This window comes from Coregonus lavaretus (assembly GCF_964263955.1).
Source record: "Coregonus lavaretus genome assembly, chromosome: 7".
NCBI lineage: Eukaryota > Metazoa > Chordata > Actinopteri > Salmoniformes > Salmonidae > Coregonus > Coregonus lavaretus.
This window is the reverse complement of record NC_139994.1, coordinates 46,003,709-46,069,441: the sequence shown is the minus strand read 5'-3', so window position 1 is coordinate 46,069,441 and position 65,733 is coordinate 46,003,709. Positions and strand designations below refer to the sequence as shown.

General features: G+C 43.2%; 3 protein-coding genes across 11 annotated transcripts in view; 2 read left to right on the top strand and 1 right to left on the bottom strand.

Annotated features, from left to right (window-relative positions):
* Positions 1-7,213: 7,213 nt before the first annotated feature.
* LOC311132340 (uncharacterized protein) lies at positions 7,214-14,468 on the top strand. 2 transcript variants are annotated; one of them, XM_084165587.1, is made up of 8 exons: positions 7,214-7,330; positions 8,230-8,858; positions 9,337-9,528; positions 10,099-10,197; positions 10,569-10,719; positions 11,059-11,346; positions 11,792-11,848; positions 13,218-14,468. In XM_084165587.1, the coding sequence occupies exons 2-7, from the start codon at positions 8,232-8,234 to the stop codon at positions 11,833-11,835; spliced, it is 1,401 nt and encodes a 466-aa protein (XP_084021713.1). In that variant the 5' UTR covers positions 7,214-7,330; positions 8,230-8,231; the 3' UTR covers positions 11,836-11,848; positions 13,218-14,468. The 2 variants fall into 2 exon arrangements, with proteins under 2 accessions (XP_084021713.1, XP_084021712.1); XM_084165586.1 differs by lacking the exon at positions 7,214-7,330 and having other exon boundaries at positions 8,624-8,858.
* A 5,016-nt stretch (positions 14,469-19,484) lies between these two features.
* Positions 19,485-27,994, top strand: LOC311132302 (uncharacterized protein). Of its 8 annotated transcripts, none has more exons than XM_084165541.1 (11): positions 19,485-19,609; positions 21,519-21,561; positions 22,230-22,374; positions 22,588-22,690; positions 22,885-22,988; positions 23,073-23,156; positions 23,452-23,513; positions 25,274-25,348; positions 25,886-25,940; positions 26,348-26,536; positions 26,647-27,994. In XM_084165541.1, the coding sequence occupies exons 3-11, from the start codon at positions 22,249-22,251 to the stop codon at positions 27,499-27,501; spliced, it is 1,653 nt and encodes a 550-aa protein (XP_084021667.1). In that variant the 5' UTR covers positions 19,485-19,609; positions 21,519-21,561; positions 22,230-22,248; the 3' UTR covers positions 27,502-27,994. The 8 variants fall into 8 exon arrangements, with proteins under 8 accessions (XP_084021667.1, XP_084021666.1, XP_084021668.1 ...); XM_084165540.1 differs by having other exon boundaries at positions 19,513-19,609; positions 21,434-21,561; XM_084165543.1 differs by lacking the exon at positions 19,485-19,609 and adding an exon at positions 22,752-22,806 and having other exon boundaries at positions 21,443-21,561; positions 22,588-22,665.
* A 33,592-nt stretch (positions 27,995-61,586) lies between these two features.
* The window catches only part of LOC311132154 (uncharacterized protein), a 5,608-nt gene continuing 1,461 nt past the window's right edge, over positions 61,587-65,733 (bottom strand). The window contains exons 3-10 of the mRNA XM_084165374.1: positions 65,261-65,363; positions 64,904-65,007; positions 64,561-64,644; positions 63,746-63,807; positions 63,558-63,638; positions 63,333-63,387; positions 63,065-63,253; positions 61,587-62,939 (exon numbers count right to left, since the gene is read on the bottom strand). Of these exons, the coding sequence (XP_084021500.1) occupies positions 62,064-62,939; positions 63,065-63,253; positions 63,333-63,387; positions 63,558-63,638; positions 63,746-63,807; positions 64,561-64,644; positions 64,904-65,007; positions 65,261-65,363 (1,554 nt within the window). The 3' untranslated portion in view covers positions 61,587-62,063. The remainder of the gene's footprint in view (positions 62,940-63,064; positions 63,254-63,332; positions 63,388-63,557; positions 63,639-63,745; positions 63,808-64,560; positions 64,645-64,903; positions 65,008-65,260; positions 65,364-65,733) is intronic.

The following is a 65,733-nucleotide window of genomic DNA, read 5'->3' as shown; positions in this document are numbered from 1 at the left end:
CTCAACGCTCGTGGCCTCCAGTACCCCTCCTCGGTCCCGGATATCCTGCGCCAGTGCAACGTGCTGTAGTGCCAGTACGAGTGCACAGCCCTGTACGTCCTGTGCTGATGCCTCACACAGATTGTGTGGAGATAGGCATTCAGCCAGGACGGGTTGTGTCAGCTCTCCGCTCCAGACCTCCAGTCCATCTCCACAGTCCAGCCCGGCCTGTTCCTGTCCCTCGCACCAAACCAGTGGTGCGCGTCGCCAGCCCGGTCCGGCCTGTTCCTGTTCCCCGCACCAAGCCTGTGGTGCGCGTCGCCAGCCCGGTACGGCCTGTTCCTGCTCCCCGCACCAACAATCACAAACAATCTTAACAATCACACACAACATTCCAGAATAGTCCATGGTTAAATAGGGGTGATGATGAGGTGCAGGTGCTCTGGAGGGGATTATGGTGCATTGGGTTTCCATTCCGGTGTTGCCGAGGTGGTGCGCTCAGACCGGTGGCTCTGTAGACCGACGACCCCGATGATGGTGGAAGTCCCGAATTAGGTTGGGGTCCAGAACGTCCCCAGCCGGAACCTAGCTCCTCTCCTCAGGACCATACCCCTCCCAGTCCACCAGGTAATGGAGCCATCCCCCACGGAACCTGGAGTCCAGCAGGTCCCTCACCATAAACGCTGGACTCCCGTCAATGTCCAGGGGCGGAGGAGGGGTACCCCGGTGGGAAGGCATCCGCAAGAGGACCAGGAACCACCGGCCTGAGGAGAGACACATGAAAAGTGGGTGAGACACGGTAGTGAGGGGGAAGCAGCAGCCGGTATGATACCTCATTTATCCGCTGGAGGACCTTAAACGGCCCCACAAACCAGGGGCTCAATTTCTTGCAGGGCAGGTGGAGAGGGAGGTTTTTTGTGGACAGCCAGACACGATCCCCAGGCTGGAATACAGGGACGTCACTGCGGTGGTGGTCGGCTTGGTCCTTCTGCCGACGAATGGCCCTCTGGAGATGGAAATGGCCGGCGTCCCAGACCTGTCCGGCCCTGTGGAACCACTCGTCGACAGCGGGTGCATCGGTCTGGCTGGGTGTCCAAGGGGCCAGGGCCGGCTGGTACCCCAGGATGCACTGGAATGGGGTGAGCCACGTGGAGGAGTGAACAAGGGAGTTCTGGGCATATTTACATTTACATTTTAGTCATTCTTCATACTGGCCCCCCGTGGGAATCGAACCCACAACCCTGGCGTTGCAAACGCCATGCTCTACCAACTGAGCTACACAGGGCCCATATTCTGCCCAGGGAAGAAACCTCGTCCACTCACCCTGCCGGTCCTGAAAGTGGCAATGAAGAAACCTCCCCAGCTCCTGGTTCATGTGCTCCACCTGCCCATTCGACTGAGGCCTATTCCCGGAAGTGAGGCTGGCCATGGCCCCTATCTTCTCCAGGAAATCCTTCCACACTCAGGAGTTGAATTGGGGGCCACGGTCCGAGACAATGTCCTCCTGAAGTCCATAATGCCGGAAGACCTGTTGGAACAGGACCTCAGCGACCTGGAGAGCAGAAGGAAGACCAGTTAGTGGCAAAAAACGGCATGATTTGGAGAACCGATCTACGACCACCATGAATGTGGTGAAGCCGTCAGAACGTGGAAGGTTGATGACAAAGTCTATAGACAGGTGTGACCAAGGTCGCTGAGGCACTGGGAGAGGAACTAGTTTGCCTGCCGGGGCGTTCCGAGGTGTCTTCGTTTGGGCACGTACGGAACAGGAGTTGACATAGCGGGAGACATCAGAAGCCAAGGTGGGCCACCAGTATTTTTGGGCTAGAGAATGCAGGGTGCACGTAATACCAGAGTGCCCTGCCGCAAGTGTAGTGTGCGCCCATATCAGCAGGCGGTCACGGACACTGGTGGGTACATACACGCGCACCGGAGGGGCATTGGCAGGCGCTGGGTCCTCCTGAGCCGCCAGGCGGATGTCTTCGTCCACATCCCAAACGACAGGTGCAACGATGAGAGACAAGGGCAGGATAGGACCCCCCAGATCCTTCCTTTCTCCGGTATGGTGCATCCTGGAAAGTGGGTCAGCCTTCACATTCTGGGATCCTGGGCAGTAGGACAGAATGAATTGGAAGCGAGTGAGAAATTGGGCCCACCTGGCTTGACGAGAGTTCATCCGTTTGGCTGCCCGTATGTGCTCTCCATTCCTCCAGAGCGAAGACCACCGCCAACAGCTCCCTGTCTCCAACTCCATAGTTCCTCTCTGCGGGGGTAAGCTTTTTAGAGAGAAACGCTGGGAGACGACCACACCCACACCCTCCTCCAATGCGTCCACCTCCAGGATGAAAGGACGAGATGGCTCTGGGTGTTTTAGGATGGGCGCTGTGGTGAACCTTTCCTTCAGTCTCTTGAAGGCAGCGTCAGCCTCAGGGTTCCAGGCCAGCTTCTGAGGCCCACCCTTAAGGAGAGAGGTGAGCGGGGCGGCTATGGAGCTGAAGGACCTGATGAAACGCCAGTAGAAATTAGCGAAGCCCAGGAAGCTCTGTAGGCCCTTGATGGTGGTGGGAACTGGCCATAACCTGACGGAGTCCGTCTTCACTCCTTCCATGAACACCCCCTGAGGACTGATCCAGTATCCCAGGAAGGAGATGGCCTGTTGGTGGAATTCACATTTCTCCCCCTTCACCAACAGGCTGTGTTCCCGGAGGCGGAGTAGGACAGCTCAGACGTCCCTGACGTGCTCGTCGAACGTAGCCGAGTAGATCAGGATATCGTCGATGTACACAACCACCTGTCTACTCAGCATGTCCCGGAACACGTCATTGACGAAGGACTGGAACACAGAAGGTGCGTTGGCGAGGCCGTAGGGCATGACGCAGTATTCATAGTGGCCTGAGGTAGTGCTGAATGCCGTCTTCCACTCGTCTCCTTCCCGGATTCGGAACAGGTTGTAGGTACTCCTCAGGTCCAACTTGGTAAAATACCAGGCACCTCGTAGCTGCTCGATGGCCGATGGAACCAGAGGGAGGGGGTACCGGTACTTGGTGGTGACTGCGTTCAGCCCCCTGTAGTCAATGCATGGTCTCAGTCCTCCGTCTTTTTTGGCCATGAAGAAGAAGCTGGCGGAGGCAGGAGAGGTAGAGCGTCTGATGAACCCCTGTTTCAGGGTCTCCGCCACATACTTCTCCATGGCCTCAGTTTCCGCCATGGAAAGGGGGTAAATGTGACTCTTCGGGGGTTTTGTCCCTCCAGCAGGTCAATGGCGCAGTCCCAGGGCCTGTGAGGAGGAAGACACGTAGCCTTTAATGAAGAGAAGACAATGGTGAGATCTGCGTACTCACGTGGAATGTTGGGCTGGAGGGCGGACTCCGGACAACAAACCACCGGCAGGCAGGTCTTCTGGCATGGACCAGGCTGTGATCCTCTTGGTGCTCCAATTGATGGTGGGGTTATGTAGTCTGAGCCAGGGCAATCCCAAGACGATCCGGTGAAGAGGTGATGTGACGATGTGGAATGACAGCTCCTCGTGGTGCTCCGTTAGTGTGGGAATGGTGATGGTGATGGGGAGAGTAACGTGCGTAATGGTGCCTGATCCAAGGGGTTTATTGTCCAGTGAGGTGACGTGTAGTGGAGATGGCAGTGGCACAGTGGGCAACCCCCATTCAGAGACCAGCTCCCTATCTATAAGGTTCCCCGCTGATCCGGTATTTATCATAGCAGTAGAAATGCAGAGTGCAGAGCACATTCCAGCCGGAAGACGCCGCCACCGTGCGAAAGCTCAGAGCGTACTTGGACGCGGGCCCATCTCTCTGTTGTAGATGGAGGAGACGCTCACCCCTGTCCTTTCCCTCCATTGGATGATCAAACACCGCCCTGAACTGAGCGTGGAAGGTGGGGTAGGGTAGTGCCACTGCCTCCTCTCCTTCCCAGACTGCAGAGCCCAATCCAGCGCCTTTCCTTTAAGTAGCGAAATCACCAGCGCTATCCGGGCTTGGTCAGATGGATATGCCCCAGGCTGACGCGCCAGATAAAGTGAAACCTGTAGCAGGAAGCCGCTAGATTTAGTAGTTTTACCGTCATAGTGCTCCGGTAGGGCGAGGATTCCCGCAGAAGTGGGTGATACCGCGGGAACAGGTGGATTGGGGGCACTCGCCGCTCCCTGAGGTGGAACCGGAGCACTGGGCAGATTATGCAGAGTTTGGAGCACTTCCTGCATGGCGGCGTTCAACTGGGAAGCTGCTGCTGGTGCTGGTCGAGGCACTGGGAAACTCCTGCTGCATCCATTTTTGTTTGGTGTGTGATTCTGTGACGAGTACTGGGTATACGAAGAGGCAGGACGCAGACGCAGGAATTAACAAGGTCAAGGTTTACTAAACAATGACAAAGAGAAATAACAAAGATAGAGTAAACGACACGAAGCTTAACAATCACACACAACATTCCAGAATAGTCCATGGCTAAATAGGGGTGGTGATGAGATGATGAGGTGCGCTGGAGGTGATTAGGGTGCGTTGGGTTTCCATTCCGGTGTTGCCGAGGTGGTGCGCTCAGACCGGTGGCTCAGTGGACCGGCAAATCAGAGCGCCGGAGGGGAGCAACTGAAGGAGACGTGACACTACTGTAGAAATGTTCCACTTTGTTCAAGTTCATTGACACCCTAAATGAATTCTTCCTTCCCAACTTCCATCGCTGATCTGTATGTAATCGGATAAGTGAGAGCACGGATCCCACCATATTGATTGTACAATCCCAACCCTTTCAGGTCGGTATTTGAACTAGGCTTGGGGTTCCTGTTGTATGGACAACTTTGTTATACCGTCGCACTCTGTCAGTCATACTATTACACAAGGTGTCGAAGGCATTCCACATGCTGACTCCAGTGCTTCCCATAGTTGTGTCAAGTTGGCAGGATGTCCTTTGGGTGGTGGACCATTCTTGATACACACAGGAAACTGTTGAGTGTGAAAAACGTAGCCTTGCAGTTCTTGACACACTCAAACCGGTGTGCCTGGCACCTACTACCATACCCCGTTCAAAGACACTTAAATCTATAGTCTTGCCCATTCACCCTCTGAATGGCACGCATAAACAGTCGATGTCTCAATTGTCTCAAGGCTTAAAAATCCTTCTTTAACCTGTCAACTCCCCTTCATCTACACTGATTGAAGTGGATTTAACAAGCGACATCAATAAGGGATCATAGCTTTAACCTGGATTGACCTGGTCAGTCTATGTCATGGAAAGAGCAGGTGAACATAATGTTTTGTACACTCAGTGTGTGTGCCTGGTCTTTGTTAAGTGTGTGTACACTATGGTATGTGTGTGTACGCATCAGTGAGTTTGTGAGCCTGTACACATAACACAACTAATGGCACAATAGCAGATTAAAAGTCCACATTTTTGTGCATTAGTTCGTTTGTAAACATGTACGTACTGTACCACATGTGAGTGTACATGACTACTGTTCAGTATGTGGATGGCACAATAGCAGATTAAAAGTAACCACAACACCATGTTGCCATGCTAGCTGAAATAGAACTGGTATAGGACACTTTTGGTGTGGAAATGCTACTTACAGTGAATTGCTGACACTTGCTGTGATTGCTTCTATTGTCTATAACAGTGTCCTTTCGTTCTTATTAAAGTTGAAATAACTTCACTTTCTCTTCATTACAACACTTGCACAACTACTCACTTTCACTCACATCTGATTGTCAAGTGAGTGAATCAACACATGTTTATAGGAAATGACAAATGAGAGACACAATGCATATCTTAAGTAGGTACGCACTACTGATATGACATTCCAAGTAGGTACGCACTGTTGATATGTTCTTATGATTCGTTTTTGGAGAATGAAGTGATATTGAGCAATGGGTCATGTTTTATGATGTAATAATATAAGAGACCATATTGAAGAGTTCCAACCCTGACCAAGGTTTGCTGTCAAACTGTTGATTAGTTCAGAAAAGTTTATGGATTCAATTAAAGATTTTATGAAAAATAAGTAATGACTTTTAGATTCGTTTAGTTATTTAGGCTCTGCCCTTCTTGGTAACGCACTTGTAATAAAGCAGTTACAATGGAGTCTAGCTAGATTATTTATTTAAGTTAAAAACAACAATACTTTTTTAATGTTTTATTTTAATTCAAGTTCTTTCAAGTTATATTATGTTCTCTCTGTCTGTCTGGTCTGTGGAATCTGATGTCTCTGTCTATTGGTAGCAACAAGAACATCTTGAACCATTCAATTCAACATGTCCATTATTCTACTCTAATGACAGTTAAATACAGTAACTATAGCTTAGTTAGGGGGTTGTGAGGAAAAGCTACCAAATGACACAATGGTGAAGTTCAAACAAAGCAGATAGGAGATTGACTGGGCATTTCCCAGTGGATGGACGAGTTCTTGTGCGTGTGTGCGTGTGTCTCACATGACATTTGTCTTGTCAAACAAACAAAGTGACGCCAGACTGGTTGGACAATATAATCCATGTCAGTGTCAACAATTAATAAGAAAAATATTTGAAACAAGTAGGCTATTTTATAATACACACATAACTAAGTTAACAATATTGCACTTTCTTTATCTGGCTTGTTAATATATGCCATTTAGCAGACCCTTTTATCCTAAGCGAGGATACATTTCATGTATGGGTGGGCCCATACATAAACTTCTGTCATCTTCAGACAAATTAAATGTATTCCATTGGGCCATTGAAACTAAAGCCAGCAAATCTTTTTTTCCTTCCTTCACAAAATCCAGACTATATTCAAAAGACTGCCCTCCGCTGTGTGAGGTTCAACGCTAAATCAAATAATGTGTTATTTGAGTTAGCCTGATCTGAATGACATTTTTTTTTAAACCTGGAATGAATAATACAATCAGTAAAAATACAATTAAAATGTTATTTGGTGTTGGCAGTGGATTGTATTTAGGCCTAGATTGTATCTATTGGTAGCTAACTTGATGATATTACTCTTATTTTCCTTTCTTTGCAATATAGTTTCCAAGCATATTTAATACGCAGTGGTATAGAAGAAATCGGATCCATGAAAAGGGTGCAGTGACTCGACACAATCTATTGTCTGAGTATCAGAAGTAGGTCCAACAATTGTTTCCACTCAGTAGACCCTCCCCGAAAGGCCGCACCTGAGGAGAGAAGCATCCTTTGTCCCTCCTCCCCTCGCGAATGCTGTTTAAATAGCGGGTGATTGAGAGCGACTCCTTCTCGAGCACACCTCTGACTTAACAGTGTAGCTGGACTTAAAGTAGCTGTGAGGAGAACTTGTTCAAGGAGTAGTGCGACGCTTTTTACTTCACGGAATCTTCCAAGTCATAAAATTACAGGTAAAGTTTCCATCACTTTTATCTAATCATGTGGATATTTTAAAACAGCAACTCATTCTTTGTTTTAAAATCAAATTCTATCACGTTTCACTGCTTGGAGGGCATTTTCAGCACTGGCATATGCTTGTTTTTTTATTTGCAGCTGGTTAGCTTGATAAACACTATCAGATGATAACTTATTAACCTTTTCTCCCTGGAATAGCCTACGGACGTTTTTGTCTTTTATTTTGTCACATTATTTAATTTAATTAGTGGATCTAGGCTACTAATTAATAATGTGAAAACAATGTGAAAACAATAACAGTCTGGTCTTAATTCAACAAGCTTACCCATTCACTATGCATTGTTTTGTTGTTGTCGAATTCACCACCCATGATATTGATAATTAATGACCAATCACCACAATAATGGCAGGCCGAAGTTTATTCACTGGTATTTTACCCTTATTTACCAGTTAAGTTGACTGAGGACACATTCTCATTTACAGTAACAACCTGGGGTTTAGTTACAGGGGAGAAGGGGGGATGAAATGAGCCTATTGGAAGCTGGGAATGATTAGGTTGCCATGATAGTATGGCAGGACACTGGGGTTAACACCCCTACTCTTATGATAAGTGCCATGGGATCTTTATTGACCAATGTATGTTAATATCTTTATTCAAACTGGTATGACCATTTTATATTCCCATTAATACAACTCAAAGCTTTTGAAATAGGTTTAGTACCATTATCAACATGTGCAACCTAATAAATGCAAGCTAAAGCATGATGGTGCAATGCATCTGACTGTTGATGATTACACTTGTAAATGTTTAATTGTAGATGTCCTTGTTATTAATAATTATTATTATTATCATTATTACATATCCTAATCGCCTGGATCTCTGTTACTGTATCAGGAATGGACAATAGCAGCAGACTAATGATCACAGTCATCATGGTAATGGCGTATATGGCGATGGGAGCCTCAATAGCTAAGACTATGGCAGCCAACGCTACTATGGCACCTAATGATACAATGGTATCCAACACTACAATGGTACCCTACACTACAATGGTACCCAACACTACAATGGTACCCAACACGGCAATGGTATCCAACACGGCAATGGTACCCAACACTACAATGGTATCCAACACTACAATGGTACCCAACACTACAATAATACCCAACACGGCAATGGTACCCAACACTACAATGGTACCCAACACTACAATGGTACCCAACACGGCAATGGTACCCAATACTACAATGGTACCCAACACTACAATGGTACCCAACACTACAATGATACCCAACACGGCAATGGTACCCAACACTACAATGTTACCCAACACTACAATGGTACCCAACACGGCAATGGTACCCAATACTACAATGGTACCCAACACTACAATGGTACCCAACACATCAATGGTACCCAACGCTACAATGGTACCCAACACTACAATGGCACCCAACGCTACAATTTTACCCAACATGGCAATGACCCCCACTGTTGTCAACACTACCGTCTCAGCTCTCACAGTGAGTTGCCTAGGCTACATGTCTCACAGTCTCAGACTAGAAAAAGGAAACACATTTTCTCTCACTCTTTCTGGTTTTCCTCTCGACTATAACTATTTCCCTCTCTAATCTTATCTCTTTCTTTCCTCAACGATAAACCTCACAGACTGACATGGAAACAGGAAGTAGATCAAGCAAAAGAGTGCCTGTTTGGGAGTTTCAATTACATTCATATACTACACTATCTCACATAGGATTTATGTAGGGCTCTTTGAAAGTCCAAAAAACGCTTCACAACAATGTGGCAAACAACGAAGTAAACCAAGCTTAGACTATATGTTGGGTTCTGCTGGGGTACCACAGTTAAACTAAGCTTGTGAGGCATTTATATGTTATATTCGTCAAGAATCAATATCATTGTACCAATTGCATATTGACCTTTTAAGGTAAAATGAATGACAAACACAACAGCAACTAATGAGGCACTCTTCATACACAGCAAAGCATCTCAAGGGCGGATTGTGGAAAGACTCAGTTCTGTGCTGCTGAGCCGTCAGACTGTGACCCGGCTGTGGCTGGTTCATGTTTCTTCGTCTCCACCCAGCAGTCCTCGGGACAGACCTTCTCCTTCCAGCTACGAGGAGAGTCCAGCGGCTACATCGCTGTAGGCTTGTCCAGAAACACCACACAGGTATGGAAAACTGCCTTGAAATTAGTATACATTTTACAATACCCAGGAAAAATGAGTTGGGATTTGGGATTGGAGGAAAGTAATTTAACCTCTAAAAGTCTACTAAGCTAACATACAGTATGAAATTGTTTTAAGATGGTCATACCATCATTTAGCTGTTTGATTTTTAATTTTATGACCCCTGTCGGCATAAAAAAAGGCAAAACAGTCAAAAAATGAATCATAAGGAATAAGGTTTTGAAGTGTCTTTCCTATATCTTGGAGATATAAGAAAGCTAATTAAATATTTGTGTTTTTTGGACACATATTTAACCCCTTTTTTTGTTGGCTTAAACTGACAGATTTTGATGTTAAAAAAAAATTGTTACTAGATTGACGCACGGGTCAATAGACTCTTAATTAACTTTAGGAAATTCTGGATTTTGTCGAGTTTGGGTATTGAGATTTACATTTAATTCATGACTTTTAAAAAAAATCCCCAAAATGTACACATTATTATTCTTTATTTATTTGTTATTGTTATTCTTTATTTATATTTATTTGAATTGATCCTCTCGCTCTGCTCTGTAGCACGTTAATGACACCACCTACGTGTGTGCCAACAACAACGGCAGCATGAAGTTCTTCACCACTCTCCTACTAAATGGAGTTCTGACTGTCACTGGCACGGTGAGTTGGACCAATCAGAAACAAATGTTTCACTTCTGACTTCCTGGAATGCCTTTCAGAAGCGTGGTTTGATTTCAGGCAAATTCCAGAAGCTAACTGATATTCACCCAATGAACTTATGAGTTGAACAAGATATTGAAAGCAACATTTAAAGCCAAGAGTAAGTGTAAGAGTATACATTTTCTGAGTGGTCATTTAAGTTAAATTTGATCCCATTTCTCACACTTATTCCCTGCATATACACTTGGGTGCCATTTGGGACAAAGCCTTGGAGAATAACAATGTACCTGACTAATTATACAGTGTAGGCCTACTGACATTTGGCTAATGTTCATTTTGGCTAATAACGTTGTGACTCTTGTGTTGTGTAGCTGCCTGTAGACTCTGTGAAAGGCTCAGTCAGCGGTCAGATCATCCAGTGCACCTTCTCTGCTACGCTCTCCAACGCTATTGCCACCAGGAGCACCAGGAGCACTGACACCAGCTTCGTCCTCTCCATTTCCACCGGGACCGTAACTAACGGTGAGGCACTCATCCAAACACGCTCCAGTGTGAAGCTTCCTCTAGATACAGACCTAGGATCAGCTTCCTCTTCCCCAATCCCAACCTTAACGATTAGTGGGGGAAATGCTAAACTGACCCCAGATCAGCGTATACACCCTACACCTCCAAACACCCTGTGGACATTGTATCCCTTCTTTCTGGTCCATCTCTCTCTCTCTCTCTCTCTCTCTCTCTTCTCTCTCTCTCTCTCTCTCTCTCTCTCTCTCTCACTCTCACTCTCTCTCTCTCTCTCTCTCTCTCTCTCTCTCTCTCTCTCTCTCTCTCTCTCTCTCTCTCTCTCTCTCTTTCTCCTCCCAGGAACCCTGGGTGCGCCTAAGGTTGTCCTGGTCAGCGATGCAGCTGTGAACCTGGCCAACCCCAACAGTACTGTGACCAACTCTGTGAACGCCACCCCTACTACTGCTACTTCCACCACTACTGCTACTTCCACCACTACTGCTACTTCCACCACTACTGCTACTTCCACCTCTACTGCTACTTCCACCACTACTGCTACTTCCACCACTAATGCTACTTCCACCACTAATGCTACTCCCACCACCGCCTCCAGCCACGCCTTGGGCCTGCAACACACCCTGTCTCAAGGTAACAGCCCCTTTGGAAATAGATACTGCAACACTTTATAATAATAACTGATAGCATGATTAAACATGAATAAACAATTTATTAAAGAAGTATTTCAATATTTGTAAAAATGTCTAACCATTTATAAGGATTAAAAGCACTACAAGTCATGAGCACTTTTATAATTTATAAATAATTAATGTAATGTATCAATAAATTATTTATAATAATGAATAAAGCATTTATAAACATGTATGATAATTTATAACGGTATATTCATGGAAGTTATTATAAATTGTTACCGTAGTACCTTATCTCATAAAATTCCATTTAATCTTAAGTAGACAACTAATCTCTCTCTCTCGCTCTCGCTCTCTCTCTCTCTCTCTCTCTCTCTCTCTCTCTCTCTCTCTCTCTCTCTCTCTCTCTCTCTCTCTCTCTCTCTCTCTCTCTCTCTCCTTCACAGCTCTGCTGATCCTTCTAGGTGTGCTAGGTATGATGATGCTGTAATGATGATCTGAAGGTGAAGCCCCATGCACTCAGGAATCCTACGTCCAAACCTTTCTTACACTGGCCAGGCTGCGTCCCCAAATGACACCCTATTCCCTACATAGTGCACTACTTTCACTAGGTTGGGAATAGGGTAACTTTTTCAGCGCACCCGTACTGGGATAAAGGACCATGTCAGATCTGAAGTTATATGCTTATAAATGCAATCATGTTATTTAACATACTTAATGAAACACCTTCTAGTTGGGAGTAGGAAGACAATAGCCTACAGAATGGACCCAGTGATACAAGGCCCAATACTAAAATTTTCACAATTTCACAATATTTCAACCTCATATTCATAATCTCAAGCACCTCCCCTAACATCAGCATGTATCTTCTTCTATTGACCACGAAACATCGGACTCGCCGTTTTTCACATATTGATGTCACAGGAGGTTGGAGGCACCTTAATTGGGGAGGACAGGCTCATAGGAACAACTGGAGCGGCATTAGTGGAATGGTATCAAACACACCCAACACATGGTTTCCATGTGTTTGATTCCATTCCATTTGCTCCTTTTCCAGCCATTATTATGAGCTGTCCTCCCCTCAGCAGCCTCCACTTGTTGATGTTGGTCTGGGTGGTGCTTCAGATGATGAACATGAGGTTGGAATTTCCATGTAAGAAATAAGAAGTTGGTCTAAAAATAGATCCTCCATCAGTGGCGATTTTAGCATGTAAATCTTGGTGGGTCAAACTCATTTAAAAAAATGATGCATGCCAGCAAAGCCTCTACACAACACAACACTAAACAATACATTAATTGCATCATAACGGTGACAAACGGTGCCCACAAACTGTTAAACAAATGTGGTTTCTACTGTCAATTGATATGTACAAACTATAGCATAAGAGAACGACGAGCGGATAAGAGGCAATCCGTAATTTCAATTAAGACATTAATGAGCGAGCTAGGACGGACGTAGTTATTATAACTATTTGTTCAGCACTTTTGAAATGTACAGCGACAGAATTCAGAACATGGGTCGTTCTTACAGTATTCTCCCTGTACACCAAGTCAGAACCGTAGGAGAAATAAAGGGTGCATATAAGCAGACAATGAAAGCTGTTACAATATTAGATGATTACATTTCTCTTAAACAGGCTATAGGCTACATGTGCACCACCAAGTCAGAACAGTAGGCTAAGTTATGAAGGGGAAAGGGACCAAATTATTAGGGTGAGGCACATGAGCTACTAACAGCTTACTACACAACATACACTTAGTATTACTTTCTTAGCTACAGTATGCATATCTCCCTGGCATATTACATAATTTATGCAGCAGCATACAATACATGTTTGGACTCACCTTGTTGTGCTGTGCTCACTTGAACAGGAAGGTGGCGCGGCGGTCCTTCTTGTGGGCAAATGTTTTCATCAATCTTTGTCATCAAAGTCTGGCATTCTCTGGATTTATGATGCTTTCAAGACAACTGGGAACACGGAAGAAAACAAGGTCGAATCATGTCGTCAGTGATCTTCAGGTCAGAGCTCTAGAAAGAGGCCCGATTTCCCAACTGGGAATTCAGAGTTGGATGACCGTTCAACCCAGACTTGGATCACACACCCTCTCCACTGAATAGCAGACTAGTGATTGCTTTGCAAAGCTTGCAGTTAGCCACTGATTCCTTCCAACCACTCATTGTTGAATTTGCAATTTCCAACTTGTTTTGTCTGTGTTAAATTGTGACTTAACTTTGTCTGTGTTTGTTGGTGTTAGTGTGAGAGAGAGTGTGTGTGTGTTTAAATATTTGTCAAGTGTTGGCACACATTGTCATAGATGACACCACAAGGTGGCAGAAATGTGTATGTTTGTGTTTGTGCACGCTTGTGCGCCTGTCCAATAATGAAGCCACTGGATGGTGAACTGTTCTTCCTGATTACCCTTTTTAGTGAAACATGTTTTTATGTGCAATTATGGAAATATTTGTATTACACCATCTTTTTAACAATGACATTTATTTACAATGCATGTTTTTACTTTATCAGTTGACACTCAAAAATGGACAACTTTTAATATACTGTAATATACACTCAAATGCTGACACAGAATCACTCATGGTTAGTTCGGATTGCATACTGTTTTACAGTGGGGAGAACAAGTATTTGATACACTGCCGATTTTGCAGGTTTTCCTACTTACAAAGCACGTAGAGGTCTGTAATTTTTTATCATAGGTACACTTCAACTGTGAGAGACGGAATCTAAAACAAAAATCAAGAAAATCACATTGTATGATTTTTAAGTAATTAATTTGCATTTTATTGCATGCCATAAGTATTTGATCACCTACCAACCAGTAAGAATACTGGCTTACACAGACCTGTTAGTTTTTCTTTAAGAAGCCCTCCTGTTCTCCACTCATTACCTATATTAACTGCACCTGTTTGAACTCGTTACCTGTATAAAAGACACCTGTCCACACATTCAATCAAACAGACTCCAACCTCTCCACAATGGCCAAGACCCGAGAGCTGTGTAAGGACATCAGGGATAAAATTGTAGACCTGCACAAGGCTGGGATGGGCTACAAGACAATAGGCAAGCAGCTTGGTGAGAAGGCAACAACTGTTGGCGCAATTATTAGAAAATGGAAGAAGTTCAAGATGACGGTCAATCACCCTCGGTCTGGGGCTCCATGCAAGATCTCACCTCGTGGGGCATCAATGATCATGAGGAAGGTGAGGGATCAGCCCAGAACTACACGGCAGGACCTGGTCAATGACCTGAAGAGAGCTGGGACCACAGTCTCAAAGAAAACCATTAGTAACACACTACACTGTCATGGATTAAAGTCCTGCAGCGCACGCAAGGTCCCCCTGCTCAAGCCAGCGCATGTCCAGGCCCATCTGAAGTTTGCCAATGACCATCTGGATGATCCAGAGGAGGAATGGGAGAAGGTCATGTGGTCTGATGAGCTAAAAATAGAGCTTTTTGGTCTAAACTCCACTCACTGTGTTTGGAGGAAGAAGAAGGATGAGTACAACCCCAAGAACACCATCCCAACCATGAAGCATGGAGGTGGAAACATCATTCTTTGGGGATGCTTTTCTGCAAAGGGGACAGGACGACTGCACCGTATTGAGGGAAGGATGGATGGGGCCATGTATCGCGAGATCTTGGCCAACAACCTCCTTCCCTCAGTAAGAGCATTGAAGATGGGTCGTGGCTGGGTCTTCCAGCATGACAACGACCCGAAACACACAACCAGGGCAACTAAGGAGTGGCTCCGTAAGAAGCATCTCAAGTTCCTGGAGAAGCCTAGCCAGTCTCCAGACCTGAACCCAATAGAAAATCTTTGGAGGGAGCTGAAAGTCTGTATTGCCCAGCGACAGCCCCATAACTGAAGGATCTGGAGAAGATCTGTATGGAGGAGTGGGCCAAAATCCCTGCTGTCTGTATGGAGGAGTGGGCCAAAATCCCTGCTGCAGTGTGTACAAACCTGGTGAAGACCTACAGGAAACGTATGATCTCTTTAATTGCAAACAAAGGTTTCTGTACCAAATATTAAGTTCTGCTTTTCTGATGTATCAAATACTTATGGCATGCAATAAAATGCAAATTAATTACTTAAAAATCATACTATGTGATTTTCTGGATTTTTGTTTTAGATTCCGTCTCTCACAGTTGAAGTGTACCTATGATAAAAATTACAGACCTCTACATGCTTTGTAAGTAGGAAAACCTGCAAAATCGGCAGTGTATCAAATACTTGTTCTCCCCACTGTATGTGTCATGTCTTTTGTACGGTATTTCATCAGACAGCTGGTATAGGTAGCCATTTTTGGAACAAAAAGCATAAACTTTAAAAAGCATAAATGACGAGCTTACGACTAAAAATATAAACACACATAGACTGTAGCACTTTCAACACAATATATGAATAGTGCTTTACAAATAATGTTATTATAGTATCATGAAGCATATTTTAAAATTAAGAGTTACCAAAATAAAGGAAACACCAACATAAAGTGTCTTAATAGACCGTTAGGCCACCACGAGCCAGAACAGCATCAATGCACCTTGGCATAAATTCTACAAGTGTCTGGAACTCTATTGGAGGGAGGCGACACCATTCTTCCATGCGAAATTCCATAATTTGGTGTTTTGTTGATGGTGGTGGTAAATGCTGTCTCAGGTGCCGCTCCAGAACACTCCCATAAGTGTTGAATTGGGTTGAGATCTGGTGACAGACGGCCATGGCATATGGTGTACATTGTTTTCATGCTCATCAAACCATTCAGTGACCACTCGTGCCCTGTGGATGAGGGCATTGTCACCCCATAGCCATGGTAGCCAAAATAATGGCCTGCCCAGCTTTTTTAAACATGAGCCTATGCATGATGGGACGTTAATGCTTAATTAACTCAGGAACCACAACTGTGTGGAAGCACTCGCTTTCCATACATTTTCTATTCCTAATTTACTCAAGTGTTTCCATTATTTTGGCAGTTACATACACATCTAATAATAATAATAATAATATGCCATTTAGCAGACGCTTTTATCCAAAGCGACTTACAGTCATGCGTGCATACATTTTTTTTTTGTGTATGGGTGGTCCCGGGGATCGAACCCACTACCTTGGCGTTATAAGCGCCGTGCTCTACCAGCTGAGCTACAGAGGACCACACTTCTCTATTGATTAAAAAAATATACCAGAAAATATCATTTTTACACCTCTTCTCTTCTTTGGCTCAGCATTTTCTGGTGGCAACCAAAACCCAACACTGTGTTTTATGTCAGATACTTGACTTAATGTATTCCTTTCAGCTCCTAGTAGAGTAAGGGCCTCAAATATCTGACAGCGAGCATGTGTAAAACATCCTTATAAATCATATTTTCAGAACACAAAAACATGTACTATAGTTTTAACATTAGCATTGAAAAGTATATTCTGTTATTGGAATGGTATAGTTTCTGATGTTTGTTTTGTATTATATGTACATTTCAACAAATAAAAGCAATTCTTCAAAAAATACTCTTTGACAGGAGAAAAGATACACATTCATTTCAATAAACAGCCCAGACTACTGCAAAGAAAAAACACTGTAATTGCACACTATACAGAGAATATGAAGCCAGTTCAGTGTTGAACTTGGCTGTAGAGTCCTCCTTTGGTAGCACACCAGGTTTAAGGCAGAAGGTTGAAGAGGTTCGATCAGATCAACAGTATCAACAGGGCTTGAAAAACAAAGAAACACACAATAATTTTTTTAAGTTATTTTTCAACATGACTGTTCGACACTGCCACCTACTGGTTGACTCAAGTAATCATTAACCGGCTCAACAGCATTATTAAATCCTGAAGACCAACCACATTGCAAGCATCACAGTGCAAGAGGACCACAGTGCATGATAAATGACAAAATGTTGACTTTATTCGCCGTGAATCAATGGCTTCACAGGGCTTGAGGGAAGTTGAATTGAGAAATCTGTTAAAAGTGTGATTCACCTGCAGGAGAAGAATAAGGCAAAACGTTAAAAAATATATATTAATAAAATCCTTCAAAGTCAACATGTCCTCGTTCCTGTGTGTGTGTTTGTGTGTGTATATGTGTGTGCTCGTGTGTGCATGTGTGTGTGTGTGTGTGTGTGTGTGTGTGTGTGTGCGAGCGTGCTAGCATACGTGCAAAAATTGGTGTCAACATAGTCATCACATTTACTTTTAAAATAACCTTTTGATTGTAGACATGAAAGCAGTTATTTTAGAAAATATGGTTTTCTGAAGCTTACCATCATCCCCAACGGACCCCCAAAAATAGAAAACTTTTTGAAGGCCAGTGTCTGGACCTCAGGATCAAGTTTTTAAGCAAAAGTGGAGACACACACACATTTGATTATTTTATCAGGATCATAGGCAATTTCATTGTTCATCACCTCCACCTGAAATACATAATCAAAGTATTAAATAATGGAAGTTTATACAGGACTGTTTACGCATGGGGAGGATTAATCCACTGTATCAATTTGGTAATACAACTTACTGGTGTTTTGTTGATGAATTTCATTGTGGTTCCATTGTACAAGGCGTTAAAAAAAACAATGTCTCATTTTCATTCAACACAATAATTGACTAAATACAAAGGTGAGATTCGTTACATATTAAGATTTTATTTTCAAATGTCTTCAAATTTCTGCCCTGCTAGAGCTGCCCCGGTCAACTTAAGTGTTGTTATTGTGAAGTTGAAACATCTAGGAGCAACAACGGCTCAGCCCTCTAGTGTCATGTTATTTCACATGCAAGACTCCAGTTAGATCAGCCATTTACTATCTTAGATCCATCAGCTCAAAGCCAGGTTGATATTACTTGTCATCCAAATCTTGCTATAATATATTAAATTTAAATTAGACTATGATATTTTCCCCACAAAATGAGTTGGATAGCCTACCTTTGGATTCCTATTAATCTTTAACCAAAGACAATACCCAAAGCTTACAACGCAATACTACTCTACCACATCTAGCAGCTAGTAAGCAGAGCTAGGCAGCTAGCAAACTGTTTTAATGAAACACAATTTTAACAAATAGCAAACTGATGCATGTACACTACTGGTCAAAAGTTTTAGAACACCTACTCATTCAAGGGTTTTTCTTTATTTACTATTTTCTACATTGTAGAATAATAGCGAAGACATCAAAACTATGAAATAACACATGTGGAATCATGTAGTAACCCAAAAAGTGTTAAATAAATCAAAATATATTTTATATTTGAGATTCCTCAAATAGCCACCCTTTGCCTTGATGACAGCTTTGCACACTCTTGGTATTCTCTCAACCAGCTTCATGAGGTAGTCACCTGGAATGCATTTCAATTAACAGGTGTGCCTTCTTAAAAGTTAATTTGTGGATTTTTTCCCCTTCTTAATGCATTTGAGCCAATCAGTTGTGTTGTGACAAGGTAGGGGGGGGGGGGGGGGGGGGTATACAGAAGATAGCCCTATTTGGTAAAAGACCAAGTCCATATTATGGCAAGAACAGCTCAAATAAGCAAAGAGAAACGACAGTCCATCATTACTTTAAGAAATGAAGATCAGTCAATCCGGAAAATGTCAAGAACTTTGAACGTTTCTTTTAGTGCAGTCGCAAAAACCATCAAGTGCTATGATGAAACTGGCTCTCATCAGGACCGCCACAGGAATGGAAGACCCAAAGTTACCTCTGCTGCAGAGGATAAGTTCACTAAAACTTTTGACCGGTAGCGTATGTTAAACTGCTTTCTCAGATTTGTTGACCTGTTAATATAAATTCTTCATTTATTTTTAGCAGTGTGCCAAGAAGGAAAAACAAATCTTTATTTCACACTGTTATACTGTTCAACAAATAACAGATTTGTGTGTTAGGTACAGAGGACATAAAAGTTGACAACAGTATACAGATCTTGTTTCATCATTTGAACTTGTGAATGCTTTTACTTCAGCCTAAAGGCATATGAGTTCCTGTAAATCACATGATCTGAATGCTTTGGTTTAGCCCACACTTCCCTATTGTCCCTCCCAGCTGACACACCGGTTGATAGTTGATCATTCATTGCTTAACATGCAATGCAATATGGGTGTGTTTGTTTGATCAAACCATGTAAGCAGAGGAGGAGTCCTGCATAAAAGACTGGAACTCCTATTCAAATCGTAGGTAAAGTAAGCCAGCAGCACAACCAGAAGACAGACAATATTCAAATCGTAGGTAAGGTAATGCAGCAACACAACCAGCAGACAGAAAAGCAAGGTAAGCCTGTGTAAATAACACATACACCTTACTGGTATGTTTGTATTATTGCCAACCAATGTGTTTATACACTGAGTGTACAAAATATTAGGAACACTTGCTCTTTCCATGACATAGACTGACCAGGTGAATCTGGGTGAAAGCTATGATCCCTTATTGAAGTCACTTGTTAAATCCACTTCAGTCAGTGTAGATGAAGGGGAAGAGACAGCTTAAAGAAGGATTTTTAAGCCTTGAGAAAATTGAGACTTGGATTGTGTATGTGTGCCATTCAGGGGGTGAACGGGAAAGACAAAATATTTACAGTAAGTGCCTTTGAACAGCTTATGGTAGTAGACACCGGTTTGAGTGTGTCAAGAACTATAACGGTGCTGGGTTTTCCACGCTCAACAGGTTCCCGTGTGTATCAAGAATGGTCCACCACCCAAAAGACATCCAGCAAAATTGACACAACTTTGAAAGTTTCTTCATGTGCAGTCGCAAAAACCATCAAGTGCTAGGATGAAACTGGCTCTCATGAAGACCGCCACAGGAATGGAAGACCCAAAGTTACCTCTGCTGCAGAGGACACGTTCATTAGAGTTACCAGCCTCAGAAACTGCAGCCCAAATAAATGCTTCACAGAGTTCAAGTAACAGACACATCTTAACATCAACTGTTCAGAGGAGACTGTGTGAATCAGGCCTTCATGGTTGAATTGCTGCAAAGAAACCACTACGAAAGGACACCAATAAGAAGAAGAGACTTGCTTGGGCCAAGAAACAGGAGCAATGGACATTAGTCCGGTGGAAATTTGTCCTTTGGTCTGGAGTCCAAATTTGAGATTTTTGGTTCCGACCGCTGTGTCTTTGTGAGATGCGGAGTGGGTGAACGGATGATCTCCGCATGTGTATTTCCCACCGTAAAGCATGGAGAAGGAGGTGTTATGGTGTGGGGGTGCTTTGCTGGTGACACTGTCTGTGATTTATTTAGAATTCAAGCACACTTAACCAGCATGGCTACCACAGCATTCTGCAGTGATACGCCATCACATCTGGTTTGGGCTTAGTGGGACTATCATTTGTTTTTCAACAGGACAATGACCCAACACACCTCCAGGCTGTGTAAGGGCTATTTGACCAAAATGGAGAGTGATAGAGTGCTGCATCAGATGACCTGGCCTCCACAATCACCCGACCTCAACCCAATTGAGATGGTTTGGGATGAGTTGGACCGCAGAGTGAAGGAAATGCAGCCAACAAGTGTTCAGCATATGTGGGAACTCCTTCAAGACTGTTGGAAAAGCATTCTAGGTGACTACCTCATAAAGCTGATTGAGAGAATGCAAAGCTGTCATGAAGGCAAAGTGTGGCTACCTTGAAGAATCTAAAATCTAAAATACATTTTGATTTGTTTAACACTTTTTTGGTTACTACATGATTCCATGTGTGTTATTTCATAGTTTTGATGTCTTCACTATAATTCTACAATGTAGAAAATAGTAAAAATAAAGAAAAACCCTTGACTGAGTAGGTGTTCTAAAACTTTTGACCGGTAGTGTATGTTAAACTGCTTTCTCAGATTTGTTGACCTGTTAATATAAATTCTTCATTTATTTTTAGCAGTGTGCCAAAAAATAAAACACATCATTATTTCACACTGTTATACTGTTCAACTAATAACATATTTGTGTGTTAGGTACAGAGGACATAAAAAGTTGACAACAGTATACAGCTCTTGTCTCATCATTTGAACTTTATTTCAGCCTAAAGGCATATGAGTTCCTGTAAATCACATGATCTGAATGCTTTGGTTTAGCCCACATTTATCTATTGTCCCTCCCAGCTGACGCACAGGTTGACGGTTGAACCATCATTCCTCAACAAGTAATGTGTATATTGGTGTGGGGGTGGTTGTTTGATCAAACCAGGTTAGGTAAGCCAGCAGCACAACCAGCAGACATACAAGCAAAGGTAAGCCTGTGTAAATGATATATACATATACAACTTACTGGTATGTTTGTATTATTGCAAACCAATGTGTTTATACACTGAGTGTACAAAATATTAGGAACACCTGCTCTTTCCATGACATAGACTGACCAGGTGAATCTGGGTGAAAGCTATGATCCCTTATTGATGTAATTCGTTAAATCCACTTCAGTCAGTGTAGATGAAGGGGAAGAGACAGCTTAAAGAAGGATTTTAAAGCCTTGAGACAATTGAGACTTGGATTGTGTATGTGTGCCATTCAGGGCGTGAACGGGAAAGACAAAATATTTACAGTAAGTGCCTTTGAACAGCTTATGGTAGTAGGCACCGGTTTGAGTGTGTCAAGAACTACAACGCTGCTGGGTTTTTCATGCTCAACAGATTCCCGTGTGTATGAAGAATGGTCCACCACCCAAAAGACATCCAGCCAATTTGACACAACTTTAGGAAGCATTGGAGACAACATAGGCCAGCATCCCTTTGAATCGCTTTCGACATGCCTGGGCAAATTCAGGCTGTTCTGAGGGCAAAATGGGGTGCAACTCAATATTGTGGTGTTCCTAATGTTTTGTACACTTAGTGTATATTAAAATTTATTGTATTTATTTTAAAATAATATTGCATCGCTAATTGACATGAGTGAAACACAGATTCCAGTGAAATCTGAAGATGGGGAAAACACAAAGTGTCCTTGAGAAGAAAGGATACACTACCCAGAAGGAGGTAGAGCATGGTGTCATAGCTACTGACAAAGATGGTGACCAGTTTGTCATTAAAGAGATCAACCTGAATGAGGTAAGTGAGAACTATTCGTTATTTCTGAATTGCTTACATCTTAGAGTTTTTTGGAATGATCACAGATGGATAGGATACACAATTGGTTTTCAATTATAGGCAACTCTGCAGGTGCAACAATAATGACTGATAATGACATGTATTCATGAAGATAAAATACATCATTAACATGCCTATATCATTCAATAAGTCAAATATCATTTGTCTTGACAGACATCTGACTTGAACTCCAGTGCTGGAGAAATTGTCTCAGAGGTTGAAACCCTCAAAGTGATTAGTCATCCCCACATTGTAAGCTACAAAAACTCATTTCTAGGTAACTACATCATTAACTTTGTCGTTTTATTTGTATTTTTATGTATTTTCATTTGTTTCAGACACAGTGTAATGGGATTACAAGTTAATACAGTATCAGCAACTTCAACAAATGAGGTACTACAGTATCAATATGTTTCACAATTAGTATTCTCAAGCAGTATTCACACACAAACTACTTATACATTTTCACAGAGGATAACTGCTACTATATAGTGACAGACCATTGTGCGAAGGGAAATCTCTCACAGAAGATACAAGAGCAGACGACTAACCCAACAGAAGAGTACTCTGAGAAGGTATGCAAAGTATAAACTAGAAGGTTCCACACCACAACTGTTTTAATGTTAGGCTAAGCATACATTCCTTTGAAACCTTTACAGATTATGGACTGGTTTGTCAAGATCTGCATGGCCCTGAAGCATTTACATGACCAGGGCATTCTTCACCGAAATCTGAGACCCCAGGTACTGCTAATAGAATCTCATGCAAAGGCTATTAGTTTAAAGATAGCCTGGAAATAAACTTAAAGAAAAAGGAGGGTTGATAAAATGTAAGATTTTATGTAAAGCCTTGTTAAATAATGAACTGCATGCTATGATTCGAGTGGGATTGTTGACTTGGAATTCACAGCAATACAAATAGAGATTATTGCAGCAATTTATGATATAATTCATATCAGTGCCTAAATGAAATAATGGAATGCCATAAACTGTTGATTTACACCTCAACTGTACAATTATATTTTCTTCTCTATACTAGAGCATACTCCTCACAGAATTTGAAACACTTCGTTTGGGAGCATTTGGAAGTGTCAATGAAAAGTATGTTAAAGTATGTTAGTTGGTAATTATAAGAGGCTCATGATGAATTTACACAACATACAGTTGAAGTCGGAAGTTTACATACACCTTAGCCAAATACATTTAATCTCAGTTTTTCACAATTCCTGACATTTAATCCTTGTAAAAATTCCCTTTCTTAGGTCAGTTAGGATCACCACTTCATTTTAAGAATGTGAAATGTCAGAATAATGGTAGAGAAAATGATTTATTTCAGCTTTTATTTATTTCATCACATTCCCAGTGGGTCAGAAGTTTACATACACTCAATTAGTATTGGGTAGCATTGTCTTTAAATTGTTTAACTTGGGTCAAACGTTTCGGGTAGCCTTCCACAAGCTTCCCACAATAAGTTGGGTGAATTTTGGCCCATTCCTCCTGACAGAGCTGGTGTAACTGAGTCAAGTTTGTAGGCCTCCTTGCTAACACACTCTTTTTCAGATCTGCCCACACATTTTCTATAGGATTGAGGTCAGGGCTTTGTGATGGCCACTCCAATACCTTGACTTTGTTGTTCTTAAGCCATTTTGCCACAACTTTGGAAGTATGCTTGGGGTCATTGTCCATTTGTTAGACCCATTTGCGACCAAGCTTTAACTTCCTGACTGATGTCTTGAGATGTTGCTTCAATACATCCACATACATTTCCTTCCTCATGATGCCATCTATTTTGTGAAGTGCACCAGTCCCTCCTGCAGCAAAGCACCCCCACAGCATGATGCTGCCACCCCCGTGCTTCACGGTTGGGATGGTGTTCTTCGGCATGCAAGCTCCCCCTTTTTCCTCCAAACATAACGATGGTCATTATGGCCAAACAGTTCTTTTTTTGTTTCATCAGACCAGAGGACATTTCTCCGAAAAGTACGATCTTTGTCCCCATGTGCAGTTGCAAACCGTAGTCTGGCTTTTTTATGGCGGTTTTGAAGCAGTGGCTTCTTCCTTGCTGAGCGGCCTTTCAGGTTATGTTGATATAGGACTCGTTTTATTGTGGATATAGATACTTTTGTACCTGTTTCCTCCAGCATCTTCACAAGGTCCTTAGCTGTTTTTCTGGGATTGATTTGCACTTTTCGCACCAAAGTACGTTCATCTCTAGGAGACAGAACACGTCTACTTCCTGAGCGGTATGACGGCTGCGTGGTCCCATGGTGTATATACTTGCGTACTATTGTTTGTACAGATGAACGTGGTACCTTCAGGAGTTTGGAAATTGCTCCCAAGGATGAACCAGACTTGTGGAGGTCTACAATTATTTTTCTGAGGTCTTGGCTGATTTCTTTTGATTTTCCCATGATATCAAGCAAAGAGGCACTGAGTTTGAAGGAAGGTCTTGAAATACATCCACAGGTACACCTCCAATTGACTCAAATGATGTCAATTAGCTATCAAAAGCTTCTAAAGCCATGACATAATTTTCTGGAATTTTCCAAGCTGTTTAAAGGCACAGTCAACTTAGTGTATGTACACTTCTGACCCACTGGAATTGTGATACAGTGAATTATAAGTGAAAAAATCTGTCTGTAAACAATTGTTGGAAAAATTACTTGTGTCATGCACAAAGTAAATGTCCTAACCGACTTGCCAAAACTATAGTTTGTTAACAAGAAATGTGTGGAGTGGTTGAAAAACTTCCGACTTCAACTGTACATTAATAGTTTAGTATTTTTGATTACATAAATGAGTAGTTTAGTATTTTTTAAAAATATATGATTTTGTGTTCATGTGCCTATTTCTTTTATCAGGGCTACCAACGAGGATGGAATGGTGGGTTATTTAGGCCCAGAGATTCTGACTGATGGAATGTATGACACCAAAAGGTAGAAAATATTGAAGATGCATATTTAAATATATATTCCTGAAAAAACTGTAAAGATATTGATGAAATAGTTTGTAATTTCCCAAAACGTTCAAGGTATAGTGAGATGAGAATGAAATCACAAAAGCTAACAAAACAGTTTAGGCTGGATAGTCCCTTATTTACTGTAACTTGAACCCTCTGTCACAAGGCCTATGATGTGGTATCATAAAATGACATAAAATATGTCTAAGTCATGTCACAAGCTATATGTTAGGTAAGCCAGGCCAGTAAGATGACCTAGACAATAATGAAAATGTAAAGTAAGTTGACAATTGCAGAGATCCACTGTCATGGCTGATACCACACACACACGCACGCACACACACACACACACACACGCACAGACACACACTGTTACCATAGGATATGTTTATGACATATTTATGAAGGCTTTATGACAGGGTTATAAGTGCGAAAATATAAGTGGGTGGGTTATGCAGTGTAAAATAATGATAATTACATGAGAATTAATGTGTTTATTTTCCATCCTTTGCAGTGATATTTGGTCCTTGGGATGTGTGCTGTATGAATTGTGTATGCTTCAGTGCGCAGTAAGTAATCCTGCATTCAAATGCTCGTCATAATTTCACATTTTCCAGTTGGTGAAGTTGTTTACGACATGAGTGCATTCAAATAGTTTCATAAAGTAGGAATAATTCTTCAACCAATGAGATAATAGTATCTACCCAGCTAGCTTAAGATAGCTAACATTGACAAAGTTAAACATGTATTTTATAAAAATTATTAAGATTGTAAGATTGCTCTGTTTTATCACTTTTCAGCTGAAAAGTTAAAAGATCAGATACCAAAACTTGTAAACTCGGGTTGCCAAATTGTGATTTGAAGGGTCGATCAACATCCAATAATTCCAACACCACTTAAAAGCATTCTATTTTGCCTGTCCACTAACTAGCTAAAGACGGATATTGTGTGATCATAGACAGTTGTTTCTTCACAGTTCACTGCAGAGAGCACAATCAAGCTCATCCCCCAAATATTGGGAGGTCCTTACCCATCTCTCCCAGAGAGCTTCTCATCTGAGCTATGCGATCTTCTGTATGACATCTTCCAACAAGACCCAAGCATTAGGCCTTCAGCTGGTGAAATCTTGGCGAAACCATTCATTATCAGTTTCCTCACAAAAAAGGTTTGCTATGCAATATCAATCAATCAATTGTTCAATATGTCTGGGCATCCATCCAACCATCTACATTTCCATTCATTCAGTAATCTAAATGTATTTCTGCATTTCTATAGAGTGAGAAAACTGTGGAGGAACTCCAGACCACCTTGAACAAGTTGAGAACTCTGGCAGACGGCTTGGAGAGTATTCACACAGGCACCACCATAGGTAGTCTGACGGGAGGTGTTATTGGGGCAGCTGGAGGAATTACATCTATAGTGGGGCTCATCCTGGCTCCCTTCACTCTTGGCACCTCCCTGATCGTCACTGGGGTGGGTATTGGGGTGGCTGTCGCTGGTGGAGCCACAGCCGGAGTATCCAACATTACCAACATGGTCAATCAGTCCACCAGCCACCTAGCCATGAAGAACAGCATCAAGGAGTTCCAGGAGAAGATGAACTCTGTGGTGACATCTTTACAAGACATCGCTGAGGGTTTGGAGACACTCACGCAAAGTAGCTCTTCTCAGATAGAAAGTGCCTGTTTTAGTGCAAAGACCGCTGCTAATGCTGGTGTGTGGGTTGGGAAAGGCCTTGCGGGCACCACAGAGCTCTTCAGACTACTCCAGGTGGCCAACATTGGCAAGGTGGTATCCCAAACTGCCAGGGCAGTGCGTGTGGCAGAGGTGGCGACAGGAATATTTTCAGCTTTTTTTGTAGCAGTTGATATCTTCTTTATCGCCATGGATGCCAAAGAGATCCACAACATCCGACAGGCAAAGGCGAATGAACAGTCTGGTGATACCAGTAAGTTAGAAGTGATGGACACAGACTCCACCACTGAGCTGAACCCTGGGTGTGAAGAACCAAAGGCTGAGGTCAAGTCAGAGACCATGAAGTTCATTCAGACGATCAGACAGACAACTGAACAGCTACAGGAGAGCCTGGACGAACTGAGTGACGTCATCTCATTCATTCCTAAGATATAGGACTGTTGCTTAGACAACTGAACTACTTAGTGATTGTAGGAGATGCATAAACAACAGATCCAATCATACTTTAATATGCAACTTCTCTGCAATAGACAGGTATGGACAGATTGCCTTTTTGATACCCAGAATCTCACTTTCATCCTTAAGACATTGCTTGTACAACTCAGTTATGATAACTAGGTGGTACAGATCAAAATCTATATCACAGACACCTCTACTTCTGAAATGTTTCATTTTATATCATAACTGACAGGATGATTTTATCTGTATTTTATTTTCATGAAACAAATTGTATTCAAATAGTAATCAACTGCAAAATTATCAGTTTCACTCTATTAATACATGAAGGTGCATGTTGATTGTGTAGAATTATATTAATAAAACATTGACTGGAATATTGTTGAAACATTATACATGAACGTTTCTTGATGGTAAAATGATTAAGATCAGTTAATAAAAATAAATAAATATATAATGCGCCAAATCCGTCTCTTGGCCTGATGGTAGCCTTTTTCATGTACAAATACACACTGGTAAACCCTGGTAAAGTACAAACATCGTTCATAATTAACAGCCTGTTAGTGTCCGGTACTTGTTTGTGTTGCACCTGTATCCTGGAAAATGGACCTGTCTGGGAATGGCCATCTGTTAACACACACAAGGATAGACTTAACCTCAGGTGATCCCAAAGAAACACATTAACCATTTACACATTCTCCATGTAGTCCTGTGTGGCTCAGTTGGTAAACATTCAGAGTCGTGAGTTCAATTCCCATTGGAGTCACAAAATATCTACACTCACTGTATTGTAAGACACTGCATAAAAGCGTCAACCTAAATGACAATATCCATGCTGCATAAGAATACTTTTTCCCTGCGTCCTAAAGACACGGTAACAATGCGTAATGTTTCAAAAGCTGTATAAAGGAAAGTGACAGCACCAGCAGCTACCCAGGTAGCCGAGAGGTTTTGTGTGAATTCTGACACTACTTACGTACAAGTTGTAGAATGGGGGACTGACTCCTGGTGCTGCTGTGTCTGTCTGGGACTTAGACGCTCAGTGATGATGCTGGACTGACCATAACAACTTGGTCTCCATCCAAGAAGTCAAGAGGTTGAACGCTTGCCAGGCTAGGTGGGCTCTGTTTTTTAACAGGTTCAACTTCACACTAGCCTATCCCCCAGGATCGAAGAACCAGAAAGCAGACGCCCTGTCCCGACAACACGATGTCTCTAACAAGAAGGACCCCGAGACCATCATCCCAAGCTCCCGCATTGTGGCCCCCGTGATATGGGGTATTGAGACCACGATCCGACAAGCCCAGTCCCGAGATCCTGAGCCAGGCGGGACCCCACTAACAGACTTTATGTTCCACGCTCAGCCCGCTCTCTAGTACTACAATGGGGGGACACACACTCTAAATTAACTGGGCATCCAGGGGTTAATCGGACACTGGAGTTCCTGAGGTGGAAATTCTGGTGGCCCAGCATAATTGAGGATGTGAGATCCTTCTTTACGGCCTGTTCCACCTGTGCACGAAGCAATTCCTCACGATAGCGACTGGCTGGGTTGCTCCAACCTCTGCCCGTCCTCAACCGGCCCTGGTCCCACCTTTCCCTAGACTTTATCACGGGGCTACCTCCATCCCAAGGGCTGACCACTATGCTGGTGGTTGTCGATCGGTTCTCCAAAGCAGCCTGTTTCATCGCCCTACCCAAGTTGCCCTCGGACAAGGAGAAAGCCGATCTCATGATTAACCATGTCTTTCGACTACAAGGACTCCCCGAGGACACTGTCTCGGACCGTGGCCCCCAGGCGGTATTGGAAATCCTTCTGCTCCCTGTTGGGGGCGTCGGTGAGTCTCTCCTCTGGGTTCCACCCACAGTCAAATGGGCAGACTGAGCGGGTCAACCAGGACTTGGAAAAGTTCCTCCGCTGTTTTGTCTCCATGCAGGCCACCAACTGGAGCAAGTTCCTTGTCTGGGCCAAATATGCTCACAACACAAAGCCGAACTCGTCTACTAGACTGTCTCCATTTGAGTGTCAGTTCAGGTTGCCCCCCCCCCATTCAAGATCCTGAGTCGCATCAACCAGGTCACCTATCGTCTCCAGCTCCCAAGGTCAATGAGAGTCTGTCCATCCTTACACATCTCCTGTCCATTCTCCCCCCCACACCTGCCCCTCCGCCCCTTTGACTTGTTGACGTCCGCCCGGCCTACACTGTCCAGCATCTGCTGGAGGCTCATCAGGTCCGGGGAGGGCTACGGGCCCGAAGAGCGGGCGTGGGTAACTGCTCGGGACATCCAGGACCCGAGACTTGTTTGGGACTTCAACCAACTACGTGGTGGTTGCCCTGGCTCCGCGCCTGGAGCCTCTCCTAGAAGTGGGGGGTACTGTCATGGTTCCACCTGTCACCAGAGGGCGGCAGAGACCTTCCTACAGACTATAATGACACTCAGGTGTTTTCTGTCACTAATTATGATTTCCTTTTAGAGAGGTGTGTTTTCTGTCACCCTTTGCAGAAGCTGGAGTTTGTTGACATGTGCGTTTGTGTCCTGAGTGAGTTATCGAAATCATAGTGTTTGTTGTTTTCTCAAGTTTGACTTTGTACCTACTGTTTAACTTTTTCCCAGTAGTGTTTATGTTTATCCTAACCACTGGTTCCTCGTCTGGTTCTCTTCTCTGCTCCTGGGTCCTACCTCGCCATGTCACACCCATGTCATCCCCTACATATTTATTTGTGCCCTAGGATCTTTTGTTCTTTTTTCTCTTTGCTGATGTGGAGTTATCAAGGAAGACTTAACTTTGTCTGTGTTTGTTGGTGTAAGTGTGAGAGAGTGTGAGTGTGTTTAAATATTTGTCAAGAGTGTTGGCACACATTCTCATAGATGTCACAACAAGGTGGCAGAAATGTGTGTGTGTGTGTGTGCGTGCGCGCTTGTGCGCCTGTCCAATTATGAAGCCACTGGATGGTGAACTGTTCTTCCTGATTACCCTTTTAAATGAAATGTGCATTTATGGAAATATTTGTATAACACCATTTTTTAAACAAAAACGTTTATTTACAGTGCATGTTTTATCTTTCATGGGTATATTTACTTAATCAGTTGACACTCAAAAACGGACAACATTTAACATACTGTAATATACTGTTCACTCAAAAGCTGACACAACATTACTCATGGTTAGTTTGGATTGCATGCTGTTGTATGTGTCATGTCTTTTGTAGGGTATTTTGTCAGACAGTTGGTATAGGTGTTCATTTTTGGAAACAAAAAGCATAAACTTTCAAAAGCATAAACAACGGGCTTACGACAAAAACTATAAACACACATAGACTGTAGCACTTTCAACACAATATATGAATAGTGCTTTATAAATAATGTTATTATAGTATTATAGTATAGCTACAGGTAAGTGCCAAAATAAAGGAAACACCAACATAAAATGTCTTAATAGGCCGTTAGGCCACCACAAGCCAGAACAGCTTGTGTCTGGAACTCTATTGGAGGGATGCGACACCATTTCTTCCATGAGCAATTCCATAATTTGGTGTTTTGTTGATGTTGGTGGAAAACGCTGCTCCAGATTCTCCTATACGTGTTCAATTCGATCGAGATCTGGTGACTGAAATGGCCATGGCATATGGTTTACATCGTTTTCATGCTCATCAAACCATTCAGTTACCACTCGTGCCCTGTGGATGGGGCATTGTCACCCCATGGAGGCATAGCCATGGTAGCCAAAATAATGGCCTGCCCAGTTTTTTTATACATGACCCTAAGCATAATGAGACGTTAATTGCAACCAAAACCCAACACTGTGTTTTATGTCAGATACTTGACTTAACGTATTCCTTTCAGCTCCTAGTAGAGCAAGGGCCTCAAATATCAGATAAAGAGCATCTGTAAAACATCCTTATAAATCATATTTTCAGAACACAAAAACATGTATTATAGTTTTAACATTAGCATTGAGAAGTATATACTGATATTGGAATGGTATACTATTGGTATAGTTTATGATGTTTGTTTTGAGTTGTATATACATTTCAACAAATGAAAACAATTCTTCAAAAATTACTCTTTGACAGGAGAAAAGATACACATACATTTAAATAAACAGCCCAGACTACTGCAAAGAAAAAACACTGTAATTGCACACTATACAGAGAATATGAAGTCCGTTCAGTGTTGAACTTGGCTGTAGAGTCCTCCTTTGGTAGCACACCAGGTTTAAGGCAGAAGGTTGAAGAGGTTCGATCAGATCAACAGTATCAACAGGCCTGGAAAAACAAACAAACACACAATAAAAAAACTGAGTTATTTTTCAACATGACTGTTCAACTCTTCCACCTGCTGGTTGACTCAAGTAATCATCAACGGGCTCAACAGCATTATTATACTGAACAAAAATAGAAACGCAACATGCAACAATTTCAACAATTTTACTGAGTTACAGTTCATATTTGACTAGTTTCAGGAAACTAGACGTATGTAGGGTCACTACTTAACAGGAGAGCCATTTTAACGTAAACTATTTTTAAAAATCAAAATGTGTTTTTTGGCATAAATGCCTTCTTGAACATGTGAACTTTCATGTGCCTTAATAACAAACTTGTATGCCATCTGTAAATACGAATACAATTGTTAAATTACGAGCCTAGTTGGTTTAGCCACAGTAAAAGACAGCAACCTTCCCACTAGCTATGATTGGCTGAGATAATGAGTGGGCTGGACATGCCGAGAGATGGGTTCGGATTGGTCTGCCATATAGCACGCTTCTGTCTATTTGAGCTGGTCAGTATGAGTAGGTAATCCTGTTTAACGCAGCATAAAAATATATATATTGTGTAGTAGATCTGCATAAGTGTTGTTCTCCACTTTCTGGAGGACCGAGTTTTGAAATCAGTGGAATTAGAGTATGATAGCTAAGGAGATGGAGAAAACACCTGTCTCCGGATTACATCTTCAAACTAAGGGAAACCATGGCATCCGTGACAGGGAGAATCTTCCGTACATGATGTATACCGGTAAGATAGTCTAGCTAGCTACATTTTCAGATATTACACATTTCTAATTTTTACAGAAAGTCGTTTTCATTTCAAGTTAAAGTGTACTGTTAGCTAGCTAGCTAACGTTACGTGTATGATCTTATTATTCGTATCTCAGAGCCATTTGCTTTGCTAGTTATAGCCTAATGTTAGCTAGCTAACATTGAACCTGGTTGGTTAGCTACCTGCAGATTCATGCAGGGTAGTAATGTCATGAGTTGGGATTATGGTTAATTGTTTAGCTAGCTAGCTAGCTACATGTTTTAACAAAACTCCACTATGCAAGTATCCATTTCAATAGAATGTCACTGCGACAACTGTTGATAGACGTAGCTGGTAAATTCGCTCTGGCTATCTACTCCGATTTCAGAGCACTGGTAAGATAGTCTAGCTAGCTACATTTTCAGATATTACACGCTTCTAATTTGGAAAGAAAGTCATTTTAATTTCAAGTTAAAGTGTACTTTTAGCTAGCTAGCTAACATTAGCTGGCTGGCTCGCTAGCTAATGTTATATGTATGATGTTATTATTCGTATCTCAGAGCCATTTGCTTTGCTAGTTACAGCCTAATGCTAGCTAGCTAACATTGAACCTGGTTGGTTAGCTACCTGCAGATTCATGCAGGGTAGTAACGTCATGAGTTGGGATTATGGTTAATTGTTTACCTAGCTAGATAGCTACATGTCTTAACAAAATACTCCATTATGCAAGTAACCATTTCAATAGAATGTCACTGCGACAACTGTTGATAGACGTAGCTGGTTAATTCGCTCTGGCTATCTACTCCGATTTCAGAGCACTCTCGTCTGAGTGTGCCAGTGCGCAGAATAACTGAAGAATTTACGAACACTCAACACCCGTTGAATATGGCCGGTGTCAGTAAACGTTGGCAAAAAAGTGCAAATTGTTGCCATCAGCACAGTTGCAGTCACCAACCCTCGGGATAACATAAAAACAGCCTAACCAGCTCTGCTAGGGCGAGTAAAATGGTCAGTGAGATCTGGTGGACATTCCTACAGTCAGCATGCAAATTGCACGCTCCCTGTAAACTTGAGACATCTGTGGCATTGTATTGTGTGACAAAACTGCACATTTTAGAGTGGCCTTTTATTGTCCCCAGCACAAGGTGTACCTGTGTAATGATCATGCTGTTGAATCATCTTCTTGACATGCCACACATGTCAGGTGGATGGATTATCTTGGCAAAGGAGAAATGCTCACTAATAGGGATGTAAACAAATTTGTGCACAAAATGAGAGAAATAAACAATCAATTTATTTTTCCATGACCTCCACCTGAAATAAATAATCAAAGTATTAAATAATGGAAGTTACACCTGAGGAGGATGAATTCACTGTATGAAATTGGTAATATCATTTACTGGTGTTTTGTGATAAATTCCATTGTGATTCCATTGTACAACACGTTATTAACAAAAAAGAAGGTCGTGTATATTTTAGCTTAACCCCTCCCTCTTGGGTTCCCCCACCACTGTCTCCAGTTTCCACCTCTTGACCGCTCCGCCCACTTCCTTAGTCTATGAAAGTGGCAAATCTGACTTCCCCAAGCCTTGTCCTGCACAAATAACAACCCTGTCATGTAAAAATAATAATGTTCAGTTTGAACTCTGTTCAACCCTGGCTCACCCTGGCTTGACCTGGAGATTGATTGTTGGACATGACAGGTAGAGTCTTAATCCTTGCATTAAGATCATATTGTCAAACAGTAAGATTCAAACGTTTCTGCTCAAAATAAATCATATACATGTATGCTAACACATTAAAACTAACGTAGCATTGTTTTAACCATACTATCTATTAAAGGCAATTATCTTGCGATTGTATACACAATACCAGGGCATGTTGAGAATAGTGTCAACATCTTTAGCTCACATAACTTTTTTACCCATATCACAAGTAGTATAACAATCAAAATAATCAATATCTAATACATTAATTGCAGTGTCAACATCTTTAGTTATTAACATATTAATAACTTACTCAAATCAATTAGTCAGCTTACAACTCATAATCAAATTAATTATCTAAAACAAATTTAGAATGACAATTCTTAGTGATTCACATTGGTCCTATCAAAAACCCTCAACTTAGCACCCATTGACGCTGGCAGAATGTACATTTATTTTAACATACAGTATAATTATCCATAATTCTAGCATTAGCTTCCTCATAAGGAGAATAACTACAGATCAGTATCTCAATGTATTCTTAGTCTAAATTACTATACATTTAGCAGTGTGTAGACCTCCAACCTGATACCCCAAATAACAACCCCATCCTACCCCGGCACTCAATTTTTTCTGGCGTCTCTTCATTATGTTCTTCAGATAGCTTCATAGTTCAACTTGGATTGCCCATGACAATGTCCCAATTTCAATGTCTCACCAGAGCCGCCACCACCTCTACCCCCATTATGCTTTGTCCATTTGCCAACCAGTATACCAGCATCATGAGAGATGTTGTATTTTAACAGATCTCTCTTCATGCCCACTCCACATGGACTCCTGTCACACTCCTGAGAGAAAAGGCATGAGAGAAAAGGCAGTTGATGGCTTCGATTGGATGCTGGTTCTGATTCAGGTCTCTTGGTAGAAGTGGTGCTGGACAGGACCCTATTCAACACCTTTGTTGCTCCTCTTCAGCCGGTTAGAGTTTTTAATTTATTTATTTATTTATTATCTTGACCAAATTATCCATGCTATGCGTCTAGACACCATCTGTAGTAACCTTGAGAGAGGACAGATCATAACAGTTTAGTTGAGTTCATTTAGAATCCAATAAATCCATATAAGCATTGACTATATGAAAAAGTATTATTATTCTTAATATCAATTTCTAATATACTCCCCTTATCACTCTGTCGACTTCACAGCAGAGTCACAGGATCAGAAATTCTTGGAGGTCTTGTATGATCTTGGAGGTCTGTCCCTCCGCCGAGGGAATCAGCCAGAGCACGTAGCTCATCAGTAGCATTCCCATTGCCATCCTCCCCCATCTCCTGATTCTGGCCAGCTCCGGCATCCTCAGCTCCCTGGTTTAGATGATACCAGGTCGAGCTCCCCTCTATCGGTACAGCCGTCGGTGCAGCCTGGGTGACGATGTATGGTCTCTTTGGCTCGGGACCTTCTTCCGTCACTAGGGTCTCCGGATCATGCAGAGTCCCTCTCAATCCTTCGACATCGGTCTGCGGAGAGTGTCCTTCTGGCAGCGTACCAATAGGGAAGCTCGGAGTCACTACTGCAAAGACACACAGACACAGACAGACACAAAAGAAAACACTGCTACCCAATGGAGGCAGTGATGCCAACTTAGCAATTTTGTTGCTAGATTTAGCAACTTTTCAGACTCCCCTGGCAACTTTGTTTTCAAACAGCACCTAGCAACAAATTTAGCTACTTAAAATGTTTTATTTGGAACTTTTAGCAACTTTTGAAAAGTGACTAAAACGCTAAGATGCACGCATTTTCCCTCTAAATAAAACAAAAACGATTTTCTCTGTCACACACTCGTGCCTGGCTGCAAAGGTGCATTGTGAGTGCTGTCAGCAGCAGGCATCAGCAGGCCAGCCAAGCAGCACAACAACCTGGAAAGAGCTGGAGAGAGATGCCTAGCGCACACATCATTATTTGAGTTAAGTTGCTTGTTCAATAAGATAGCATATATTTACCTTGTTATTAGCTTGGACCTATAATTGTTGATCAGTTAGGTAGCATATGTGACGAGTACTGAGGATACGAAGAGGCAGGACGCAGGAATCAACAATGTAAAGGTTTACTTAACACTGAGCAAGAGAACAACAAAGAGTGAGTACACGACATGACACTAACAGTCCAGGGCTATATAGGGGTGGTGATGAGATGATGAGGTGCAGGTGCGCTGGAGGTGATTAGGGTGCGTTGGGTTTCCATTCCGGTGTTGCCGAGGTGGTGTGCTCAGACCGGTGGCTCTGTAGACCGCCGAATCAGAGTGCCGGAAGGGAGCAAAGGGAGGAGACGTGACAGCATGTTAACTAACTACCAATACACTGCTTAAAACTATAATTGTTCAGAATGTGTAGGTTTACTAGTTAATAAGAAAATAAATTAAATGACATTTTTCAATAATGTGTAATGTGTAATTGTTCAATAATTCAATGTGTTGTGTTTAAAAATAAAATATATCTGATCATATAAAATGTGTTGTGTTTATATTACTTTACAAATAAAAATATGTGACAATAAACAAACAAATCTAAACTAACAAATGTCAAATCATATTTGTTGCCGAGATGGCCAGTCAATTTGAGTAATGTTATTGTGTATTCTACGTAATTACGCAGTTTTACGTTATTACGTAATGACGTCATCACGCAATGACATCACAACGCCATTTAGCAACTTTTAGCAACAAATCGACCTGCCTCTAGCAACTTCCCCTGAAAATTAGTTGGCAACACTGAATGGCGGGGCCATCTTCCTCTTCTGGGATTGGAACTCTCCTACAGTGGGACACATGGATCCAGGTACAGTTGAAGTCGGAAGTTTACATACACCTTAGCCAAATACATTTCAGCTAAGTTTTTCACAATTCCTGACATTTAATCCTAATAAAAATACCCTGTCTTAGGTCAGTTAGGATCACCACTTTATTTTAAGAATGTGAAATGTCAGAATAATAGTAGAGAGAATGATTTATTTCAGCTTTTATTTCTTTAATCACATCCCCAGTGGGTCAGAAGTTTACATACACTCAGTTAGTATTTGGTAGCATTGTCTTTAAATTGTTCAACTTGGGTCAAACGTTTCGGGTAGCCTTCCACAAGCTTCCCACAATAAGTTGGGTGAATTTTGGCCCATTCCTCCTGAGCTGGTGTAACTGAGTCAGGTTTGTAGGCCTCCTTGCTTGCACACACTTTTTCAGTTCTGCCTACAAATGTTCTATAGGATTGAGGTCAGGGCTTTGTGATGGCCACTCCAATACCTTTACTTTGTTGTCCATAAGCCATTTTGCCACAACTTTGGAACTATGCTTGGGGTCATTGTCCATTTGGAAGACCCATTTGCGATAAGCTTTAACTTCCTGACTGATGTCTTGAGATGTTGCTTCAATATATCCACATAATTCCTCATGATGCCATCTATTTTGTGAAGTGCACCAGTCCCTCCTGCAGCAAAGCACCCCAACAGCATGATGCTGCCACCCCCGTGCTTCACGGTTGGGATGGTGTTCTTCGGCTTGCAAGCATTCCCCTTTTACCTCCAAACATAACGATGGTCATTATGGCCAAACAGTTCTATTTTTGTTTCATCAGACCAGAGGACATTTCTCCAAAAAGTACGATCTTTGTCCCCATGTGCAGTTACAAACCGCAGTCTGGCTTTTTTATGGTGGTTTTGGAGCAGTGGCTTCTTCCTTGCTGAGCGGCCTTTCAGGTTATGTCGATATAGGACTTGTTTTACTGTGGATATAGATACTTTTGTACCTGTTTCCTCCAGCATCTTCACAAGGTCCTTTGCTGTTGTTCTGGGATTGATTTTCACTTTTCGCACCAAAGTACGTTGATCTCTAGGAGACAGAATGCGTCTCCTTCCTGAGCAGTTTGATGGCTGCGTGATCCCATGGTGTTTATACTTGCGTACTATTGTTTGTACAGATGAACGTGGTACCTTCAGGCATTTGTAAATTGCTCCCAAGGATGAACCAGACTTGTGGAGGTCTACAATAATTTTTCTGAGGTCTTGGCTGATTTCTTTTGATTTTCCCATGATGTCAAGCAACGAGGTACTGTGTTTGAAGGTAGGCCTTGAAGTACATCCCCAGGTACACCTCCAATTGACTCAAATGATGTCAATTAGCCTATCAGAAGCTTCTAAAGCCATGACATCATTTTCTGGAATTTTCCAAGCTGTTTAAAGGCACAGTCAACTTAGTGTATGTAAACTTCAGACCCACTGGAATTGTGATACAGTGAATTATAAGTGAAACAATCTTTGTGTAAACAATTGTTAGAAAAATTACTTGTGTCATGCACAAAGTAGATTAGTAGTCCTAACCGACTTGCCAAAACTGTAGTTTGTTAACAAGAAATGTGTGGAGTGGTTGAAAAACAAGTTTTAATGACTCCAACCGAAGTGTATGTAAACTTCTGACTTCAACTGTATCTGTCTCTGCCACTTTTACTGTCATCGAGGTAGTCAGCAACACCTGGTACGGGCCCCTCCACCTAGGGATCTTTCCAGCTCTTTCTTCTGTAGTCTTTTACCGCCACAAAGTCTCCAGGACGCAGACAATGCTCAGATTCTCCTGCTAGGTTGGGCAGAGAAGCCTTCACCTGTGGGAAGAAAGTCTTAAGAACATTGTTAGGTGAGACACAGTATGGTACTGTACCATGTCTTCTGATCAGTCAGGATGTCACGCCCTGACTCTGGGGACTCGTATTTGTTGAGTCAGGGTGTGTATTTTCTGTGTTGTGTTTTGCTAGGTTGATTTTCTATGTTTAGATCTGGTATGTGTAGATCTATGTTGGCCGGTGTGGTTCCCAATCAGAGGCAGCTGTAGCTCGTTGTCTCTGATTGGGGACCATACTTAGGCAGCCTATTGGCACTAGTGGGTTGTGGGATCTTGTTCCAGTTATGGTATGTTTGTGTGTTACCTTGGACTTCACGTTTCGTTTGTTGTTTTGTCGCGTGTTCATTCGTTTAAATAAACATGTATGCTTATCACGCTGCACCTTGGTCCGTCCAGTCTATAAACGAACGTGACAGAAGATCCCACCAAACGAGGACCAAGCAGCGTGCCCAGGAAGAGCGTATAGCGATGTCACAGGTGGGCAAATGGTGGTCATTGGAGGAGATATTCGCGGGGAAAGGGCCATGGGCGAAGGTAAATGCCCAGGCAGGAGAGGAACGACGGCAACACGGAAGCCGGCCGAGGAGGAGGCCCGAGAAGCAGCCCCAATATTTTTTTTTGGGGGGGCTAAAGGGGTGGTCGGGGAGCGATAGAGTAGAGCCCCGACCACTGCACCCAGTTGGGTTTCGGATTGGGTCCCTACGACCTTGGGAAGAGGAGTGGGAACAGTACTACACTGAGGAGTCGGAGGATGACGACGATGACGAGTGTCTGTTCCCTAACTCGTGGGGGCTCCCGGAGGAGTCCTCACGGGAAGAGGAGTGCCGACGACGGAGACCCGAGAGGCAACCCCAAGAAAAAAAATTTGGGGGGGCACACGGTGTGGACGACGAGGCAGCAGGAGGCAGCGACAGGGCGGATCTGCACGTTAGGAGAGGAGGCCACCAGGTTACGGGGGCTATTGGTTCAGAGGGAGCAGGAGTTATTAGGTCAGAGGGAGGCGCTGCAGGAGGCTATAAGGGAGAAGGAGAGTGTAGAGGCACGGCGAGAGGAGCTGGTTAGGCAGTAGAAGCAAGCAAGTGGTGTGTGTTCCCAGTACGGTCCGGCCAGTTCCTGCTCCCCGCACTAAGCCAGTGGTGCGTGTTCCCAGTACGGCCCGACCCGTTCCTGCTCCCCGCACTAAGCCAGTGGTGTGTGTTCCCAGTACGGTCCGGCCCGTTCCTGCTCCTCGCATCAAGCCATTGGTGCGCGTCGCCAGCCCGGTCCGACCTGTTCCTGTCCCTCGCACCAAGCCAGTGGTGCGCATCGCCAGCCCGGTCCGGCCTGTTCCTGTCCCTCGCACCAAGTCAGTGGTGCGCGTCGCCAGCCCGGCCCGGCCTGTTCCTGCCCCTCGCACCAAGCCAGTGGTGCGCGTCGCCAGCCCGGCCCGTCCTGTTCCTGCTCCCCGCACCAGGCCAGTGGTGCGCGTCGCCAGTCCGGTACGGCCCGTTCCTGCTCCCCGCACCAAGCCAGTGGTGCGCGTCGTCAGCCCGGTCCGGCCCGTTCCTGCTCCCCGCACCAAGCCAGTGGTGCGTGTGTCCAGTCCGGCACGGCCCGTGCCTGTTCCACCGGTGCCTGGTCCGGCACCGGTCAGCTGCTCCACTCCGGAGCCAGAGCAATCCGCTCCACCGGGGTCCAGTCCAGCTCCGGTCAGCGGATCCACTCCGGAGCCAGAGCAGTCCGCTCCACCGGTGCCCAGTTCAGCTCCGGTCAGCTGCTCCACTCCGGAGCCAGAGCAATCCGCTCCACCGGGGTCCAGTCCAGCTCCGGTCAGCGGCTCCACTCCGGAGCCAGAGCAATCCGCTCCACCGGGGTCCAGTCCAGCTCCGGTCAGCGGCTCCACTCCGGAGCCAGAGCAGTTCGGTCCACCGTCATCGGGTCCAGCTCCAGTCAGCGGTTCCAGTCCAGACCCAGACGTCAGCCCCTCTCCAGGTTCGGGGTCTCCCACACCAGGGTCCAGACAGGGCTTGGTACTTCGTGGGAGGAAGGAGAGGGGAAGCAGCGCGCCGAGGTCCAGACCAGACCAGGGGCGCAACAGGGAGGTGGAGAGTAAGTGGTGGTCACGCCCGGAGCCGGATCCGCCTCCGAGGCGGAATGCCCACCCGGCCCCTACCCTGTTATGTTTATGTGGCGCGGTCGGAGTCCGCACCTTTGGGTGGGGGGTACTGTCACGCCCTGACTCTGGGGACTCGTATTTGTTGAGTCAGGGTGTGTATTTTCTGTAGCTCGTTGTCTCTGATTGGGGACCATACTTAGGCAGCCTATTGGCACTAGTGGGTTGTGGGATCTTGTTCCAGTTATGGTATGTTTGTGTGTTACCTTGGACTTCATGTTTCGTTTGTTGTTTTGTCACGTGTTCATTCGTTTAAATAAATATGTATGCTTATCACGCTGCGCCTTGGTCCGTCCAGTCTATAAACGAACGTGACACAGGAGAAGTGCACATTCTTACAGCTTGTTGTAGTCCACTAGTTCCAGAGACAGGCCCTCTTTGTACTTTGTCTCTTTCCACAAATACATTCCATCTAACCCTTAACACATTAATTACTACTGCTCATATTCTTAATACAATTTGCATATTTACCAAAAGGCCCCAGTGGACCAGTAATTAGTAATTCCCCCCTTTGGACACATGACTCACATCGTAATTCATGCGTTCAAAAAATGAAACAACAATATTGCCTGTTAAACCAAAAATAATAAATGAAATTAGAATGACAACCTTTGATAATATCCTAACTTAATTGTATCCTATAAGGTAATTCAAGAATAGTCAAATGGACTAGTGACAGGTGTCCCTCATTCAGGGCTAGCGCTCTCTCTCTCTGTCCTTGTCATGGTCCGAATCATATATACTACTATTGCTAAATTATAAACTTCTTCCTAATCATTAGTGTTTACATATTACATTTAAATCTCACCCAGTGTTTGTAGTCTCTCTAGCGAGGGTGATCAGGCCTCACCAGAAAGTCAGAACAGAGGTCAGAGGTCAATCAAATCCTTTAAAGAAGTGTTTCATTCTATAGTATACTAATCATTAACAACAGTCAAAACATTTCATACATTTCATATCCCAAGCGTACAGCAAGTCCTTAATACAGTTCTTATCAAAAGAAATCACATGTGTTTACTTAAAACTCACTCAGAAAATAAAAACCTCAGAAGATTCCATGTGTGTGTCCCTTTAAGATATATCTAACCCGTGAAAACCCACTAAACAAATTGAAATAGTCCACTCAGTGAGTCAAACATGTTTTAACACCACTACCAAATATACATAACAAGTGTATTGTGTGTGGTTATTTGCAAACCATATGTAAAAAAAAAAAATGGCCAGGCCTTATTTTATTTGGATGTTCTCTTCACTTCCTACTCCTGACACCTTGATACTTAATTTCACTTATCACAATATTCTCGGGAAACTCACTACCCCCATTCTCCTCGAAGAAAAAGTGCACATTTGGTTAGTTTCCATTTTGCTAACTCTTAACCAGTCCAAACAATTCAAATTTGAAATTCTTACTTTCCATTGAATTTACCAGGCTACATCTCTGTTTCTTTTAACCCAGAAAACCCTCAATAACATTACTCGTGACTACTCCAGAATAAGATTGCCAAAAATGTCTCACAAGATGAAAACCACCTAAGGTTCTCTGACTTTGCAAGGAGCATCCCTAATTGATTACCCTATAGACTTCATTTTCTGTAATTCACACAATAATTATTCAACCCCACAATCGGCTCCATTTGATCCCATGTCAAATTATCATGGTATCGTTACTGGATCAACGACATAGGAAATAGCTGTTACGCCTTAGATTGTTCCTGTCACCCCTCTAAATGTCATATTTTATTCAGTCGCCAATATAATCAATAACTCCACGTAAGGAATCAGTGATATTTGATCCCAGGCATCTATTAAAGAAGTTGTTTGAGACGTGGTCGCCTACCTCTCCCTTAACATACATACTGTAGGGGACTTCCATCAATCCTGGAAGAAAGAATCCTACTCAAGACACATCAGATAATACCATGTTCAATTAAGGGAATAAACACCTTTTAAAATAAACAAACCCATAACCCCTTTCCGGTAATCTAATCACTGCAACCTGTTGCATTGATTTAGTTAAAAATATAAACCTGTTGATTAACAAATCTAGAACCTTCAAAAGGTTAGTGGTGCCCCATCAGTGTAATAGTCAAAACTACCTGCCATCCACTGTTCAACGTACCAGAAACAGATTATCATTTTAGAATTCATTAACTGTTTGCATAAAATACTGGTGCTACGTAAACTATAGAATTGAGTAATAATAATTAGAAATTGTCAAATAACTTTTCCGATTCAGACCTCTGCTTCAAATATCCCACTGCGTACCTTACATCTCTATATAGCCCAGCGAGCACTATTTTCTTTCACCCGCGGACTCAATCATGGCATAAGTCAAGTCTATCCACAAACCACCAATAACTAATAACATATTTGCATTCACATTACTAGAAGGCATTATTTTAATTCCAGTCTACTCAAACAATTCAATTCGACATTTCTCATTTCTCAATTAACCTACTTTCCTTTTAACCCAGAAAACCCTCTAAAATCTCTATCATCCTCTACCTCTGTCTTTCCATCCAACGTTACTTTACCAGGTGAACAATTTTTTTTTAAATTATAGTAAAAAAAAAAAAAACATCTATTCACAGGGAGGCCACTTTAATTACTATGTTATCCCAGGCCGCCATGGGTTGGTAGGACAATCCCTTCTTGTATGTCCTGATTGATTGCACCCCCAGCAGACACCTAGAAATCTTCCTGGTCCACCATTTTGGTATGTCTGGTCCTTTCTTGTCAGCTCTTCCAGCTGCATCTGTCTGAGTTTTCTCTGAATCTCTCTCCCCTGCTCTGTCAGTTTTTGTTCGTCCTTCCTGTATTTTTCCATTGCATGGATAACCTCGTCGCAGAATGTCAGTTTTTTCTGAATGTTTCTCCCATGCTCCACCAGTTTTCGTTCGTCCCTCCTGTATTTCTCCATTGCGTGGATAACCTGGTCACAGAACTCCTTGCGTGACATTAGTCTCGCCACATCTTCCAGTCTGCTTCTGACAGGCGTTGGCATCATTCCCATCAATGATGTCCTGAACAGTGTTGTCAACAGTGGATCCCCCTCTGGGTCTCTTTCTGTTCCTTGTCGCAATCTTTTCAGCTGGTCGTCCAGGTAACTTGCCGGGTTTTCCTTATCCCCCAAGGGTCAGAGTCAGCACCCTGTCTTAGTTCTTCACTTCCCTCATTACTTGTATCGTCCCACTCACTTCGCCTATCATCACTTCGTTCACTTATCTCATAATTTCCTAGGTTTGCTATTATGCCCCTCAGTCTCCCATAGCCATACATGTCCAAATGTGGTTCCCTTCCTTTCTTTTGGGTAGATCCCTACTCCTTGTATTCTTGGCCTTCCTGTTGCTAATCTTATGTTTGGTTCAGTGTTTATGTCAGGATGCAAGGTAAATTATTTCTGTTAGCTTTCTCAGCTAAAAGTTTTTATATCCCTCAGTTAATGGTATCTCTCTCCCTAATATATCTTCATACTCTGCTTCTTTCCAACACTGCGTTTTTATCCCTTGTGTTTTTAATACTCTTTTTATTCTCTTTGTCACCTTGCTTCACTTCCCATTAAGATAACACACTTGCTTTCCTGTGATTCGGTATTATATTCTTATTTTTCTTTGTTCCCTTCTCTTATCTCAAACCTATAAAACCACTTTCCTCTCCTGTGCTTAGGTATTTTCCCAATGATTTATTCACCCTCGGGTCACTAGACCCCACCCTATTTTATCAAATATTCCTACGTTCTATTTTCGTATTCTCGTATCTAAATTCCTATACCTTCTTTTCCTGTCTTTCAGTATGTCTATATCATACGTTATTATTTTTATGTTTCCTGTCACTGTGTACTTCACTATTGTATATCCCCTTATCCTATACTTAAATACGGCTGGTTCTCGTTCTAATCTTCGTCTTGGCATTTATTCCCTAACTTTTCCTTCTTAGTTTTTCTCTTTTACTTGTCTATATCTGGACGCCTAGTTCATATCCTAAATTCTCCTATCTCCTATGTTATTACTATTTCCTGCGCCCACCACTGTTTTAATAATCGTGGTCTGACTGTTATCTTTTCTCCCGGTCTGCGCCCCCACCTTTGAATTTCATGTACCAATTTGGGTAATTCTATTTGTGCCCCTCTTATTGTTATTATTCTTATTGGTGCCTATTTGTTTCCTTATTACTGTCGCTTGTTTTGGAATAACCCACTGAAATTCTCTCAACACTATAGACACTTCTAATTGAGCTTCTCTTATTGTTTTCCTGTACCTACATTTTTGTATCTGTTCTCTCTTTCCTCCCATATGTATAGCTCATACGCGTCCAATCCACCTTTATTGATTTGGAAATAGATCTGACGAGTTTAATCAACTGGATTATGTTTTGCCTTGTGACATAATGGAATTCCTTTACTATCACCTTAGCTCCGCAATGTTAGACAGTCATATATTCTTATTATTCTTATTTCTATCAAATGATCTATGTATTATTTCCCACCCCTCATGTACATCTACGTTAGTTGGTATATGAATATTATTTCACTACTTTATCAAATCTCTACTACTCGATTACACGCACATAAAATTCACCACATCGTCATATATTCACATCAACCAATCAATTCGCGTTTGTAATGATTCTCCATCGACACAAATCAGCTTCTTCAAACATACTCCCAGCGGAACCAAAAAACAGACTTTAGTTTCCCGGACACTGCCCGGCCTGTCATGGGATCCTCCCAGAAAATACAGACTTTCCGCTACTCTCTAAAATAACATCCCGCTCTCGATACCTCCCCATGATATTCTATGATGGGCAGCGACGTACAGAACCCCAAAATAATGTTATATCAAAAGTTTATTATCCAAATCCCAACCATTTTATTATACATGTTTCTACATGTTATTATCCAAACTTCAGATTAAAACTCATTCCCATATTCACACAACTCTCATATAACATTCACACAATGCTATTTGTATAACCTGCAGGTATATTTTCTTCTATTAACGGCCTCGAACTTGGAATGTCAAATCTACATTAACATTTTATCTATAACCAATTTTACCATAATCCTAAATCTCCTCTTAAGGTTTCCAAATATAATGGCTGAACGATTGGCCGAAATACAATGTCTAAACGTCATATAACCATACCGGTTGTCATGAATCCCGCTTCCTGAGTCTGTTTCTGCCTGTGTTGACTGTTTTCTGTCCTGGAGTCTGTTTCCTGAGGTTCCTGAACGCACCCTGTCTGGTTGCCGGGCGACGAAGCTAGGCGGGAGATCTCTCTATTACCCGCACCTGCATCTCATCAGCTATCTGCACACCTGGTCCTGATCATCACCTCTCCACTTCATAAGCTCTGACCTGACATCCATTCCCTGCCGAATCGTTAGCCATGAACAGTATGTTGTGTCAGCGTATCAGCCTCAAGTTTTCTAGAGTTAGTTTTGTTGTTTTGTACTTTTTACTTGCTGTGCACTTACCTCCGTTTACTCTGTCTACAGTTATTCTCCCGGAACATTCACTCTACCCTTGCCTGGTCGTCGGTGGGTTCTGTAACATCATTGGATCTGCCTATTCACTTCCACCAACTCACCTCCGCTGCCCGCTCCGTCTCCTGAATTATCCTGCTTCCACATTTGAGTCGTTAAATAAATACTCCCCTTCTGTCTACTCACCTTGTCCTGGTCTGCTTCTGGGTTCTGCTTTAGAGAATCGTGACAGAACGATCCGGCCAAGGATGAACCCAGCGGACCTGGACTCCGTTCGCCATGCCATTTCCCATCAGGGGAAGATGTTGGGACAACACAGCACGGCGCTACAGGAGATAGCGTTTTCAGTTCTGAACTTTTCTGCCAGTCTGACGAGTATCCAGGCTCAGCTCAGTTTGCCGGCGGAGAATCCACCACCTGTTTCGCTCCTCTCGCCTGCCGCTTCTGGAGCTGATTCCTTCCATGAGCCCAAGGTTCCGACGCCAGATACAGTGGGGGAAAAAAGTATTTAGTCAGCCACCAATTGTGCAAGTTCTCCCACTTAAAAAGATGAGAGAGGCCTGTCATTTTCATCATAGGTACACGTCAACTATGACAGACAAATTGAGAGAAAAAAAATCCAGAAAATCACATTGTAGGATTTTTAATGAATTTATTTGCAAATTATGGTGGAAAATAAGTATTTGGTCACCTACAAACAAGCAAGATTTCTGGCTCTCACAGACCTGTAACTTATTCTTTAAGAGGCTCCTCTGTCCTCCACTCGTTACCTGTATTAATGGCACCTGTTTGAACTTGTTATCAGTATAAAAGACACCTGTCCACAACCTCAAACTGTCACACTCCAAACTCCACTATGGTCAAGACCAAAGAGCTGTCAAAGGACACCAGAAACAAAATTGTAGACCTGCACCAGGCTGGGAAGACTGAATCTGCAATAGGTAAGCAGCTTGGTTTGAAGAAATCAACTGTGGGAGCAATTATTAGGAAATGGAAGACATACAAGACCACTGATAATCTCCCTCGATCTGGGGCTCCACGCAAGATCTCACCCCGTGGGGTCAAAATGATCACAAGAACGGTGAGCAAAAATTCCAGAACCACACGGGGGGACCTAGTGAATGACCTGCAGAGAGCTGGGACCAAAGTAACAAAGCCTACCATCAGTAACACACTACTCCGCCAGGGACTCAAATCCTGCATTGCCAGACGTGTCCCCCTGCTTAAGCCAGTAAATGTCCAGGCCCGTCTGAAGTTTGCTAGAGTGCATTTGGATGATCCAGAAGAGGATTGGGAGAATGTCATATGGTCAGATGAAACCAAAATATCACTTTTTGGTAAAAACTCAACTCATCGTGTTTGGAGGACAAAGAATGCTGAGTTGCATCCAAAGAACACCATACCTACTGTGAAGCATGGGGGTGGAAACTTCATGCTTTGGGGCTGTTTTTCTGCAAAGGGACCAGGACGAATGATCCGTGTAAAGGAAAGAATGAATGGGGCCATGTATCGTGAGATTTTGAGTGAAAACCTCCTTCCATCAGCAAGGGCATTGAAGATGAAACGTGGCTGGGTCTTTTAGCATGACAATGATCCCAAACACACCTCCCGGGCAACGAAGGAGTGGCTTCGTAAGAAGCATTTCAAGGTCCTGGAGTGGCCTAGCCAGTTTCCAGATCTCAACCCCATAGAAAATCTTTGGAGGGAGTTGAAAGTCTGTGTTGCCCAGCGACAGCCCCAAAACATCACTGCTCTAGAGGAGATCTGCATGGAGGAATGGGCCAAAATACCAGCAACAGTGTGTGAAAACCTTGTGAAGACTTACAGAAAACGTTTGACCTGTGTCACTGCCAACAAGGGGTATATAACAAAGTATTGAGAAACTTTTGTTATTGACCAAATACTTATTTTCCACCATAATTTGCAAATAAATTAATAAAAAATCCTACAATGTGATTTTCTGGATTCTTTTTTCTCAATTTGTCTGTCATAGTTGACGTGTACCTATGATGAAAATTACAGGCCTCTCTCATCTTTTTAAGTGGGAGAACTTGCACAATTGTTGGCTGACTAAATACTTTTTTTCCCCACTGTAAGTACGAAGGGGATTTGGGAAGATGCCGTTCTTTTCTTATGCAGTGTGGATTGGTGTTTGATCTGCAGCCCAACTCTTACGCCACAGACAAGGCCAGGATAGCTTTTGTAATTGGACTGCTGCGTGGAAGAGCCCTGGAGTGGGCTTCAGCCGTATGGGAACGACAGGAGACCTGCCTGGCGTCATACCAGGAGTTCACGGCAGAGATGAGGAGGCTTTTTGACCATCCAGTGTGAGGTAAGGACACAGCTAAGCGTCTGTTCTCGCTTCACCAAGGAGCTCGCAGTGTAGCAGACTATGTTATTGAATTCAGGACATTGGCTGTGGAGAGTGGGTGGAATGAGGAGTCACTACAAGCGATTTTTTATCAGGGGTTGTCGGAGCAACTCAAGGATGAGCTGATCTCCTATCCTGAGCCTAGTGACCTAGACAGTTTGGTTGCATTATCCATTCGGGTGGATAACAGAGTCCGAGAGAGAAGGAGGGAGAAGCAATGGGGGCCGTCCAATCACTCAGCTACTCGGTTACCATTCGGGTCAGGAAGTGGACCAGAACGTGCCGATCATTTTTCACCACACGGGATTAGAAGAGGGGTCCTGCCTCCAGAACCGGAACCCATGCAAGTGGGGCGGCACGGGTTAACCAAGGAGGAGCGCCAACGTAGACGTGAGTCCAACAGCTGCCTCTACTGTGGTAGCCCGGGACATTACATCTCCGCTTGTCCCCAGCGCTCGTTAAACTGTCCGGCTCGCTAAATTTGGGAGGACTTTTAGCGAGCCAGTTTCAGCCTCTCAATAGCCCTGTCCGACCCCGTTTTCCTGCAACCCTCATGAACAAGAATCAGAGTTTAGCGATCAACGCTTTTATTGATTTAGGTGCCGATGGCAGCTTTATGAATGCCGACATGGTGGAACAGCTGGGGCTTTCCAAGGAGCAATTACCGAAAGCCATTGAAGCTACCACTCTGAACGGCAGTCTTTTGGCACATATCACTATGAGGACTGAACCTGTGAAGATGCTGTTGTCAGGGAATCATTCAGAGGTTATCTCCTTCTTCATTCTGCATTCTCCCCATGTTCCTCTGGTTCTTGGATACCCCTGGCTGAGAGAACACAATCCCACGTTCGATTGGGTGACGGGTAAGGTAACTAGTTGGAGCATTGAATGTCACGCTAACTGCCTGTTCCCATGCTGTTCCCAGTCGGGTCATTGATTCTGCCTCCACAGATTTGTCCCTGGTTCCAGAAACATATCACGATTTGGGTGAACTGTTCAGTAAGCAGAAGGCTCTGTCACTTCCTCCCACAGACCTTATGATTGTGCGATTAATCTGTTTCCTGGAGCTGCCTTTCCCAAGGGACATTTATACAGTATCTCTCGACCTGAACGTGAAGCCTTGGAGACCTACATAAAGGAGTCTCTTGCTGCTGGTCTCATTCGTCCCTCGTCATCACCCCTGGGAGCAGGATTCTTTTTTGTGAGTAAGAAGGATGGCTCTCTTCGACCGTGTATTGATTATCGGGGTTTGATTGAAATTACGGTCAAGAACAAGTATCCCCTGCCCTTGATGAGCTCTGCTTTCGACTCTTTACAGGGTGCTACTGTGTTCACGAAGCTTGATCTACGCAATGCATATCATCTGGTCCGGATCAGAGAGGGGGACGAGTGGTTGACTGGGTTCAATACACCTATGGGACATTTCGAGTACCAAGTGATGCCGTTTGGACTGACCAACGCCCCAGCAGTGTTCCAAAGTATGGTGAATGACGTTCTGAGAGATATGATCGGTCTTTTGTGTTCGTTTACCTGGATGACATTCTCATCTTCTCAAAAGAGCTTTCCAGCCACGTCCAGCATGTCAAGCAGGTCCTGCAGCGTTTATTGGAGAACCGCCTGTTTGGAAAGGCAGAGAAGTGTGATTTTCACGCCCACACTACATCCTTCCTCGGGTACATCATCTCCAGGGGAGAGATCAAGATGGACCAAGAGAAGGTTTGGGTGATTCTGGATTGGGCCCAGCCCGGTACGAGATTGCAGCTCCAGAGGTTTCTGGGGTTTACGAATTTCTATCGTAGATTTATCCGTGATTACAGCCATGTGGCCGCTCCACTAACTGCCCTGACTTCTAGCACCAGAACCTTCTGTTGGAATCCTGAGGCAGACCGAACATTTCTGGACTTGAAGAACCGATTCACCAACGCCCCGATTCTCTCTCAACCTGACACTTCCCGTCAGTTTGTCGTAGATGTGGACGCGTCTGATGTGGGGGTTGGCGCCATCCTGTCCCAGCGTAGCTCCACTGACGGTAAACTCCATCCCTGCGCCTTCTACTCTCGTCGGCTTTCGCCTGCGGAGAGAAACTACGATGTGGGTAACCGGGAGCTTCTCGCGGTGAAACTTGCCTTGGAGGAGTGGCGCCACTGGTTGGAGGGGGCGGAGCAACCGTTTGTTGTCTGGACTGACCACAAGAATCTTGCTTTCGTGCAATCGGCTAGATGTCTCAACTCCCGTCAGGCCAGGTGGGCTTTGTTTTTTGGACGCTTTAATTTTTCCCTGACGTTCCGACCTGGTTCCAAGAACGGCAAGGCGGACGCCTTGTCCTGGATGTTCTCCAAGACGGTGGAGAGTGGGGCCAAGACTGAGACGATTCTTCCCCAGAACTTCGTCGTGGGAGCAGTTACATGGAGGATTGAGGAGGAGGTTATGGCGGCCCTTCGGACGCAGCCTGGTCCCGGTAACGGTCCACCCGGTCGGTTGTTTGTGCCAGAATCTGTCCGTTCTGCTGTCCTCCAATGGTCCCACGCCAGCAAGATGGCTTGTCACCCTGGCGTGGCTCGGACTATGGCGTTACTGCGCAGACGATTTTGGTGGCCTGCCATGGGAGAAGATACCCGGAGGTTTGTTGCTGCCTGTCCAGTTTGTGCGCAAAATAAGAGTACCAATCGGCCCAGCTCTGGGCTTCTTCATCCCCTTCCTATTCCCCGGCAACCATGGTCGCATCTGGCCCTGGACTTTGTCACTGGGTTACCCTCTTCTGATGGGAACACGGTCATTCTGACTATTGTGGACAGATTCAGCAAGTTCGCCCACTTTGTTCCCATCTCCAAGCTTCCCTCTGCCACTGAGACGTCCGAGTTCCTTGTTAGGGAGGTTTTCAGGGTCCACGGGTTGCCCAGTGACATAGTTTCTGACCGTGGTCCTCAGTTTACCTCTGCTGTCTGGAAATCCTTCTGTTTGGCCTTTGGAGCTACAGGATTTCACCCCCAATCTAATGGTCAGGCGGAGAGAGCCAACCAGAAGATGGAGTCCACGCTGCACTGCCTTGTCTCCTCCAACCCCACCTCTTGGGTCTCTCAGTTGCCATGGGTCGAGTATGCCCATAATACTCTCCCTACTTCTGCCACTGGGATGTCCCCCTTCCAGTGCCTGTACGGCTACCAACCTCCCTTGTTTCCTTTTCAGGAGAAGGATCTCTCGGTTCCCTCTGTCCAGGCCCACATTCGTCGGTGCCACCGGACCTGGCATCGGGCCAGAAAGGCCCTCCTTAGAGTTTCTGACCGGTATCAGCTCCAGGCGAATCGTCGCCGTATTCCAGCCCCCGCTTATGCCGTCGGAGATAAGGTCTGGTTGGCTACACGGGATCTTCCTCTGCGGACTGAGTCGAGGAAGCTGTCACCGAAGTTCATTGGTCCGTTTGTGGTGGAGAGAGTCATTAATCCTGTGGTGGTTCGACTCAAATTGCCTAGAACGCTCAGAGTCCATCCCACCTTTCATGTCTCCTGCCTCAAGCCTGTTCTCCTCAGTCCTCTGCTGCCCCCTCCTCCTCCTCCTCCTCCTCCTCCTCCTCCTCCTCGGATGATCGGAGGTGGTCCTGTCTACACAGTGTGCCGCATCATGGATTCCAGACGGCGGGGGCGGGGTTTCCAGTATCTCGTGGACTGGGAGGGGTATGGTCCTGAGGAGAGGAGTTGGATTCCTCGGCGTCAGATCCTTGATGCTGACCTCCTTCGTGACTTCTACCGCCTCCATCCTGGTGCTCCGTGTAGTCCGCCCGGTGGCGTTCGTTGGGGGGGGGGGGGGGGGGGTACTGTCATGAATCCCGCTTCCTGAGTCTGTTTCTGCCTGTGTTGACTGTTTTCTGTCCTGGAGTCTGTTTCCTGAGGTTCCTGAACGCACCCTGTCTGGTTGCCGGGCGATGAAGCTAGGCGGGAGATCTCTCTATTACCCGCACCTGCATCTCATCAGCTATCTGCACACCTGGTCCTGATCATCACCTCTCCACTTCATAAGCTCTGACCTGACATCCATTCCCTGCCGGATCGTTAGCCATGAACAGTATGTTGTGTCAGCGTATTAGCCTCAAGTTTTCTAAAGTTAGTTTTGTTGTTTTGTACTTTTTACTTGCCATGTACTTACCTCTGTTTACTCTGTCTACAGTTATTCTCCCGGAACATTCACTCCACCCTTGCCTGGTCGTCGGTGGGTTCTGTAACATCATTGGATCTGCCTATTCACTTTCACCAACTCACCTCCGCTGCCCGCTCCGTCTCCTGAATTATCCTGCTTCCACATTTGAGTCGTTAAATAAATACTCCCCTTCTGTCTACTCACCTTGTCCTGGTCTGCTTCTGGGTTCTGCTTTAGAGAATCGTGACACCGGTACAGATGAGCAGCCGCTCGTGCTGACATGAATCGAACAGAATGGCCAGCAGGACGAACAAATTAATCAGACGAATTGAAAAAATGCACCAGACGAACAACACCAGACGAACAATCAAGTGACCTCAATAAACTGAATGCCTGAATTGAGTCAGACCAGTTGACCAAGATGAATGGATGCTTTCGCAAACTCGATCGGGTCCAATAAAACCAGTCTTGTACAAAACGAGTAAGACAAAACAATCGAATCAAACAGATTGATCAAACTGACCAACTGAGCAACCTGAATTGAGACAACTGAACTACCGCTCTCTCTATGTAGCGCACCCCTGGGCTGTATCCACAGGATTTTTTATTTCGTTACTGCCCACCTACTCTGGATGAGCAAAACTACTTTTTACCTAACTTCCATATGTATTGCATCCCCTGGGTTTCTCACCTATCCATGCAGTCCTCTGGAGCTCTAATCTTAGCTCTCCAAAGCGGTATTCATACGCACCTGTCTATGCAGCCCTCTAGTGCTATATTTTCTTAATATACCCAGAGCGGAATTCACAGGATTTTTAGATTTACATACATACAACACCTGCCCACACAGCCCTCCAGCTTTTCTGTTCCCGCTGAAGTGACCCACAGGACGTAACTCATATACAAATATCAATAATCAACATTGCATGCATGCTTATTTCTCATTCCAACAAAAACTCTGTACTTTTCCTAAATATAGCCCTTAATCCTGGAGAGACCCGGTACCTGACATTTCAGAATCAGCTGAGCGAATCACACAATTCCTATGTCTAAAGTAAGAATGTTGGTTACCTTTTGTTACAGCGGCCACTGTTGTGTGTGATTCCTTCAGCCTCCTTAAGATGGCGAAGCACCCCTATGGTCTCTTTTTCCAGTCCCTTCGTGGTTGCCAATTATGTTGTAGCAAATTCGTCCTTATACTGATCAAAGAACCAAAGTATTTTGTAGAATTAAGATAGACTTTATTACAAAAGACAAAGCCGAGGTGGTTTGCAAAGCATCTATTTTTCCACCTCCCAGCTCTCAGTTTATATAGTAATTTTACATATATTTTAGCTAAACCCCTCACTCTTGGGTTCCCCCACCACTGTCTCCAGTTTCCACCTCTTGACCGCTCCGCCCACTTCCTTAGTCTATGATAGTGGCAAAATCTGACTTCCCCAAGCCTTGTCCTGCACAAATAACAACCCTGTCATGTAAAAATAATCGTGTTCACCCTGGCTCACCCTGGCTTGACCTGGAGATTGATTGTTGGACATGGCAGGTCCACAATCAATCTCTCAAACATACCCAAGCCCGACCCCTCTCTCCCACCCCGTCATGCTGTAATTAATCATGAAGACGCCCAAGGAAAGACAAAGGGTCCAGTTTGAACTCTGTTCAACCCTGGCTCGTTCCAGGGATATGCCTAAGGTGAGCCACGGGGTCACAGTCTGGTTTCAGTTACTGATAAGATAAGACAACCTTAGAATCTGACCCAAACAAAGGTCAGATGCCCATTTCAAACACACACACACCCAATGAGAGGAACCAATTCAGTTCTTGCCCAGCAACAGCGATGTACCAATCTAAAAAATAACATATCCACTTTACCACTTCATTGCATTCATTTCTGTCCTCGAGGCAAAGCCGCCCTTAGAACAAGATGGAAAAAAGAAAACTCTAATATGCTGGATGCGTTGCATTACTGTGCTTTGATTAGTTTGTTTTTCACTGATGATCCCCAGGTATTCTCCAAGTCTCTCTGGGGTTGCACTAATCTCCACTCCACTATGAAAGGCTGGTTGTGACAGAGATGTACAGTGCATTTGGAAAGTATTCAGACTCCTTCACTTTTTCCACATTTTGTTACGTTACAGCCTTATTCTAAAATTGATTAAATTGTTTTCCCCCTCATCAATCTACACACAAGACCCCATAATAACAAAGCAAAAACTGGTTTTCTGGGGTCATTCCTAGGATTGCAGTCCTCAGGTTCAGAGTGTTGCTTTCTTTGTCTCAAACTCTGTGGGTAAAAAACCAACAACAACTAAAATCACTTTTGAACTTTTTTCTTCCATACTTTGGGCCTTGACTAACCCTAGCTGTACGGCTTGACCAGGAGCATATCAGACCTCTTATAGGCCAACCTGAATTTTTTCCCTGTCAGATCACAAGGTCAGAAGGTAATCAGTGCCCTGCTTCATGGTCTCACTGTGAAAAAAATATTCAGGGAGTTAGTAAATCATAGCTAAAAATTCAGTTATTTTGACCTAAAATTAAATTTAATTAATTAAACATACGATAACCTAAAGAAGTATTTGTGTGTACACACAACTACACTGAAAATGAGTGTGTAGTTTATAATTGTGTATGTAAGTAGCTTTTAAAGCCTTTATTACGTCTCATTAGCCATATATTAGGCCTTAGTTATAAGTAATGTATTACTGGCCAATCCTTAATAACACCTTTAGCATATTCACTTTTAATAAAGAGCAGAGTTACACAAGAAACAGACTCTTAGCAAGCTGTCTCAAGGCGGGACTAATATGGGCATAGTACCTCAATATGTGTTCCCTAGGTTACACTTCAGAATAGGGAACACATGCTGAGGTACTATTATTAGACAGCTTACTATGAGTCTGTTTGTTTTGACTACGGTGGCTGGAGTCTTTTACAATTTTTAGGGCCTTCCTCTGACACTGCCTGGTATAGAGGTCCTGGATGGCAGGAAGCTTGGCCCCAGTGATGTACTGGGCGGTACGGACTACCCTCTGTAGTGCCTTGCGGTCGGAGGCCAAGCAGTTGCCTTACCAGGCAGTGATGCAACCAGTCAGGATGCTCTCGATGGTGCAGCTGTATAACTTTTTGAGGATCTGAGGACACATGCCAAATCTTTTCAGTCTCCTGAGGGGGAAAAGGCGTTGTCGTGCCCTCTTCACGACTGTCTTGGTGTGTTTGGACCATGATAGTTTGTTGGACCATGATAGATTTCCCTTACTTTCTATTAAAGTAAGGGAAATCAACACATAAAACCAGACACTTTTCAAACCCTTCATTCTGGGTTATACAATCTAATTAGTTTGGTAATACTATCATCATAATAAAGGTTATACTTCTATTAATGGGAGTGAATTCATCCAAAATACACACACATACACAGCATGTTAAATAACACAATTTAGACAAACTAAGAAGAAATCACACGCTGCAGCCCAATTGGCAATTTGGGATCCCCAACTTCCAAACAGGGATTCCAACCAAGTTGCAGGCTTCCACTCTGGTTGTGGGGAATTATTCTTAGCAACAGTGACAATGTATTCGGCGAGATCAGTCATATTAGAAGAGTGATCTGGGACAAAAGTACAACATTCATCGCCAATGATTGCACAAGCGCCCCCTTGACCTGCCAAAAGATAGTCAAGAGCCTCTCTGTTTTGCAGAGCCAATTTATGCAATTATTTTAGCATTGCCAATTTTCTCTACGTCTCTAGAGATCTCCCGAATTTGATCTAGGGCACATGCATATTGACTTTCACAGGGAAGAGAGAGAACACATGTTATAACAGTTTCACACCAACTTTGATAAGAATGAGATTGGGGCAAGGTTAGCCCAAGCTACAATCTAGTGTCTCTCCTCACAATTTAGGGTCATAGCTCTGTCTCTAGAAGCCTCACCTTTCCAAATCATATTTATAACTATTGATAAATTATCCAACCCAATTTTTGAATGACAGTCCTTAGTGCTTCACGTTGCTTCTATCACTTTAATTTAAGACCCTCAGCAGGTGTATAAAATCGAACACACAGCCTTGCAATCTCCATTGACAAACATTTGAAGTAGAATGGCCTTACTGAGGAGCTCAGTGACTTTCAACGTGGCACCGTCATAGGATGCCACCTTTCCAACAAGTCAGTTCATCAAATTTCTGCCCTGCTAGACCTGCCCTGGTCAACTGTAAGTGCTGTTACTGTAAAGTAGAAACGTCTAGGAGCAACAACGCAAAGTGGTAGGCCTCACAAGTTCACAGAACGGGACTGCTGAGTGCTGTCCACGGTTGCAACACTCACTACTGAGTTCCAAAATGCCTCTGGAAGTAACGTCAGCACAATAACTGTTTGTCGGGAGCTTCATGAAATGGGTTTCCATGGCCGAGCAGACTTCACACAAGCCTAAGATCACCATGCACAATGCAAAGCGTCGGCTGGAGTGGTGTAAAGCTCGCCGCCATTGGACTCTGGAGCAGTGGAAACGTGTTCTCTGGAGTGATGAATGACGCTTCACCATCTGGCAGTCCGACGGACTAATCTGGGTTTTTAGGATGCCAGGAAAACGCTACCTGTCCCAATGCATAGTGCCAACTATAAAGTTTGGTGGAGGAGGAATAATGGTCTGGGGCTGTTTTGCATGGTTCGGGCTAGGCCCCCTAAATCCAGTTCAGGGAAATCTTAATGCTACAGCATACAATGACATTCTAGACGATTCTGTGCTTCCAACTTTGTGGCAACAGTTTGGGGAAGGACCTTTCCTGTTTCAGCATGACAATGCCCCCGTGCACAAAGAGAGGTCCATACAGAAATGGTTTGTCGAGATCGGTGTGGAAGAAATTGATTGGACTGCATAGAGCCCTGACCTCAACCCCTTCGAACACCTTTGGGATGAATTGGAACGCCGACTACGAGCCAGGCCTAATCGCCCAACATCAGTGTCCGATCTCACTAACGCTCTTGTGGCTGGATGGAAGTACGTTCCCTGAGCAATGTTCCAACATCCAGTGGAAAGCCTTCCCAGAACAGTGGAGACTGTTATAGCAGCAAAGGGGTGACCAACTCCATATTAATGGCTATCATTTTGGAATGAGATGTTCGACAAGCAGGTGTCCACATACTTTTGGTCATATAGTGTATTTTATAAAAATTATGAAGATTGTAAGTTGCTCTGTTTTATCACTTTTCGCTGAAAAATTTAAAGGTCAGACGCCAAAACCTGTAAACTCGGGATGCAAAATGCTGACTTGAAGGGTCGATCAACATCTAATAATTCCGACACCACTTGAACGAATTCTATTTTGCCTGTTAAGGACCCTGCAATATTTTTTTAATGAGCTTGATTGTGCTCTCTGCGGTGAAATGCGAATAAACAACTGTCTATGATCACACAATATCCATCTTTAGCTAGGTGGTGAACCATCTCTCCCAAAGAGATTCTCAACAGAGCTTGGCGAACTCCTATGTGACATCTTCCAACAAGACCCGACCATTAGGCCTTCAACTGGTGAAATCATGGCGAAACCCTTCATTATCAGTTTCCTCACAAAAAAGGTTTGCTATGCAATATCAATCAATCAATTGTTCAATATGTCTGTTTATCCATCCAACCATCCACATTTCCATTCATTCATTCATCTAAATGTATTCATGCATTTCTACAGAGTCAAAAAACTGTGGAGGAACTCCAGACAACCTTAGACAAGCTGAGAACTCTGGCAGACGGCTTGGAGCGTTTGCGCAAATGCAGCACCATAGGCAGTCTGACGGGAGGTGTTATTGGGGCAGCTGGAGTAGAATTGTAGAATTTCCTCTACAGTGGGGCTCATCCTGGCTCCCTTCACTCTGGGCGCCTCCCTGATCGTCACTGGGGTGGGTATTGGGGTGGCTGTCGCTGGTGGAGCCACAGCCGGAGTATCCAACATCACCAACATGGTCAATCAGTCCAACAACCGCCTAGCCATGAAAAACATCATCAAGAAGTTCCAGGAGAAGATGAACTCTGTGGTGACATCTCTACAAGACATTGATACCAAAGAGATCCACAACATCCGACAGGCGAAGGCGAATGAACAGTCTGGTGATACCAGTAAGTTAGAAATGATGGACACAGACTCCACCACTGAGCTGAACCCTGGGTGTGAAGAACCAAAGGCTGAGGTCAAATCAGAGAGCTATACGTTTATCCAGTAAATCAAACAGACAGCTGATCAGTTACAGGAGAATCTGGACGAAGTGAATAACGTCATCTCATTCATTCCTAAAATAGAGGACTATTACTTAGACAACTGAACTACTCATTGATTGTACGAGATGCATAAACAACAGATGCAATTATACATTAATATGTAACTTCTCTGATAATACTAAGTGGTACAGATCAAAATCTATATCACAGACACCTGTACTTCTGAAATGTTACATTTTATATCATAACCGTCGGGATTTGATCTGTATATTATTTTCATAAAACAAATTAAATTAAATTAGTAAGCAACTGCAAAATTATCTGTTTCAGTCTATTAATACATGAAGGTGCATGGTGATTGTATAGAATTATATTAATAAAACATTGACTGATATGAAATAGTATACATGAACGTTTGTTGATGGTAAATGATAAAGATCATTTAATAAAAGTAAAAAAAGGTATGTAATGCAGCAAATCTGTGACTCTGAGCATTCCTTTCAGTTGTTGCTGACTATGTGACCAACATTAACAACAAGGGAGAGTAAGGAGACACTGGTAGGGGACATTAAATAACATTTTTACCAACATCAAGCCATGGCACGATTTCCAATAGAAAGAAAAGTTAATCAAGTATTGCCAAACACGCATGATTATATCATATACTGTAGGTTATTAAATGTAAATAACCCAATGTCCCAGATTGGTGAGAGCTATCATGTTTGTCTTCTTTTTAGGAAGGATAGGGTCACAAGTACCTGGACCTAAAGGGGAGATAGGGGAGCCAGGAGGTAAGCAACAGTCCATCTGAGAAACATTATTGGAATATAAATGTTCATGTTATTTCAGTTACCAAGGTTGAAGAAACAAATGAGTCTAGAGTCATGTTATTTCACATGCAAGACTCCAGTTAGATCAGCCATTTACTATCTTAGATCCATCAGCTCAAAGCCAGGTTGATATTACTTGTCATCCAAATATTGCTATAATATATTACATTTAAATTAGACTATGATATTTTCCCCACAAAATGAGTTGGATAGCCTACCTTTGGATTCCTATTAATCTTTAACCAAAGACAATTCCCAAAGCTTACAAAGCAATACTACTCTACCACATCTAGCAGCTAGTAAGCAGAGCTAGGCAGCTAGCAAACTGTTTTAATGAAACACAAGATTTTAAAAAATAGCAAACTGATGCATGTATGTTAAACTGTTTTCTCAGATTTGTTGACCTGTTAATATCAATTCTTCATTTATTTTTAGCAGTGTGCCAAAAAGGAAAACACATCATTATTTCACCCTGTTTTACTGTTCAACTGATAATACATATGTGTTTCAGGTACAGAGGACAAGAAAAAGCATGAAAAAATCAACAAATTGACAACAGTATACAGCTCTTGTTTCATCATTTGAACTTTATTTCAGCCTAAAGGCATATGAGTTCCTGTAAATCACATGATCTGAATGCTTTGGTTTAGCCCCCACTTCCCTATAGTCTCTCCCAGCTGACACACCGGTTGATAGTTGATCCATCATTGCTTAACATGTAATGCCAATATAGGTGTGTTTATTTGATCAAACCACGTAAGCAGAGGAGGAGTCCTGCATAAAAGACTGGAACTCCTATTCAAATCGTAGGTAAGGTAATGCAGCAACACAACCAGAAGACAGAAAAGCAAAGGTAAGCCTGTGTAAATAACATACACACCTTACTGGTATGTTTGTATTATTGCAAACCAATGTGTTTATACACTGAGTGTACAAAATATTAGGAACACCTGTTCTTTCCATGACATAGACTGACCAGGTGAATCCAGGTTAAAGCTATGTTCCCTTATTAATATCACTTGTTAAATACACTTCAATCAGTGTAGATGAAGGGGAGGAGACAGGTTAATGAAGGGTTTTCAAGCCTTGAGACAATTGAGACATGGATTGTGTATGGTGCCATTCAGAGAGTGAATGGGCAAGACAAAATATTTAAGTGCCTTTAAACGGGGTATGGTAGTAGGTGCCAGGAGCACTGGTTTGAGTGTGTCAAGAACTGCAACGCTGCTGGGTTTTTCACACTCAACAGTTCCCCGTGTGTATCAAGAATGGTCCACCACCCAAAGGACATCCATCCAACTTGACGCAACTGTGGGAAGCATTAGAGTCAACATAGACCAGCATCCCTGTGAAACTCTTTCAACACCTTATAGAGTCCATGCCCCGACGAATTGAGGCTGTTCTGAGGGCAAAAGGGGGTGCAACTCAATATTTTGTTTTGTACACTCAGTGTATATGACTGTTTAATGTTTTAAATGAACACACATGAAGTAGATTCAGTTTAAAACTCCTTTAATATGTTTGTTAGCAGACATTTATAGACCAAACTTTTATTGAACACACTTTGTTTTCCCTGAATCATTTCAATAAAATCCTTCAAAATGTTTTATTGCAACAATGTTCATTTTATACAATCACCACTTAATGTAAACTATTATTAGATTGAATCAACTGACAATGTTGTTGTTGTGTAATATACCTGATATATTTGGTTGTAAGAAAATAATATACAGATCAAATCATGTTGACTGTAACAACCTAGGAACAAGCTTTAGTAACAGTGCTGTCTGGGATAAATAGTTAGGTCTCTTTGACCTACTGGTCATGGCTGATTTGTGCAAGCGTTCGAGAATTGAAAAAGGAATTTGCTGATAATTACAACCTGTAGGCCTATCAGGGTGTCAGTCACACAGCCGATACTAGTGCTCTGTTTCTTGTTTCTGCATCTTTTACAGTCACTACAACTGAGTAGTGTCAGTTGTCTAAGTAACAGTCCTCTATCTTAGGAATGAATGAGATGACATCACTCAGTTCGTCCAGGCTCTCCTGTAGCTGTTCAGCTCTCTGTCTGATCGTTTGGATGAACTTCATGGTCTCTGACTTGACCTCAGCCTTTGGTTCTTCACACCCAGGGTTCAGCTCAGTGGTGGAGTCTGTGTCCATCACTTCTAACTTACTGGTATCACCAGACTGTTCATTCGCCTTCGCCTGTCGGATGTTGTGGATCTCTTTGGCATCCATGGCGATGAAGAAGATATCAACCGCTACAAAAATAGCGGAAAATATTCCTGTCGCCACCTCTGCCGCACGCACTGCCCTGGCAGTTTGGGCTACCACCTTGCCAATGGTGGCCACCTGGAGTAGTCTGAAGAGCTCTGGGATGCAGCCCAGGCCCCTCCCAAACCTCGCCCCAGCACTTGCCACAGCATTTGCGTTGAAATTGTCACTTCCAATGTTGAAGGAGCCACTTTCCCTCAGTGTCTCCAAACCCTCAGCGATGTCTTGTAGAGATGTCACCAGAGAGTTAAACTTCTCCTGGAACTCCTTGATGATGTTCTTCATGGCTTGGCGGTCGGTGGACTGATTGACCATGTTGGTAATGTTGGATACTCCTGCTGTGGCTCCACCAGCGACAGCCACCCCAATACCCACCCCAGTGACGATCAGGGAGGCGCCCAGAGTGAAGGGAGCCAGGATGAGCCCCACCAAGGAGGTGATTCCTCCAGCTGCCCCAATAACACCTCCCGTCAGACTACCTATGGTGGTGCCTGTGTGAATACGCTCCAAGCCGTCTGCCAGAGTTCTCAGCTTGTTCAAGGTTATCTGGAGTTCCTCCACAGTTTTCTCACTCTATAGAAAATTAATTTAGACAGATAATGTGATTGAATGAATGAATGAATTTATGGATGAATGGATGAATTAATGAATGAATAAACACATTTTATGATTTGATCATATGATCTTGTATTGCGAACCTTTTTTGTGAGGAAACTGATAATGAAGGGTTTTGCCATAATTTCACCAGCTGAAGGCCTAATGGTCGGGTCTTGTTGGAAGATGTCACACAGGAGGTCGCGGAGCTTAGATGAGAAGCTCTCTGGGAGAGATGGGTAAGAACCTCCCAATATTTGGGGGATGAGCTTGATTGGGCTTGCTGCAGCGAACTGTCAAGAAAGACCGGTTAATATCACACCGCATTTTGCATTAGCAAGAGGCAAATATGGAGATAGAGGTGTTACTTACTGCACACTGAAGCATACACAACTCATACAGCACACATCCCATGGACCAAATATCACTGCAAAGGAAGGAAAATACATTGATATATCATTATCCATGGTAATTTCACATTGAAGGCAAATGTCTAACACTATTAGAAATTGAGTCTTTGCTTCGGTCAACCATATGATGTCACAGGGTTGAAGTTCCCCTTTAATATATTTTTGTTGGTTGTAGTTTTGAATTTACCTTTTGGTTTCATAAATTCCCCCTGTCAGAATCTCTGGGCCTAAATAAGCCACTGCTCCATCCTCTGAAGAACTGGTAGCACTGGTAGGAAAGAAACACATTAGCAGACAGTCATCAAACAGGATGTAACTCTATTATGTATTAAAATACATTTTGACCAGTTTATTATTATCCAAAAAGTACCATACTTTTCATTGACTCTTCCGAAATCTCCCAAACAAAGTGTCCCAAATTTTGTGAGAAATATATTCTAGTGTAGAAAAAAAAATGATATATTTAGAATTGTTGAGTGAGAAAAAACAAGAAATTAACCATTTATATCACATCAAATAAAATATACAGTTAATTGTATTCTGGAAAACTTTCATTAAAGGCCCAGTGCAGTCAAAAACTTTAAAAAATGTCCTGTGTTTTATATATATTTCCACACAATGAGGTTGGAATAATACTGGGAAATTGTGAAAATGATGAGAATGCCCTTTTTCTGTAAGAGCTGTTTGAAAAGACTGCCTGAAATGTCTGCCTGTTTTGGTGGGATGGAGTTTAGGCCTGTCTGGTGACATCATAGACCAATAAGAAAGAGAGTTCCAAACCTCTCTGTCAATAACAGCTACTTCAGTTTTCCCCTCCCCACTCAGACCACTGCTAGACAGTACTAGCACAATTCTTGCTTGAGAAATTGTTTATTGCTTAGAAGCTATTTTTGTTTTTTTTTGACAATTTTAATTGAAAACAATGACATTAAGGTGCTTAATTGTTACCCAGAAATGATTTGATATTGAGATAAAAATGGCTGCATTGGACCTTTAACCCTTGTCTTTTCAAAAATATAATGAATATGTACAACATTTAAATCAATCCGCCAGTTCATTATTATTTCTCAAAACTTTCCTCAGTGACTCCCAGACATTTTTCAATGCAGTTCTGGAATAGATCAAAAACATGGAATTGCTGGGGGTCCCTGAGGAGAGGGTTGTAAACCACTTAGCATACCAGTGTGTACCTGGGGTCTCAGGTCTCTGTGAAGAAGGCCCTGGCCGTGTAAATGCTTCAGTGCCATGCAGATCTCAACAAGCCAGTCCATGATCTGGAAAGAATTCCAGTGCATAATTTATGTTTAACATGAAACAAAATAGTTTTGATGCAGTCATGAATAGAAATAGCCTCATTCCAGGCTGACTACATTGCAGACGCCTGCCAGATCTCGCAACGCCTGGATAGGTGAGCATATCAGCTAAGATATGATATAGCAATCTAATGCCCAACTGTACAGTCGATGACTTGGCATGCAACTTCTGCAATGTAGTCGGCCTGGAACTTAACCAATAGGTTATTCATTCAGAAACCTGTTCTTCTAAGAATGGGTTCCCAGTCTCCTTCCCATCTTTGATCTTTTGTGCGAGATTTCCACCCTCACAATGGTCCATCACTACATAGTAACTTTTATCATCTGTAAAAATGCATAGTTTATGTGAATATAATATTGTGAGATATATTATTATAGCATGCTAGCTCCTCTGTTTAAAATGTTTTTATGTTCATACTGCGGTAACTTGCAAACATATTGGGACGTTCCAGACACAGATTAAGCCTAGCCCTGGACTAAAAAGCATTCTCAATGGAGTTTAAATCTGTGTCCGGGAAACCACCCCAAACATCTTCTCTCTAAAATGAAAAATAAACACAAATATTAGTCACCTCACCTTGGAAAGAGTTCTTGTGGCTTACAATATGGGGGTGAGTTATCTGCAGGAGGTTTTCAACCTCAGAGAATATGTCTCCAGCACTAGAGCTCAAGTCTGATGTCTGTTAAAGCAAAAACCACAGTACTCAATCGAAACCAAACACTTTCCATTATAAACCTTTCTAAATTAGGCATAGTTTTGTCTCCCATCAAACCAAATAAAATCTAACTATTTGAAGTGCATTTAAAATCACAACATGTTACAGTAAAACAATACAATTCAAGAAGTAAAAGAGACTGACATGTAATGATGTACACAGGGCCAGTAGACCAGTGCCAAATTCCTTATAAATAATCTATAATATATAAATAACACACATTATTAGAAAGCGTTGCTCTCAAAGTAGAACTGGAGGCTGATCTAGTGGTAGTGCACCAAGCCCACACATTACCCCTGGAGGCATGGGTTCAAACGCCAACTGTGCCGCTTTA

What these genes read in the sequence shown, in the direction of transcription:
- LOC311132340 (XM_084165587.1), top strand. Translation starts at nt 8,232, where the DNA reads ATGGACAATAGCAGCAGACTAATGATCACAGTCATCATGGTAATGGCG. An exon ending in TTCTGACTGTCACTGGCACG is followed by an intron (nt 10,198 to 10,568) that starts GTGAGTTGGACC and finishes TGTGTTGTGTAG; the next exon opens with CTGCCTGTAGACTCTGTGAA. An exon ending in CACCGGGACCGTAACTAACG is followed by an intron (nt 10,720 to 11,058) that starts GTGAGGCACTCA and finishes TTCTCCTCCCAG; the next exon opens with GAACCCTGGGTGCGCCTAAG.
- LOC311132302 (XM_084165539.1), top strand. Translation starts at nt 22,249, where the DNA reads ATGGGGAAAACACAAAGTGTCCTTGAGAAGAAAGGATACACTACCCAG. An exon ending in AAGAGATCAACCTGAATGAG is followed by an intron (nt 22,375 to 22,587) that starts GTAAGTGAGAAC and finishes TTGTCTTGACAG; the next exon opens with ACATCTGACTTGAACTCCAG. An exon ending in TGTGTATGCTTCAGTGCGCA is followed by an intron (nt 25,941 to 26,329) that starts GTAAGTAATCCT and finishes GTGTGATCATAG; the next exon opens with ACAGTTGTTTCTTCACAGTT.